This window comes from Camellia sinensis, chromosome 2 (assembly GCF_055761805.1).
Source record: "Camellia sinensis isolate YWXY chromosome 2, ASM5576180v1, whole genome shotgun sequence".
In the NCBI taxonomy this organism is placed as follows: domain Eukaryota; kingdom Viridiplantae; phylum Streptophyta; class Magnoliopsida; order Ericales; family Theaceae; genus Camellia; species Camellia sinensis.
This window is the reverse complement of record NC_138962.1, coordinates 136,946,594-137,018,682: the sequence shown is the minus strand read 5'-3', so window position 1 is coordinate 137,018,682 and position 72,089 is coordinate 136,946,594.

Sequence of the window (72,089 nt, the reverse complement as noted above, 5' to 3'; positions counted from 1 at the left end):
CGAAGGTTGAGAAAAGATAGCGGGCGTCATGGCTAGGACTGACCACCTGATTGGTAACCTACTGAAACAGACATAACAGAGAGTGAGCCGGTCTCAGTGAATAGTAATACATAAATAAAACGATGCTTAACTTGAAACATAACATATAACAATGCATATAAAGATGCAGAGTTCACATAGTTAGTATGATTCTGTGCTAAGTACATAACGACCTTAGGTTCAATCTTGCAACATAAACATGATGGCTATAAGCCCTTGAAACATGGTGGCACGAGGCCCTTGAAACATTTGGCATTAAAGCCCTTGAAACATGGTGGCACAAGGCCCTTGAAACATGTGGCATTAAAGACCTTGAAACATATGGCATGAAAGCCCTTGAAACATATGGCAGAAAGATGTGAGGTTGGAAGACATTCACACACACACGCACACTTATTACAACATTTTCCCTCTCGACGGAGGGTCCAGATAAATAAGCTAAATAGCTACACTAAGCTAGGCTACTTATTACGAACCAACTAATTAACTAAACCTAGCTAATTAATTATTACAACACTAATGAGGTTGAATAACTAGCTAATCTAAGCTAATTAAAGCAATTAAATTAATTAACTATCTAAGCTAATTAATTACAACACATTGAAATAGTTAGAAGCAACTAACTAATAAAGCAATAAAGAGAAGATGGCCTCGTGGGCGAGGGAGACATGCATGCTCGTTGGCGTCCTCTCGAAAATCCACCACCGTGCCACACGATGCCTCCGTTTGCACTTGGCTCGATTTTTTAACATCAAACCAAACTCCACACTGCTTTTGCTCCAAAACAGGATCATTCTGGTGGACTGTCGGCCACAAAAGGGTGCTGCCAGCCACTTCAACTGGTCGGTCAGCCAGTGTAGCTGGCCGGTCGGCTAGTTACTTCTCCAAGCTTCTGGTTTTGCTACAACAGAGAACAACAAAGGCACAACAATGTATTTGCAAGGAAATGTAGACATTGCCACACTCCTCATCATGCCTCAGGCTCAAAGAAGTGTGGCATTCGACTCTCAAGCCACTAACCAGGCATTTTCAATGCATGGTGGCCAAGGACCAAGCTTGTACCATGTTTATGAATGCACAAACAACAAACAAAGAGCCCCCACCCTATCAGGCATGATCAAGGGTGTTGGTGACCAAGAAATGTGACATGTTTCATCACTTCAAGTATGAAACATCCCATATTTCTTATGTTTGGATTAACGTCCGATCCAAACACATGCAGTGCAACACACATAGCATGCTTATCTTGCATGATTTACTTGATTCAATTTTGTTTACAGATTTTACATTACCGATTAATCATTTAACCGATTAAGTTCAATGTGAAAGTCCTCTAATGAGAAAGATGGCCTCAGCCACAAGCACCTTGAGCATGAAAGAAGCCTCATGCCTTCGGTTAGTAGAAACCCTCAAGAGAAGGTTAAAACCATTAGGCATGAGAGCCTCAATTCCATGCTCAAGCCAACAAGGGGCTTAAGACTACTTTCAAAGCGAATGAAAGAGTGAAGTAAGGAGTGCAATGCCATATATTTCATCATTGAAATGACATGGTAAACAACATTAAATCATGCAATCAACACATGCACAACATGTTCAAAGCCAAAAACAACAAAGCTAGTGAAGTCCATTACACTAGAAACATGCAATATCAAACTCAAAAGGGACTAAAAGTCCAAAACAGTCCCAAAACACCCTGAATGGAGTTCTAAAACATGCTTGAAATATGCCAAAAATAGCTATGTTAAGAGGCCAAAACAATAGCACATGCTAGGCTATTTAGCCCAATTGCATTACAAGCATACAAAGGAAAGCTCATATGATTAAACTAGCTCAAAACAGAGCTTAATCATGCCAAGTCAATAGCCAAAATATGCTGAAAGTTAGGCACAAAAGGCAAGAAAAACATGGTCGCATGTTGGCTCACAAACAAGACACAAAGCACAAGTCTCAAAAAGCAATGAAAGAGTGATATATGTGAGAGCGTGACAGAGATAAATACTCTGAAATCACATGCTAAATGATGCCATATCATGCAAACGTCACAAGTAAAGCATGCTAGAGGCCCTAAAACTCAAAGCTAGTTAAGGCACTTGCACTATAGCTATACAAAGCAAAGCATATGTGACCAAGACCACCTAAAATAGAGCTAAAGCATGTTAAAATATGGCCAAAAACATGCTGGAGGCAAGCTAACACAAGCTAAAATGATAGGCCAATTCATTAAGCATGTTAAGCTAGTGAGCAAAATTACACTACAAGTGTAAGAAGCAAATGAGGGGTGCTCTAACATGCCAAAAACAGAGTTATAACATGTTAAAATAAGCTCAAAAACATGCTCAAATGGAGTCCCAAAAAGGGAGAAAATCATGCTCACCTATTAGGCCAACTACACATGCAAACAAGACAGGAGGAGGGGGGACCACCCCCTCCTATTTTGGTCCTCAAAACCAATTTTCTACCACTAAAATTTCTCTGGAATTTAGTGGTTAAAAGGCTAAGGAAAGTTTGTTTGAAAAGCTTTGAGAGATGGCTCAAAAGGCTTTACAAGCCAAGAAGCAAAAAGGGGGGAAACACCCCCTAACCAAACAAGGCTTAAACCACCATTTTTAAACCATAAAAATAGAGTTTTTTGTATTTGAAAACCAGCCCCAAAATAGTCCAATACAATGGAAAAAGGATGGTGAAGCAAGTGTGCAAAACAAGCTTAAACGAAGAGAGTTATACCTCTTGAAGCACAACACTTAAACAGCCACTTTGTTGGCTTAAATGACCTTTCAACAACGCAAAAATAGGTTCCAAGGGACCTCAGCCCAATGATATGCAACTTTGATGAAGGATGTCTAGGCAAACTAGAAGTGTTTCTCTACTTCTATGCACAAAAGGCAAGAGAGAGAGAACTCGAGAGAGAAAGAGGCTGAGATTTTGCTCACAAAATTCTATAGAGAGAGGGATTTTAGAGAGAGAGGCTCCCAAACTTGTTAACATCCAATATGAAAGATATGGCTTCAATATATAGCAAAAATGGAGCCTTGGTCGAAAATACCTGAGGTAGGACAACTGGAACACTTGGAAGACAGCTGGAGCAAAAGATCTGCAAAAAATTTGAGTTTGGGACACAACTGGCCGGTCAGCTACTTCAACTGGCCGACCGGCCACTTAAGTGGCTAGCAGATGTGGCAAGTGGCCGGCAGCAAAAATCTACTCTGCAAGTCAATCTTCAAATAGGCATATCTCCTTCATCTGGACTCCTTTTCAGGTCATTCTTGTGTCCAAATTGAAGCCCCGGAAGTAAGATTTCCAATGGTGGCAGCCTTCAATCAAAATGCCAACTGCGCAAAAAGTTATGCCTGTTTTGGTGAAGCCGCTCAGTTTTGGTCCTAACCGAATCGATGCCCAACTTCTCCTCAACTTGGTTTCTTCTCTCCTCTCCTCTTTTCTTCAACTCCAAACCCGTAAACAAGGTGTTTTGAAATATTTTTCAAAGATTTCATCTCTCTTTCATTCATTTCCACTTTGTCCTTGCTCAGTTTACCGAAAAGCACAACATGTAACAAAATGCGAGTGTCGGAACATCGTGGAAACTTCTTTTCAAAAATATTTTGAAAGAGAGGGTTTTAAGGCCTAAAAACCAATCAAAATAGTTTCGTCCAAAATGGGGTGTAAGGTTGGGATTTGACTCTTCTCTTGCCGAAGAAATCGAGCCTTTGTATTGCCCCACTTTTCATCCCCAAGTAAATAATCAGTAGCGCCCAAGTCTTAAGGGCGGTCAAAAATGGGGTGTCTACAGCTTGTTGTGCGTGTCAACTTTTTGGATAGTATGCAAATGTCCATCATGGATATCAATTATCTCATTTGACAACATTCCATTCACATTATTTTTCTCATGATCCACCCGCTATAAATCTTGAAGATTACCCTCTATTGGGTTAACGGAATCATTTGGGAAGACCACACCACCGTCATGCAAGTCGACTCCCATGCTAGAGTTGACATCCTTTTCCTCCGCACCAGCTAGTTATGGTGTTTTTGATAAACCTTCCAGCACTTGTTGCATCATTTTCTTGATTTCACCAATATGTGTCTATTCATTAAACGGTTGTTTCCTAGACAATATAGCTGCAACCAGTTGGTTTAGCATTTCCTTCAATTCACCAATACAGGATATGTTAATCTTACAATTTTTTCCAGTTGACACCACCTAATCAGACAAACAAATACATTAACTTAGTATGATATTTAATCTTCAGGTAACCCCCTTGAACTGTGTCAAGCATGTGTACTGATTGCCTTTGCTTACCTTGGCATTGTCAACAACTTGCTTCCCTCAGAATTTTAGCAACATCTCCCTTATTTCTACATTGCTATGAAGCACTTCCTTCATCGTTTCCTTCAGTTCACCAATGTCAGACTCAACATTTGTTGTACGAACTTCATCAAACTCTGGTTTATGTTTGTTACAGACATGGTGTGCGTCGATTGCATCATCATTATCATTGCTTTCCTCTTTTGTGGTATGAAACTCCACCAAACATAGTTGTCAAATCGTGATTCAAATCATGAATGAAAATGGTATTGTATTGAATCGTGAATCTATTCGAACTGTGAATTGTAAAATTTCGGTCAGCCTTTTTAAATTACACACACTATATATCTACACACTTACATATTAAATATATCTGATAAAAATTAATTTTTTTGTTTGAAATGAACAAAAATATTGTTGTAAATGATGATCATCTGGTGTTGATAAAAACTTAACACTGGATCCCATGTTTACCACTTGACCTTTTCCTGTTTAGATAAACAAAGACAAACTTTCAATTGCCAACTGACTAACAATAACTGAATGACAATGTTTTGACCTTTTTCCAAGGTTAAAAAAACCAAAATCTTCAAACTTTTAAAAAAATCTCACTTGGTGGCTTAAAAAAATTCATTTCATAAATGCAAGTAGTACATAAAATTGAATATATAAGGCTACAATATTCTAAAGAGGGAAAGTTCATGTTTTTCCCACAAAAGTTTGAGTATTTGAGAGTAAATAGGGAGGGAGAAAGTGAAAATATGGCATACGGTAATCCGAAATTCTGAAATACCTTAAAAAGGTCGTGTGAGCCCTTGCTGAACAATAGTGGGTTGCCGCCCAGAAATAGTGGATTTCCCCTGCTACAACAGACAACAAACAGAGCACAAACAAAGTATTCTCAAGGGATGTCTATCCACCCTACCTCTCTTTATCATCAAATAGCTCAAACGAGAGATAGGCTCAATTCGCAAGGCATCAATCGGCACAAATTCATTGCGTGATGACTTATGAACTAAGGGATACAATTTCAATAAATGCACAATTTAAAGACTCACAAACCCCCCTCCCTATTATGATTGGATCAAGGAAAGTGGTTGACGTCGACTTTTGAAACGTTTGCATCACTAAAGAGTATGAAACGACTCAAGACTCAATAGGTTCAATTAACGTCCGATTGAACCCAAATTGATTTTATTATCTTGCTCTATTTTATTCCCAATTTTATTTCTCCTTTTAATTACCTTTCCATTCATTTAATCATTTTAGTCCAAAAATGAGCATTAAGTCCACTAAAGGAGGGTAGTGTCAAACCAAGGGTTGTTTTGGGCATGAGAGAGATGTCATGCCATTGGTAATGAACCTCCGAAGAGATTAAACCACTAAGCACAAAGTCTCTATCTCTAGCTTAAACAAACAATCGGTTTGAAACGACTCTCTAAGCAAAGGAAAAGCCAAGAAATGAGAGAGGTAGCAGAGATGATTAGAGATGAACACAAATATGAAAAGCTTGAAATAAATGCTATCAACTCAAATAGGTGTTAGCTAAGGCCTAAACCACCAAACCTATGAGGACCATTACACTACAAGCTTGCTATACAAAGAAAAAAATGAAAATAACACATAAAAATAGTCCTAAATTAAGCTAAAACAATGCTGGAATTGAGGTAAAAATAGCTAAATGAGTAAGCTAAAATAATGGAGAATTTAAGCTAGTAAACAAGCCAAAGAATGGGTGGCTAACCCCTCCATTTTTTGGACTTCAAAAACCACTTTTTTAGACTCTGAAATCCTATAAAAATCAGTGGTAAAAAGCCCAAAAAAAGTTAATGAAACGATGGGAAACACAAGGGCAAAGGCTTAAGAAGTAAGGCCCAAAGAAGGGTGGTAAACCCCTCTACCTTTAATGGCCTTAAACCACACGTTTTAGCCCAGAAACACTGGTGAAAAATAGCCGAAAAATAGTGAGAAAAGTTAAGGAAAAAGTAGTGTAGAGATGCCCAAAATCATATCTCTTGAAGCAAGGTAACTATTTTGTTAACAAACCCACTAGTTCTTACTCTCAAGGGCTGAGATTCGAGCTCAAGAACCTTAGCAAGAAGGGCTAAATTTTTGGTTTAGAAAGTGTAGAGAGAGAGTGTGTAGGTTGCAAGAAAGAGAGAGAGAGAGTGCTATGCAAGTTTTGGTCATTTTGGAATTTTTCCTAACCGTAATTTCCTTGCCCAAAATTTTCTAACCTTAAAAACATGAGGGAAAGTCCCCTATATATAGAAAACCATGTGTCTTTCTTCAAAATATCCATATAAGAACAGCTGGTGCAGTGTGGGAACAGCTGGTGACAAATATCTGCAAATATCTGATCTCAGGAACAAGTGGCCGGCAGGACATTAAAAGCGGGCTGTAGGCAAAAAATTGTTTTCATGCCCGACTTCAAACGGCATATCTCCTTCATTCGGACTCGGTTTTAAGTGATTCTTGAGTTCAAAATGAAGCCCTAGAAGTCTATGTTCCAATGGTGGTAACCTCATATCTAAATTCTAAGTGTACAAAGAGAGATGTCTATTTTAGTGAAGGCTTCTCATTTCTAGCTTAACGGATTGATGCCCAACTTTTCCCCCAACCAGTTTTCTTCCCTCCCCTCCTATTTTCTTCAACTCCAAACCTATAAATAAGAACTGTTTAAAGATTTTTCAAAGAGTTCACCTCCCTTTCATTTATTTCCACTTTGTCTTTGCTTGATTTACCGAAAAGTGTAATATTTTACGAAATACGAGCCTCAGAACATCGTAGAAACATTTGGAAAAATATTTGAAAAAAGAGAGGGTTTCAAGGTCTAAAACAGTTTTTGTCGAAAATAGTTTTTGTCGAAAATGGGGTGTAAGGTTAGGATTTAGAAGACCTTCTTGTTGAAAAATTTAAACGTTTGTACAACATAACTTTCATCATCGAGTGATCAACTTGAGGTGCCCAAGTTTTATGGGCAGTAAAAAATGGGGTGTTTACAGTTGCCCTCTTTAACAGAGCTTGAAGTCATGAAATGATGTGAGTGAGTGTCAAAGCCGGAAGACGACCCATTTTGACAAGGCCATAAGACTTAGGCAAACAAACAAGATGCAGCTGTAGTTGGTTAAACCCGAGGGTTGTCTACGTATCCCTTTGCAAGGAATCATACCAGCATAGTTCAGGGGCACGATCCAAAATGATACATAATGTAACGAAACAATATAAATGATATACAATGCAACGAAATAATCAAACCACAAGCAGTGCAAAACACACAAATATCATAAAGGAATGGAGATGCAAAATCAAACTACGTTTTATATAGAAAAGAAGTGGGCACAGCTGTAGAGACCCCATTTTTGACGGCCCTTCAAGACTTGGATATTCTTACAGGTACATCCGATGACAAGTTTGATTGCTCGCTGAGTCATTCTCCCCTGTAGCCTTTGGTGGCCTGCCGTCTATGAGGGCTGCCAACCATCAATGAAGGTTGCCGGCCATCGATGTGCCTTGTCGACCATCAATGATGCCTTGCCGGCCATCACTGATAGTGGCCACTAGTGTTTTCTACAGATATTTTGTGACAGCTGTTTGCATATATGCTTGCATCGGTCCACACGTGGAGGGCAGAATCTCCTTGTATAGAATTCATATTTTCTATATATAGGGAGTCCCTCTCTTATGTTTTAAGGTTGGAAGATTTAAAACTCAAAATTCTCTCTCTCTTTCTCTAGATTTCTCTCTCTCTCTTGCAATTCTCTACACTTTTGCCTACTTACACTACATTTTTTCCTTTACTTCCTTAACCAAACTTGATCACCTTTGAGCTGAGGTTTTTTGAGGCCCTCTTGGAGCTCTAAAAGTTGCTTTTGGCTTGAATTGTTGCCTAGAATCACTCTTCTCTTCAAGTGGTACAATAGTTGCTTTGTTAGCTTACTTTGTATATTTGTTTTCCTCTCTATTTTTTTACTATTTTTGGGCTATAAAAACTCTATCAAAATGGGCTGAAATTTGTGGTTTGAAGCCATTTTAAGTTGGGGATAGGTTCACCCTTCTTTGTACCTTGTTTGTAAAGCTTCTTCACTTGTGTTCCCCATCTTTAAACCATCTTTTTTTGGGCCTTTAACCACTGATTTTTAGAGTATTTTTAGTGGCAAAAAACATGTTTTGAAGTCCAAAATTTGAGGGTTAGCCTCCCCTCCTTATGTCTTGTCTGCTAGCCTAGTTAACTCCATGTGTTAGCATGTTTTTCTAGCTTTTTATAGCTATATTTCAGCCTGTTTTTGCCTCTATTTTGAACTGCTTTAGCTCCGTATTGGGCTATTTGGGTCTGTTTAGCCTTGTTTTGCATGGTTGTAGTGTAATAATCCTTACAAGCTTGGTGTTTTAGGCCATTAGAAACCTCTTGTTTGAGTTGATTGCATGCTTTGGTGTTGTTTTGTACTTCATTTTAGCACTAATCATCTTTCCAACCTCCCTCATTTCTTGGTTTTTCTTTTTGCTTTGAAAGTTACTTCAAGTCATTTGTTTGCCTAAGTGTGAAATTGAGGCTTCATACTTAATGGTTTAATCCTTTGGGGGTTCATTACCAATGGTATGAGACTTCTTTCATACCCAAAGCAGCTTGTGTTTTGAACCTTCTTTCCATTCGAGGACTGTAACTCACCTTTTTGGACTTAATTAGAATAATGAATGGTTAACAACTTGGGACTAAAATTGAGCAAGATAATGACTTGTGTGTTGTGTGTTCAATCAGACGTTAATTGAACAGAAGGAAAATTGCTGCATTTCATACTCAAAGTGATGAAATGTGTCAAGTTTCCTAGGTCTCCATTGCCCTTGATCATGCATGATAGGATTATGGTTCTTGAGTGTCTTACTTTGCATTCATTGAGCTTGCACACCTCGAATCACAAGCCATCATGCAATGACATTGCTTGAGTTGGTGGTTTGTGGTTCAAGTTCACAACTCCTTGGATTTGTCCATGAAAAGGAGGGGTGAATTGTGCAGATAATCCTTGGAAAAAACCTTTTTTTGCTCTGCTTGTACTCTGTTGTAGAGCTTAGCCCTAATTAGTTGATAGTTGATTAGCTTTATTCATTCGGACTCTCTTTCGTGAGAGCAAAAGGTAATAATGTGCATGTCTTCCAACCCCATGTCTTTCTCCCTCTTACTTAACCGCTTTCAATGGTTAGTTTAGGAGCATCATGTTTCAAATTAGCATACCTTATGCTTGTATACATTCATCTTGTCTTTCATGCATCGAGGCTCGGCGCATCATTCAAACCACATTGTATTTTCAATACTTCATTAAATACGTGTTTAACCACATGTTATCAAATCGAATCATATGTCATGCTTAGTAGCCAAGCCTATTAATTGCATTCTTCGCATGTGTTTCATTAGACATCTTGCATAGTTAGAAATCATGCATATTTTTCTAACTCATATCTTCTTAGCTCGTAGTACTAGGTGAGTTTTAATGCTTTAGCATACTTGCATGAGTGTGAGTGTTTCCATGACTAGCATGTTTGCCATGAGGCTAAATGTTTATTTGTTAAAGTGCTTGAATGCCTGTGGATGAAGGCTTGTTATTTGAATTACAACGATTCAACGAATGTAAGTTTTAAGACTACTTTGTTGAGTGACAAATTAGTTTTAAGACCAATATATTTGGTGGCAAATTCACAAACTTTAAGCCCACTTGAGGTGGCAAATTCAAACCATTTTTGCAAACAAACATGAATTGAATTGTTCCAAGTCTTGCAATTTTAGTCTATACTTGCTTGTGCACATCACATAGTAAAGCTTGCCTAATAATCAAAACAAGAGCACATAACGTTTATAAAAAATAATATCATGATTAGTAAAGGCCGATCTTTGATCGGGCAAACGGGGGTGCTCAATTGATGACCTTCCCCTCTCGTGCCTAAGTTCCCGAGCCGAGGCAACTTTAGTGATGATGGACACGTGGCATTTGGCACGAGTCATGGGTTTCCTAAATTTCCCCAAAATAAAATATTTAGGTAGCGACTTTGTATTCGGTAAAACATTCCAATTTTGGCACTTTTGATTCAAAATCAATTTCCAAAATGATTTGTCAGATTTGAACTCTTTGGTGTTTATCAATTTTACATTGCACTTGTGCGTGTAGCTTGACTTTCTTCGCGCCCCCCCTTTCGGAGAGGCTCGAATTGGTCCTGTAGTTCAGACTCTTGTCACGGTTCTGAATCTAATCTCACAAAGTGCAATGTGAAACTGATAAACACCAAAGAATCCAATCCAGTAAATCTTTTTGAGCAATTGATTTTAAATCAAATAATGCCAAAATTGGATTGCTTTGCCAGATTACAGAGTCGCCACCTAAATATTTTATTTTGGGGAAATTTAGGAAACCCTGACTCGGGCCAAAGGCCACGTGTCTGTCATCATCAAAGTTACCTCGGCTTGGGAACTTGGGTACGAGGGGGAAGGTCATGAAATGAGCACCTCCGCTCGCCCGAACAAAGGATCGGCCTCTACTAACCATGATATGTCATTTTATAAACATCATATGTTCTTATCTGCTTATTTAGCTAACTTTACTACGTGGCGCACACACAAGCAAGTATACACTATAATTGCAAGAATTAGAACGAATTCAACTCATGTTTGTTTTCGAAAATGGTTTGAAATTGCCACCCAAAAGTGGGCTAAAGCGCGAATTTGCCATCAAACATGATGGGCTTAAAACATGATTTGCCACTTTGCAAAGTGGGCTCAAAACTTATAATCATCGAATTGTTCCAATCCAAGTAACAAAGCCTTCATCCACAGGGATTCATGCAATTAATCATTTAAGCACATAGCCTCATGGAAAGCATGCGAAACATGACATTACAACAATCACACTTATGCAAGCATGATAAAACGTAAAAGCTTACCAAGTACTCCAAGTTAAGAAAACAAAAGTTAGAAAGATGCATGATCCTAACTATGCAAGATGTCTAATGCAACACATGCTATAATGCAATTAATAGGCTCGGCTACTAATATTCCATATGGTTTGTTTACAACAATTTGATAGCATGCTTTGATACACGTATTCAAATAAGTATTGAATTACGATGCAGTTTGGATGATGTGCCGAGCCTCGATGCATGCAAGTCAAATGAATGGATGCAAATATACAAGCATAAGGTATGCTAACTGAAAATGACCCTAAACTAACCATCGAAAGCGGTTAAGTAAAAAGGAGAAAGACGTTGGGTTGGAAGACATGCACACACACACGCATACTTATTACAACATTATGCCCTCGCGAAGGAGGGTCCGAATGAATTAAGCTAAGCTAATCAAACTAATTTAATTAATCTAATTAGACTAATTATTACAAACCAAATAAAGAAATAGATAAGCTAAGCTACTTAATTATTACAACACTTAACTAATTAGCAACTAGTTAATTGAAGCAAATGTGCACCAACTAAAATACATTGCCATAGCTCTGCTTTAGCGAATTGAGTATGCATGCACTCGGTTTTCGCCCCGAAAAGCCCACCGGTTTGTTCTTGACAGGCTCTATTTGCAAGATTGACCACACTCCAGGATCTTTTGGCTCCAACTTACCAATTCAATTCTAAGGATTGCACCAGTGGCCTGTCGGCCATGAAGGGTTGCTGCTGACCATCTGCCAGCCAAAAATGTGCCATACCGGCCAAGGATGAAGCACTGCCGGCCATCAATGGGTCACTGTTGGCCACTGGTGCTCTGAGTCACCACACTGCAACAGAGCACAAATAGAGGGAAAATGAGGGTTTTCCAAGGACATGTTTGTATTGTGCCCTTCCTTATCATCTCAAAACATCAAAGGATTGGCACTCTTGGATCCAAAACCACCAATCAAGCATTTTCAATGCATGATGGCCAAAGATCCAAGTTGTACACTTTCAATAAATGCACAAAAAAATGGACTCTAGACCACTACTTTATCTTGAATGATCAAAGGCAACGGAGACTAAGGAGATTGGCTCATTTCGTCACTTTGGGTATGAAATGCTCCAATTTACTGTGTTCAATATAACGTCTGATTGAACACATGCAATACAAACACAACATGCTTATCTTGGTCATGTTTTACTTGTTCAATTTTGTTTACTCATTTTAGCATTACCAAGCCATTCTTTAGCCGGTTAAGTCCAAGGTGAGTATCCTCTAATGACAGAGGGGGTCAGCCAAAGGATGGTTCAAAATATGAGAGAGATCATGCCTTTGGTTAGTAGAAACCCTTAAAAGAGGATTAAAACCATTGAGCACAAGCTTTATCTCAAGCTTAAACCCAACCTTAAGAGTAACCATCCCTCAAAGAAAATGAAAAGTGAAGAAATGAGGGAGGTTGCAGATATTTCAATGCTGAAATGACATGAAAAATGATATCACAACATGCAAGCAACTCATGCACAACATGTTCAAAAGCCAAAAACTCTAAGCCAATGAAGAGCACTATACTAGACGCATGCAATAAAAGCTCAATTGACCAAACTAACACAAAACAGAGTTAGAACATGTCAAAACAGCGGCTAAAACTTACTGAGATGAAGGCACAAACGGCTAGGACAACATGCTCACATGTTAGGCTACAAACAAGACTCAAAAGCAGCTCTAACAAAGCAATGGAAGAGTAAAGCAAATGAGCATGTGAAACAGCTATAAACACTGAAATTACATGCAAAATGGCACTTTAACATGCAACCATCTCAAGCAAATCAAGTTCAGAGGCCCAAAATGCCAAGCTAGTGAAGCCATTTGCACTACAACTACACAAGACAAGGCTCATATGACCAAGACAGCCCAAAACAGAGCTAAATCATGCCAAATCAGTAGCAAAAACAAGCTGAGATCAAGTCACAAAAAGGTAGAAAAACTTGCTCACATGTTAGGCTATCTACACTTGCAAACAAGATACAAGGAGGGGAGGTTACCCCCTCCTATTTTGGACCTCAGAACAAAGTTTTTACCATTGAAAATCCCTTGGAATTTAGTGGTGAAAAGGCCAAAAAAAGTTGTTTTAAAAGCTTTGAAAGATAGCACAACACTTAACCAAACAAGCTACTAAAAAAGTGGACCACCCCTAACTCCAAAACAAACCTCAAACCACTATTTTAAATCATAAAAACAGAGATTTTAGAGGTCAAAAATTAGCCTCAAAACAGCAAGCAAAGATGGCCAAACAAGTATTTACATTAAGCTAAAAATACAAGTATTCTACCTCTTTGAAGACAAGTTGCTATATAGGCAACAAAGGCAAGTCAAACCAATCCAAAAACCTCTTGTAGAGCTCAAATAGGACCTCAAGCAACCTCAACACAAAGATGATCAAGTTTGATCAACGGTTTCTATGTAAAAGTGTAGCGAACTTAGGCTTTTAGGCAAAATATTTGGAGAGAGAGGATTCTAGAGAGAGAGAGAGAGAATTTTTTGTCTTCAAAATTTCCAACCTTAAGCATGCAAGAGGAAGGCTTTTATATACAGAAGATACAAAATCCCCTCAAAGAGATCCAACCATCCACGTGCAGGCAGATGCTCTAATCTGTGCAAACACCTGGCACAAAATATCACAAAATATCTACTGATACACTGGTGGTTGGCCAACCAGCAGTGATGGCCAGTTTGGGCTCATTGATGGCTAGCAAGGCACATCAATGGCCGGTAGTGCATCAAAATCAACACGCTGGAAAGACCAAGACAAGGTCCAAAAATGAGACAGAATTGATGCAGGGTTTGGAAAGCTCAAACCTGTGGCGTTCCGTTGCGGATTTTGAGCACTCGACGACCAATCACACTTGTCACTAGATGTACCTGCAGAGACATCCAAGTCTTGAGGATGGTCAAAAATGGGGTGTCTACAGTTGCCCCTCTTTGACAAAACTCAGAGTCATAAAATGATGTGAGTGAATTTCAAAGTCCAGAGACGACCCATTTTTGACAAGGCCGCAAGACTTGGACAAACATTCAATATAACAACACATAGTTAGGCTCCCAGGCTGGGGAAAAATGCAAATGATATGTACGATGCAAGAACATAACTTATGATCATGCAAAGAGGGCTGTGATAAAGCATTTAAATGCAAGTGCTATGCAAGAAAAATGCGACATTTTAAGCAAACCAACAAGGTATAGCAATCTCATACATGAAAAGAAGTAAACAAATAAACACAACTGTAGACGTCCTTGAACGTCCCGGGAGGAAATCCCGTTTTGTTCATTGCGCTAACTACAGTTCAGGCTCAATGTCACGATTCTGAATCTAATCCCACAAAGTGCAATGCGAGACCGATAAATCACCAAAGAGTCCAAATCCGGCAAATCATTTTGAAAAATAGATTTTTAGAAAGAAATGCCAAACATGGACTGCTTTGCCAGATAAGAGTAGCCACCTAAATATTTTGTTTTTGGGGAATTTATGAAACCCTGACTTGTGCCTAAGGCCACGTGTCTGTCATCACCAAAGTTGCCTCGGCTCGGGAACTTGGGTATGATTGGGGAAGGTCACTTCGTGAGCACCCCTACTCGCCCGATCAAAGATTAGCCTCTACTAACCATGATATCGAGTTTTGAAAACATTATGTGCTCTTATTCCGGTTATTAGCCTAGAATTACTATGTGATGCACACAACATACAAGTACAGACTGGATCGTTTGAGTTGGAACAAAACATTTCATGTTTGTTTATTTGAAAGATGGTTTGATGGTGCTACTCGCAAGTAGGCTAAGATGTGGATTTGCCACCGTCAAGTAGGCTTAAGAAAACATGATTTTGCCACTCTCAAGTGGGCTTAAAACTCTCAATTGGTGAATTGTTCCAATTCAAATAACCCAACCTTCACCCACAGGCATTCAGGCAGTTATATCACATAAGCAAATAGCCTCATGGTAAGCATGCTATCATGGTAGTCACTTACACGCATGCAAGGTTGCTAAAGCATAAATACTTACCGAGTACTCCAAGCCAAAGAAAGAACCTAATTAGAAATCATGCATGAATCCTAACTATGCTGAAATGCCTAATGCAACACATGCAACTAAGATAGGCTCGGCTATTCTAAAATGGCATATAAAATGCAACAACTGATACACGTATTCAACTCGGAATTGAAATACAATGTAGTGAGTATGATGCGCCGAGCCCGGTGCATGCAAGACAGATAAATGGATGCAAACATGCGAGCATAAGTATGCTAATTGAAACGTGCCCTAAACTAACCATCATAAGCTGGTAAATAAAAGGGAGAAAGACGTGGGGTTGGAAGACATGCATCACACACACACGCACACTTATTACAACATTGCCCTCCTCGAAGGGTCCGAATGAATAGTACAGAATAAACTAGCTAATCTAAGCTAATTAAACTAATTATTACACAACGTTAATTAATTAACGAATTAACTAAGTAAGTAAGGAAACTAGCATGCAAATTAAACAAAATGGACTTCCACAGCTCTGTTCCGAATGATAGGGATGCATGCATGCTCAAGTCGCCTTGTCTGGAAATCCATCGCGATGCCCCGATTTGCCTCTGTTTGCAACTGGTCCCAGAACACTGTACAAAGCTCCAGAAGGCTGCTGACCAGCTTTTGCTGCTGGTTTCCGAATTGCTGCATCAGAGAGCGAGAAAGGGGCATGGCAAAGTATTTTCAACATATATGTGCATGACCACTCTCCCCATCATTGCACAAGCTCCAGGGAGTGTAGTCCTCGATCCTCGTGCCACTAATCACGCTTCTCGATGCATGATGGCCGAGGAGTCAGATTGCATGACTCGATGTAAAATGAATGCACATATAAACACAACAAGGCCTAAACTCCAACATGGGTAATCCGGAGTGTCGGCGACCAAGAATCGAGGCACGTTTCGTCACTTGGAGTACGAAATGTCCCTCGTTTCCCGTGTTTGGACTAAACCCTATTCCTAACACAATCGAATATACATGGCATACACAGTACGACTAGCATGCAACCCTAAACGGAATGCAACCTAATCATGCTAGCATGCGAGGGATGATATGAAAACATACAACTAGCATACACAATGCTGTGAACTAAGAATGGCATACTCAATACACATGAACTATATGGCTGTAACAGCGCCCGCGGAGGACCTCGCTACAGTTCGGACTCTCGATTTGTGTCACGGTTCTTAATCTGAACCAAAGAGTCCAAATCTGGCAAATCGTTTTGAGAAAAACAGATTTTTCGAAAAGTAGTGCCAAACATGGACTGCTTTGCCAGATACAGAGTCGCCACCTAAATATTTTTAAAATGGGGAAATTTAAGAAACCCTGACTCGGTGCCGAAGGCCACATGTCCGTCATCACCGGAGTTGTCTTGGCTCGGGAGCTTGGGTACGATCGGGGAAGGTCAGCTATGAGCACCCCCTTTCGCCCGGTCCGAAGACCGGCCTCTACTAACCATGATATCCGATTTTGAAAACGTTATGCGTTCTTATTCCAATTATTAGCCTAGAATTACTATGTTATGCGCGCAGCAAACAAGTATAGACTAGATTGCCTAATTTGGAAAGAAACATTGCATATCCATTTGTTTTAAAAATGCTTTAAATTTTGCTACTCGTAAGTAGGCTAAAACACGGATTTCAATGAGTTTTTCCAACTCAAACAATCCAACCGTCACCCATAGGCATTTCAAACAGTTTATCATATAAGCATTTAGCCGCATGGCAAGCATACTGTCATGGCAACACTTACACGCATGCAGGATGCTAAAGCATAAATACTTACATCGTACTCCGTGCCAAAACAGTAAACTAGTTAGCAAACATGCATGTCCTAGTTCATGTTAAAAAAAATGGCTAATGCATCATATGCAAAAATGCAATCTAGGCAGGCTCGGCTAACCCTAAACATGGCATGTGAAATGCGGTCAACTACCACATATTCAATTTTTGAATTAAGGTACAAATGCAGTTAGCGTGATGTACCGAGCCTAATGCGTGCAATACAAATGCATGGATGCACACATGCATAGCATAAGGTATGCTAAATTAAACGTGCCCTAATCTACCATCATAAGCAGGTAAATAAAAGGGAAGAAAGACGTGAGGTTGGAAGACATACACACACTCACGCACGCTTATTACATATTTACCCTCACTCGGAGGGACCAAATAAATATTACAAATTAATTAACTACGCAAGCTAATTAAATATTACAAATTAATTAATTTAATTAACAAATTAAATTAAGCTAAGAAAACAGATAAATCGCCTCGGGAAACGCGCCGCCATGCATAGGTTGCCTCTGTTTTCCTTCCTTCACTCCTCTGGAGGCTGTCAAAACCTCAGGACTGCATCCCTGGACACTGGGGAGTGCCACCGGCTGAGTGGAATTACCACCGGTAGTGGTGTGTGGCCATCGGCACAAAATGAAACTGTCGGCAGAGGAATTGTTGCCGGTCGGCACCTTACACTACCGGTCGGCAGAGTGTTCCTGCAGAATCTGCAAATGACAGCAACAGAGGGCAAGGCAAAGCATGGCAGCACAATTCAAGGCATATATGCATCAACCATGTCCCTTATCATGATAATGACTCAAAGGGGCATGTGCCTCGATTCTCGGACCACCAATCACGTATTTCCATGCATGATGGCCCAAAGAACCAAGTATGCAACTTTGATTTCAAATGAAATGCAAACCAAATCAAACCAAAGTCCTAATCCCTATCACCAAATCAAGGGACAAGGCATGCATGCAAGATGCAATGCAACCTAAGCATACAAGCTAAGGATGCAACATGGCATGGGGACAAGCTTATGCAAGCATACAAGCATACATATGGCAATGCAAATAGATGGAGAGATGGACTTAAACATGAATTAGGCAACTCTAAATAGGCCTAAAACAGTAGCCAAAATGCTATAGTGAAGGACCAAATGCACATGCACACATACACATGTTAAGACCCAACACGTAGGCAAAAAGCAAGCAACATTCAAGCACACTTGAAAGAGGCATTCATGGACTAAAAGCATGCAACATAAGCTCTGAAAATCATGCTAATACATGGTGCCAAACCAAGCAATAAATCAAGCCAAGCATGCAACAAATAGTCCAAGTGTTCAAAGCAAACCAATGGGGCATTGAACTACACTTAGTAAGACCAAACATGGCATGGACTAAATGACTAAAAACAGAGTTTTAGCACATAACATAAGGCCCAAAAGACCACTTAGATGGCATCTAAATGGCTCAAAAACAAAGGCATGCATAAACACCGAAACATGGAGCATTGCTACGCAAGCTTAAGAGGCATTAAAGATGCATGCAAGACAATCAAACAAGCATGAAAATGGGACTGAAATAACATATAAAGTGATCCCAAATCACCAAATCAATGCAAAGATGTCATGCTATACATTCATATGCTCAAGGCCAACAAGCCCAAATGCAAAGGAGCTATATGATGCATGCCAAATTCGACCCAAACAACCTAGGACAGACCTAGAACATGGCAAAACATGCACAAAATCTTCACAAGACCAAGCCTAAAACATGCTCCAACAAAGGCTAACAACCTAAGACATGTTAAGGCATAACAAGGCATTACAAGGAAACTATGCTAAGCATGCATGGAGTACCAAAACCAACTTAAAATCATGTTATATTATGGATATATAAGCATGAAAAACAGCCTAAACATGCTCGACACACACTCAAGCATAGGCTCTCCCAAGAGGCCAAAACATGCCCTTTTCAAGGACAACAAGAAGAGGGGGTGGCCCTCTCCTTCTTGGGACTTCAAGGCATCATCTTCACCCCTGAAATCCCTCAAGATTTCAGTGGTGAAGAGACCCCAACACCAAAATCCCGGAGCTAGCACAAAATGGCTCAAAATGAGGCCTTTTAAGGCCTAAGGGTGGTCAACTATCCTCAAACAACAAAACACTCTTAATAAACAATAAAGAGGGCCTAAAAACAGAAATTTTTTATGTTATACAATAAGCACAAAAACAGCTCTAAGACAGGTAGAAAATCAATGCAAAAATGGGGAATAAAGGTGTAAGTTTCTTACCCTTGATGATCCCTTCACAAATGGTGCTCCAATGGTCTTCCTTGGCTCCAAACCAGTCAAGAACCTCAAGAACAAGCCCTTAGAACCCTAGTTTCAAGAGGAAGGTGAAACACTAGGTGCTTGTGTGCAATAGTATGGACTAAAACACACAAAAGAGTAAATATAGAGATAGGATGTGTATGCAACTCAAACCCTAAAACCAGAGCTTCTCTCTGTGTTTTTCCCTCTCTAAAATGTCTAAAGTCTCTAACCTTAGCCACAAGAGAGAGCCTCTCTCTATCTACACAACCAAACTTGCAAAACTTACAAGTTAAGCCAAACTAGAGGGCCATCCCTCCATACACGTGTATGGAGGGAAAGTCACTGCAATACAACTGCCTAAAAATATCTCAAAAAGCAACTGCACAGTAACCGGCCGGCCAAAAATGCCATCTTGGCCAAAAGGAGTGCCGGCCGGCACTAAAAAGTGCTGACCGGCAACAAACAGTGCCGGCCGGCAATATATATTGCCGGTGGCAGCAAAAAACCAGCCGGTGGCCTTTAGCCACTGCCGGTGATGGGTGGGGATGGTCTACAAGCCCTACCCTGCCCTTCCAAGGCAAAACACAAGTGTTTGGTGCAAAACCAGATACTAAACGGTCAAGTTCGGAGATCCTGAGACAAGGCGCGTGGCCGAGACCTCCGGGAACTCCTAACGAACACAAACATGGATAATCACCGAGTGTTCAAACGGTGACGTCCAAGTCTTGGGGACGGTCAAAAATGGGGTGTCTACAATGGCATACGCAATGCACATATGAAGATGGACATGCACGAAGACATGGACAAGGCATACACAATGCGAAGATCAAGCATGCGACAACATGGATATGGCATACATAATGGAAGATGGACTTAAACTAAAATGAATGGGCCTCAGCCACACTCAAATCGGTGGCCATACATGATGAAAATGAAGCAACAACACACATGCAAACATGCACAAATGCAAGAGACCAAACCTAAGGCACAAAGTGTAACTCCACGAAAGCATGGTAAGCATGAAATATGGCATACAATCACATATTTTCCAGCCCTGAAATGATATGCAAGATGGTCCCAAATCATGCAAACACCTCACACAATGCATGCTAGATGTCCCAAATACCGAAACTAGTGAAGTGGATTACACTATAGGCATGCAAAACAATACTCAAATGGCCAAACCAGCCCCAAACAGTCCCAATGCAGGCCAAAACAGTAGCAATATGGACTAAAATGATGGCTCGCAAAGCATGGAAATGAAGCTCATGCAATGGTTCAAAAATGAGGTATTCATGCATCACTCTCAAACACATTTAAAGAGTGGAGAGCATGGGAATATGGCATACATATAAGCTCTGAAATATGATTCACAATGATGCCAAAACATGGAAACACCTCAAAATACGCATGCAATAGGCTTCAAAACTCAAAGCTAGGCAAGGGTATTGAACTACAACCATGCATAGCAAACATCATTCGACCATGAGGCCCAAAAATAGAGCAAAGGCAGTCCAAAACATGCATAAAATCAGTTTAAAGCAAGGCCAAAATAGCATGCAATGGAAGCTAGTAAAGAGGATTTGCACTACAAGCATGTGAGGCCATCAAGAGGCCACTAAACCAGCAAAAGTCAGAGGTGTGACATGCCAAATAAAGTCCAAAAACCCACTAAAACATGGTTAATGCATTCAAGAATGAGATGCTCCTTTGATATGCTATGAAGAGGGTTATTCTACACATGCAAGATGGACATCCAATATGGCAAAACAAGCTTTGGAAAGAGCGTATGCAGGTCCTAAAGTCATCAAAAATGGCCTGAAACATGGCTCGGAAGCATGCAAATAAGGGCTCCTTTGTAAGGCCAAAAATGCTAGAAAACAGAACAAGGAGAGAGAGGGTCACCCCTCTCTGATTTTGGCACTCAAAATAGCATGGTAGCCATTGAAAATCCACTGGATTTTAGTGGCTAAAAGGCCAAACAAAGGCCAACACAAATTCTCTAGGGCATGGCTCAAAACAAGGTAAAATAAAGCATGCAAGGGGGTAGATGACCCCCAACAACAAAGTGACCTTAAACAAACATGAAAAGGACCTCAAAATAGGACTTTTTTCAGTTTACAACAAAGCTCAAATATGCTTGCAAGTGGAGCAAAATAAAGCTTAAAAGAGGGAATAGTGTGTTACCCTTGTAGCTTCAGCAAAACTAGCAGCTTCTTGGACCAAAAATCAGCTCTTTAAGACCTCTAAAGACCCTCCAAGAACCTTAGATCAATGGTGGAGGTGTGTGGCTATGAGGTGTGGTGTAATAGGCCAAGAACAAGACCCTTTTGAACCCAAAATATAGAGATATAAAGAGAGATATATCTTGGAGCCATAGACAATTTATTTTCAACCCCTCTAAAGGAGAGGGAGGCCCTCTCTTGTAGAGAAACAAGAGGGTTCAAGCTTCTTGGAGAAACTAGAGCAAAGTTTCAAGCTTTTTGGAGAAGCTAGAGCAAAAGGTTCAAGCTTCTTAGAGAAGCTAGAGCAAAGGTTCAAGCTTCTTGGAGAAGCTAGAGCAAAGGTTCAAGAGGTTCAAGCTTCCCCAAGAAGATAAAACAAAGGTTCAAGTTTCCTCGAGAAGCTAAAATAATGGTTCAAAAGGTTCAAGCTTCCTTAAGAAGCTAAAACGAAGGTTCAAAAGGTTCAAGCTTCCTTAAGAAGCTAAAACGAAGGTTCAAAAGGTTCAAGCTTCCTCAAGAAAGCTAAAACAAGGGTTCAAAAGGTTCAAGCTTCCTTAAGAAGCTAAAACGAAGGTTCGAAAGGTTCAAGCTTCCTTAAGAAGCTAAAACGAAGGTTCAATATGTTCAAGCTTCCTCAAGAAAGAAGTGCCTCTGAAAGGTTCAAAAGGTTCAAGTTCTCCAAAAACCGTGCCAAACGAAGAAAGTTAAGCGGTCCTGAACCGAGGTGCACGGCTGACAGCTCCGAAAATCAGAATATGGTCACCAAACGGGAACAGTGGTCTACGGCCACGAAAAGTCGCCTACAGCCACTAAGAGATGGTCTACGAGACCTCTCCCTCTCTTCGGGAAGATAAAACAGAACTTGGTTTCGCAAATCGAGGCAAAGCACAAAAGTGCCCCGAGGTCCGGAGGCAAGGCTCTCAACCGAGACTCTGTGACCTCAGAACGAGCACAACAGGCGCCATCACTGAACGCTCAATCGATGACGTCTAAGTCTTAAGGTCGGTCAAAAATGGGGTGTCTACAATGCCACGCATGAGAATCACAAGTCGAACATCATTTCATGCAGAAAGGATGTCAGAAAATTATGCAATCTTAAATGCACCTCACGCAAGAAAGGCCAAAAGCGACTGTCGGGCGTACCCGAGGTCTCAAACAAAACACATCCTAGTGCGTCACATGTGAGAGGAGAAAAGGAGATGGTGTAAACACCGAAGGGTGGTATAAACATTGGAGCACGTCCCAATGTTTCTAACCAAAACATGGTATAAACATCGGGCACACGACCTAATGTGTCTAAACAAAAACAAGGTATAAACATCGGGCACACGACCTAATGTCTCTAACCTAGAAGAAGGTAGTACAAGCGTCGGACACACATCCCAAACGCTTCTAATCGAGGGAACGGTATAAACATCGGGCACATATCCCAATGTTTCTAACCGAAGCAAGGTGGTATAAGCGCCGGACACACGTCCCAAACGCTTGTAACCGAGGAAGCGGTATAAACACTGGGCGTACCCGAATGTTTCTGAACGAAGTGAAGTGGTATAAACAGCTGGGGTACCCGAATGTTTCTAACAGAAGTGAAGTGGTATAAACATCGGGCGTACCCAAATGTTTCTAACTGAAGCGAAGTGGTATAAACACCGGGCGTACCCGAATGTTTCTAACCAACGAGGTGGTATAAGCGTCGAGCACACAACCCAAAATGTTTTTATCCGGTGGAGTAAGGTGGTATAAACATCGGGTGTACCTGAATATTTCTAACTAGCGAGGTGGTATAAGCGTCGGGCACATAACCCAAAGAACTTCTTACCGGGGGAGCAAGGTGGTATAAACATCGGGCGTACCCGAATGTTTCTAACCAAAACAAGGTATTCAAAGGATAGGAATGATCTTACCTGGAATTCCTTGGAATGAACCGTACATACAATATCGTGCCTGCATAAGAAAGAAGCTTGACAGGTACAATACAATAGGAATGCATATTCTATGCGAGACGAACGACCATAACACAATGTTTGAAGCATGTTTCACGCACAACATGCAAGAGACGAAATAGAAGTATCTTCTATGCAAAATAATCAATGACGCATATTCAATGCAACATGCATATTCTATGCAAACATGGTAATGCATGTTCTATGCAACAATTCAAAATGCATGTTCCATGCAATGACAAACAAATGCACATTCTATGCAATGACAAAAGCATGTTTGATAAAGATGACTTAAAGACAACTTTCGATTTACCTCTCGGAGAGTTGCGATATGTTAAAAAGGATACACCTTGTTTATGTTGATGAGCGATAACCATCATGCACTGGAAACGCAATTCTGGGCTTCCGCAAAGGCATTCTGAATCAAACATGGAGCATACCTTGCATTTATTGGAGTCCAAGGACACAAATCAAGGCTAAAGAGGCAGAGGAAGCTTGTGGAACCCTGCCGGCCACCAGGGGAGGCCACCGGCCATTGGTGGGCACTGCCAGCCAGCAATATACTACTGCCGGCCATCGATGGCAGGGTTGGGCATTTCGGTCCTTTCACCCTTGGGTCTTTAAGTACATAACTTTGGACTTCATTTCTGCACAAACCCTTGCACGAAATTCTTCTCCCTTGCTCTCTAGGTGCTTCTTCTCTCCAGATCCACGCGTTCTACGTGTTTTCCAACACCCTAAACAAACTTTATTCGCTTAAACCCTCTAGTTCTCTTTATTTTGAACCGATCAAAATTTGATTTCGACGCTTCTTTCCTCAATTCTAACATTCTAGGCTCATTCTCCTCGAGTCTCTCTCAAGGTTTGTACGCTTTTCGTGGCATTGACTTTCTGTGACTTTTTTCTCTCTCCTAGGGTTGACTTTTTTGAAGTTTCACCCTTTTCCCTCATTTTTCCTTATTTTTGCTTCTCTTGTACCTAATTCAGATGGCGGATGATGTCCCTCATGACGAGGCTATTCCCAAGCTTCCTTCAGTAGAGTTTGAGGCAGACTTTGAGGCCGAGCCGGAGCTATTACCACCCATAATACGCCCATTTGATCCAGTGAGGTATCATCCGAAGACTTACATAGTGCCTACCGCGGGAGGCATCAAAGCCTTCACCGACTTCGCTGAGGACACGCCAGATGACCTTCTACTGAGAGAGCCAGCATCTCATTTGTCAGTTATCGCCGTAGAGGTACGAACACTATTTTTCTACAGCACTACCCTTAATTGTCTGTATTTCATGCACAATTTTGATTTGATTGAATAAATCTAACTGTATCTCATACATTAGTGCTTTATATTCAACTGTACTTTCATTACTTGATCTGATTGCATCTCATGCATTATCACAGGATGGATCCTTCTATTTTAGAGGCTACGGTACAACGATCACCCGAGACTGGTACAGTGAGCTCCCAACTAGGGTTCGCGACATTATTGATGAGATAGGCTTCGGTCTGTTTTGCTCTAGCCTGACGCGGGTCATAGTGAGCTGTCCCCTCTTAGGGGCTTTAGTGAAGAGGTGGTGGCACACTACCAACTTCTTTCATTTCTCCACCATAGGGGAGATGACGATGACCCCTTATGACTTTGCCATAATCACTAGCTTACGCGTAGGGGGCGATCCGATTCCTCTCGACCTTGACATGGGGGAGTGGGAGGTAGCATGGGCCGCACTGCTTGGAGCACACCCACTGACACTCTGGGCAGGCATGGTCTGCTATAGCTAGTTAGAGGAGCAGTTCAGATGGACTGAGATCGAGACGATCGAGGCGACAGAGTAGTACGCCAGAGGCTTCCTTATGTTCCTTTTCGGTACGACGTTGTTTTCGAATAGGTGGAATACCGTGGGCCTGTACTTGCTAAGTGCATTAGTAGTGCTCCATTGGGTTCAGTTCTACGACTGGGGCAGAGTTGGTCTCAGCACTTTGTATGGATACATGAGCTCGACTTCTCGCATGAGTGGGAGCTTGATCAGTGGCTACTGGCGGGCTTGGGAGGTACACAGCTTAGTTTCCCCTTTTCGCATTTTATTTTCCACTAAGCATCTCTTGCTTTACATTTGTTCAACGCGTGTACCTTCTGCTTTGCATTTTCTATATCTGCTTATACCCTGCATGCTTTCTGCTTTGCATTTTCTGTATCTGCTAATGCACTATATGCTTTCTGCTTTGCATTTTCTGTATCTGCTCATACGCTGTATTGGTCACATTTTCCCTGCAGCTGTGGGTGTACGCATACTTCCTGGCTCTTGCTCTAGAGCCTATAGAGGAGACTCTGGCGACAGTACCATTTTCTCGGGTATATGACGGCCAGCTCCGCCGTAGGACCCAGGAAAAGTTAATGTTTTTTCGCGAGTACTTCGACGTGGTTGCGGCGCATGAGGTAACCTAAAACAAATTCATTCCACTTTTTAATCAACTTAATACACGCATTAGTCAAATGACAGTGACTAATCATCTGTTCATTCTATTATTTTCAGATGACGTGGTAGCCGTGGGATGTGATACTGTCAGGGCTCAGATTCCCGTATGACATTGCTAGGGTCATCGCTCGTCATCATATCCTTCTCGAGGGCTCGATTTGTCGTGCTTGGTTCTTGGGCGAACATTGCGCACACTAGACTTTAGGACTGCCTGCCCTATTCATACCGATGGCACCTCTAGTGTCCATGAGAGAGGCACACAGACTGTCTGCTGAGGAGGTGATCCAGTTTATGGTAGGGCTGGAGGTGGACTACTTCTGTGTGGAGGGCGATTATGCAACCTTCATCCAAACACACCTGATGCCACCTCTGACCGGCGTTCGTGGAGGTGAGGGAGCTCCAGCTTCAGCTGCGAGACAGAGAGGCAAAGGGGCCAGAGTGACCAGGACTCGCGGCAGGAGAGATTCTCAGACGAGGCAGAGGACGGGATGGCCATAGCTGCCTACTTCACTATCTTGCTGGGGACGTTCTGGGGAGACTTATCAGATTCCCATTGAGCCTGCACCAATTGGTCACGAGCTTGTCGGAGTTCGAGGCTCGACCCCGGCAAGTACCATACTTTACATTTTGCACATTCAATTCATTTCTGTTATGCTTTATAGACCACTGATCATCCCAACACATTTACAGGCATCCATAGAGTACACCGGGAGGCTCTCGAGCTTGTGGCTTCTTTGATGGAGATGGTACAGACGAGCATGTACCTGCTCAGCCTCTACAGGATTCCAGTAATTTCCTTTAGTCTGCATTTCATGTCACAAAGTTTTTCTGCTGATACATTAGCACTTCAACTATTCCACACTACACTGATATGATATTGCACTAAAACACTGCATAGATACACTACTCCCATACACTGTATCTGATATACTGCATCTGATATACACCACAACTAATGTATTTTGACAAACTGCCCTTTTCCGATCCCTTTCCAGACCCCAGCTCCACCGGATGTCCCAGCGGAAGCTACAGTAGGACTTTCAGTACCTCCTCTAGTAGCAAGGAGGAGAGAGAGAGATAGACTCTGACACGCAACCGAAGTAGAGCTAGGGGCATCCATGGCGAGAGTGGCCCCTCAGAGCCCGTTTTGGGCGAGGATGATAACGAGACGAGCGAGGATGAGGGTGAGGTAGCGAGTCCACAGTCAAAGTCATCTGAGGATAGAGATGAGGCACCGGCTCCGGTTCTGAGGGTGACGACGATGCTGAGGAGGGCTCCGAGTTTGGGAGCGGAGGTAGCTCTGGTTCAGGCTCTGGCTCAGACTTAGATAGTGGCGCCGATGGAGACCTTGCTTCGGGGTCCGCTCCGCCGAGGAAGAGGACGAAGAGGGCCTCTCGAGCTTGAGATAGCCAACTCCAATTTAGATGCTTTTTTGCTTTGTTTTCTTTTTTGCTAGTAGTGTTAGTACATTGTACAGCCTTAGGCAGTTTTATTTTTCTTTAAAAACTTTTACTCTTTTGCAAAAAGTGACCACGATTGGAATGCAAACTCAGCTTTTCGATTAAAAAGTGTTGCATTTTGCATTCTGAGCATCGCGTGACTTCGCAAAGCAGGAAAATGAGATTGATCTTTGTTGACACATGCACATTCAAATTGCATTGTCTTAATCAGGTAGTGAACCAACCAACAACTGAAAGAACAAAACAACTCGATAAAGAACACAAGGTCTTAAAAGGCTAATCAAATGTAAATACAACTCGATAAGCAAGACAAGGGCTTGGTAAACAACATAAATACAACTCAATAAACAAAACTAAACGATCACAACTTAAACAAACAAGTTCAAGCCCCAAAAGACCGAAAATAAGACCTCAAAAGATGCCAATGATAGAATGCAATTGCTGCAAACAACTGAATCTTCATGAAGGAGGTCAGTGAGCATGAAAGAGAGGCTGCTGGCCATGGAGGATGGCCTGCCGGCCTTCATTTCCCCTAGACCGGCCATCAATGCGCCCCTGCCGGCAACTGATGAGCCTCTGCTGGCCATCAATAAGCCCTGCCGGCCATCCACGAACAAAACCTCTGAAATGTTGACACCTGGCCTCGACTCACTGCCTTATCTTGTACTATAGCTTCAACTTCGTGGATTCTTCATTTCAGCTCTATTTTTGCCCCAAATGGAGCCATTCTTTGCTGAAAAACTTTCAAATTGGATTGCAACTTTAGATGGCTCGGAAAAGTTGAATTTCAGAGGTTTCGGGCTAAATGTACTATTCCTACTGAGACGTACCCCGTTGTGTTTTTCGTTCCTCCACACCGCGGCTAGATATTGGAACTCAATTGCGCACGTTTTTAGCTTCGGGGGACAAGAGATATGCCCCACATTTGAAGAGTTCCAAGTTTTGATAGAATCTCGGCCTAACGAGGAAATCTTGCCCCGGTCGCATTTCAGCCACATCTAGGCTTTAGGAAGGATGTGTGGGCTCACTTTCCATGATGCTCGATCTTTGGTTTACAACGGACAGCTGGACATTCTAAGCTTGATCCATCGATTTTCTGATGCCGGCGACCGCGGCGATCGTCTCTGTCAAAGTTTTCGGCAACATGCCCTCTGCTTATGCGTGTTAGCTTATTTCCTTATTGCCCTGGTTTCGGAGGGTCTACCATTCGCTTGATTGAAGTAGCCCAAGGCTTGAAAGAGGGTAAGAGCTGCATTGGCTTAGCACTAGCTGAGACTTTGATGGGCTTGGATGCTTTCCATCGCCAGAAGACAAACAAGTTTGCAAGAAGTCCACTACTCTTACAGATAATGTTTCCCACCCTTCTCACATGTGTTTCTCACATGTGTTTCTCGCATCACTTGGCGCTCATGCTCTGTTTTTCTCTAAAAAAACCTTGATCACTTTTTCTCTCCACATACACCTCTCTATTCTTTAGTCTCTCTTATTTTTCATCCCTCCCCAGATATGGCTCATGGACAGGTTGAAAGTAGTGGACTCTTGCCCCAAATACTCAGGATGCGGCTATTTCTTTTGCCAACGACTAATTGATTTCCCGAAAGAGGGATAGTGGTGCCATTGGATATGGAAGAAATCCGCTGTTGACATTACTTGGCGCTGCCCCTAGTTTGATCTGCCCAAGATGAGCTATAGCGTGGCCCGAAAACTCGGCAATCAGTTGATTGGCTTAATACACCATGTCTTTTATTTTCCATTCTGGTTCAGGCGTCAGTTCGGACACGACCAGTGTCACACCCCAAACCCGCCCCTAAAAGTTTGAGCATGAACAACTTAATAACAGTCTCAAAACTCATTAATCATATAATATGGGGCCTGAGCGGAAGCAATTAACAACTAAAACAACATCCATTGGGCTAACACTTACATGCCAGGATCACCAAACATTCAACACATTATGAAACACGTAATGGAACATATATATAAGTAACGACTATACATGGATATATATATATACAGTCCCAACCCATGACTGGGGATATAACAAAAGCATCGAGAGTGTAGGATATATGTGATTAACAACATCTGACAAAAGGCTAGCAGCCGATGCCATGAGCTATGAAAAGGACTCCACAAAAGTGAATAGGCTTCATCTAACCACGTGGACACAGAGGGGTTGACAAAAGAAACTCCTAGGGCTGGACTAGGATGCACCTCCGGGTTGAGAACCTACAGAGACTAACATAATACAGAGTGCGCAAGGCTCAGTGAATAATATAAGGTAAGGAATTCAAGTAAATAAACATGATTTACACTGCGTATAAATACATCAGTCATAAATTTGTTCTTATTTAGTAAACAGTCTCATAATGGCCTTAGGCCACATAAGTCATAAGTTTGTTCTTATTCAGTAAACATTCTTATAACGGCCTTAGGCCCAATACAAGTACAAAATGGCCTCAGGCCCAGCATATCATACAGAACGGCTTTAAGCCCCATATATTACACAGAACGGCCTCAGGCCCATATCTCAGCAGCTGTTCAGACATTGAAGGGTAGGTAGAACATCGACATGTACACTACCTACCTTGGCCTCTGGCCATGAATCACATCCAAGTCAAATCACAGTACGGTCGATGAGACATCGGCATGTCCTCACCTTCCTCTTCTTAGATTTGTCCACACTCAGTGGCTTATAACTGAACGGCCTCAGGCCCATCACTAATACAACAAAACGACCTCAGGTCCATAAGAATATCAATGTCCAGTAATGCACATAAGTTTTCCAGTTGTTTACGTTACAGAATCATAACTTACTTTTGCATAATAGAATGCCAATAATAAGCATTAACAGTAAACGAAAGGTAACGCTACGCTACTATAACTCACAGTGCTATGGCGGAGCGATCGTCCCTTCCTGTATGTGACTTCGAAATTAGTCCATTTTCCATTTTAACCAATATCCGATTCGTTTGATGCACACTCAATCACAAACATTTTAAGAGCTTCAAACACCCGTTTTAGCGATTCCAAAGGATGAAACAGAGAAAAAGAAGCATACGGAAGTTTTCTCCCCGGGCCGCACGTGCGGCAGTCTTCCTCCGCATGTGCGGGAAGGTGGGCCACACGTGCGGTGATCCTCCCCCGCACGTGCTTTTATTTCAGTACCTAAACTTCGAATTCCCCTATTTCCCGCACATGCCGCTGTGAGCCCCGCATGTGTGGTGGTGCTTCCCGCATGTGCGGCCATGAGCCCCGCACGTGCGGTCACAACCCCTGTTTTGGGCTATCCGAACTTAGGCAAAAATTAAGTGAAACCAACACTTTACCAAGAGCAAAACAAGGAGAATTAATTCAATAGGTTAACATAACATCTTCATAACATGAGTCACAAATTATAGGATTACCATAAACATGATTACAAGCTTAATTAGATCATAATCCTTTCCAAATTTACCTACACAATCCAAATCCCTTTATATTCATGGTTACATTTGATACATGAGCAATACACTTGTATGAGCATGTGAGTTCAACATGAAAATCAAAGAATAAAACGTAATTCCATCCCATAACTCAAATTAGTTCCCAAAACAAACAAATGATAAGAACAACCTTCCAATTAAGCACTTATCATACACATGTCTTCAATTATAAACCCTAGCTCGCATTAGGGTAAAAGAAATCTTCATGCAAGTCCAAGAGAGGGGCTGTAAAAGATGGATTATACCTACCTCAAATTCAAACTTCTAAACTTCCTATCAATTTCTCAAGCTTCTTCCTTGTTGAACTTCTCCTCCCTTGTCTCTTCTTCTCTACACCCTCTCCTTTTCTCAGGAGATATTTTCTTGTGATGAACCAAATAGTTAAGTGAGGAGCTTAAGAGAGTCTTATAAGGGTTGACCAAGATTTAATCATTCCGAATCAGGTTTTTACGAAAATTCATATTATGATCTAAAAATTTGCTGATCACTATTATAAAGTCAATTTCAGATTATCAAGCTTCTAGGGCTCTCAATTATTGATCCAAACGTCACAATTATAACAAATATTTTTCATGATGGACAGATATAAAACCATAATCATACAATTCACACAATTTGACTTAACTTCACATGAAATTTCACATTTCCCAGATAGATGCACAGGTTAAGAGACCGAAAACATACCATAAAGCATATAGGAGGGTCGCATTATTACAACCAGACTTGCCCAGAATAGGGGGTAGAGTACTCGACTTCATTTCCCATCCAAGGCTCACAACTAGCTCGATATCCCAGTGCATGGAGAACAAGAGAACTTCTGGCCCCCGCTCCCAATTTCAGTTTTGTTCTTTCTGGCGAGTGCATAGCTTGGCTTGAAGATGAGGCACAAACCGGGCCTACTTTAGCATCTGAAGCTTCCACAAGCTCTGGGAGGGGGCGCAGGAACACCTGACTTATCAATGCCCCAAGTTTATTGCTTTGATATGTACTTTCAAGTTTTCCTTTTGAATGTAATAAAAAGCAACTTCAATTTGTATCAAGAGGTTGAGAACTTTGTATTGAAATCAATGGAATTGAAGGTTGTGGGCACTGAAAATTTTCCTTTTGGTCCAAAAATGGTCTAAGTTCTAAAAAGATTAATTTGAATAAAATCAACTTTTATTAAAACTTTTCAAAACCATTTTCAATATGGATCACAACTGGACACACTTGGAATATATCTTTGAGATGTACAACCACAAATCCAATAAACAGAAAGTTGCCCCTTGTCTGAATAACACTGCACTGTACTGGGGATTACAACCGAACTCTTCGATGCAAGAAAGACAAAGATGACCAGAACAATCTCATGGATATAGTTCATTTAGAAGTGTTTATGGCTGGACTTCAAAATGAAGTTGTCTACGTATCCCAAAAATGGGAATCAAGCCTTACGTAGTTCGGTGCAGGTTCGCTCGAGTATTAACACTCTGCTTTTGCGCCCTAACTGTTGCCAAGGCCGCTGTAGACCGCCCAAACTCCGCTCCGCGCGTGAGGACGCGAATTGGGTTCTTAGCTACTACAGTTCGGACTCCTATCACGGTTCTGAATCTAATCTCACAAAGTGCAATGTAAGACTGATAAATCACCAAAAAGTCCAAATCCGGCAATTGGTTTTGAAAAATCAATTTTGAATCGAAAAGCGCCAAACATGGACTGCTTCGCCAGATTTCAGAGTCGCCACCTAAATATTTTGTTTTTGGGAAATCTAGGAAACCCTGACACGTGCCTAAGGCCACGTGTCCGTCATCCCCAAAGTTGCCTCGGCTTGGGAACTCGGGTACGAGAGGGGAAGGTCCGGAAATGAGCACCCCCGCTCGCCCGATCAAAGGATCGGCCTCTACTAACGTGATATGCTGTTTTTGAAAACGCATGTGTTCTTATTCCGGTTATTAATCTAACTTACTATGTGATTCGCACAGCATACAAGTATAGACTAAATCACTCGATTTGGAACAAAGCATCTCATGTTCGTTTTTTGAAAAATGGTTTGGAAGTGCTACTTGCAAGTAGGCTAAAACGCAGATTTGTCACCCTCAAGTGGGCTTAGAAAAACATGATTTTGCCACTCTCAAGTGTGCTTGAAACTCACATTTTGATGAATTGTTCCAGTTCAAGTAATGAAGCCTTCATCCACAGGCATTCATGCAATTTAACACTTAAGCAAATAGCCTCATGGCAAGCATGCTATCATGGCAGTCACTTACACACATGCAAGGATGCTAAAGCATAAAAACTCACAGTGTACTCCGAGCCAAAACAGAAGCTAGTTAGTAATCAATGCATGACCCTAGCTATGCAAAGATGCCTAATGCAACACATGCACAATGCAACTAAATAGGCTCGGCTGTTCTAAGATAGCATATGAATGCAACACTCGATAACATGCTTTGAAACACGCATTCAAGTAAGTATTGAAAGACAATGCAGTTTGTATAATGCCCCGAGCCCGGTGCACGCAAGACGAATGAATGATGCATGCATGCAAAGCATAAGTATGCTAATTGAAACATGCCCTAAACTAACCATCAAAAGCTAGTAAATAAAAGGGAGAAAGCCGTGGGGTTAGAAGACATTCACACACACACGCACACTTATTACAACACTTGCACACTCAACGGAGGGTCTGAATAATAAGCTAACTAGCTATGCTAATTAAACTAATTATTACAAACCAAAACGAATTAACTATTCCTAGTTAACTAATTATTACAAAACAAATCGATTAATTAGGCACATTAACTAATTAAGTACAAAATCGACGAATTAGCTAACTAAGTAAAGCAGTTAAAGCAGTTAAAAGAGGTCCTTGGGGCGAGGGTGCATGCATGCTCGATCGCCTCGCTCGGAAATCCATTGCTATGCCCAGAATTGCCTCTGTTCGCACTTGCCTTGAGCTCTGAAAATTGTGCCAATCTCCAGAATGCTTTTTCTCCAGCACAGGGACCCTCTGGTGGACTGCTGACCAGAAAAGGTGGTTGTAGACCAGAAAAAGTGGTCAGTCGACCACCTTTACTGGTCGGTCGACCAGAAAATTTGCCAAACTCCAATTTTGCCGCAATAGAGAACAACAAGGGGCACATCAGTGTATTTGCAAGATATGTGTGCACCACCACCCTCCCTATCATTTCTCAAGCTCAAGAGAGTGCGGTACTCGACTCTCGGGCCACCAATCGAGCATCGCAATGCATGATGGCCGAGAAGCCAAGTTTGCACAAGTCAATGTCAATGAATGCACACAAATAACACATAAGGGCCTCCACCTCTATCATGCTTGATCAAGAGGGTCGGCGACCGAGAAATGCTACACGTTTCATCACTTTGAGTATGAAATGTGTGAAATTCCTCGTGTTTGGATTAATGTCCAATCCAAACACGATGCAACGCAAACAAGATGATCAAGCTTCAATGCTAAAGTGACATGCGCAAGACTCCATCATGTAAGCAATGCATGTACGGCATGTTTAGGAGCTAAGGCATCAAGGCAAGTGAAGTGTATCACACATGAAGCATGTACTACAATGCTCAAACGGTCAAACCTACCTCATGCCACAACAATGGTAGAATCATGCTAGAAATGAGGCACCAAAAGCTACAACAACATGTGCATGCATTGGCTAACAAGCCATACATTAAACACAACTCTCAAACACAATGAAGAAGTGACAAATAAGAGAGTACGGAAGAGATGTAGGCATTGAAATCACATACGGAATGACGATATATCACACAAACAACACAAGCATAACATGCTAGAAGACTCAACCATTAAAGCTAGGGAGGTACACAACACTAGGACTATGCAATACTATGCACAAGCACCCAAACCAATCCCAAAACAGAGTTCATGCATGCCAAAATAGTGGCCAAAACTCAACAAAACTTAGGCACAAAAAGCAAGGAGTGCATACTCAACTCAAGGCTCGCAAGCAAGGCATAAAGGAACAACTCTTAAACATAATTAAAGAGTGATAAACATGAGGGTATGACAAGGTTATATGCTCTGAAATCATATGCCAAATGATGACAAAACATGCGACCATCACAAATATAGCATAGTAGGGTGCTCAAAACTCAAGACTAGCTAAGGTGCTTGCACCATGACCATATCAAGCAAGCCCCAAAGGGCCCAGATGACTCAAAACAGTCCCAAGGTAGGTCAAAACAATGCCAAAACATGCACGGAGTAGAGCTAACATATGCTAGAATGGGAGGTATAAAACATGATGCATGCAAGGCCAATGAGTGGGATTACACTACACATACCAAAAGCAAGCATGATGTGACTTCACCAACAAAAATTAGAGTTGTAACATGGTAAAATAACACCAAAAACATGCTGAGATGGTAGCGCAAAAGCTTAGGCAAGCGTGCATACATATTGGCTCATAAGTGAAGCATAAGGCTCAACCCTCAAACACAACAAAGGGATGATAAATACGAGAATATGGCAGAGATATATGGTCTGAAATAACATGCCAAATGATGCCATGCCATGCACAAAGCTCAAATATGACATGCTAGAGGTCCCAAAGCTTAAGGCTAACAAGGCCAATTACACTAGAGCTATGCAAAGCAAGGCATGCATGACCAAAACCACTCAAATAAGACCTAAAGCATGTTAAATCAAAGCCAAAAATGTACTAGAGTAAAGCATACACATGCTAGATCAATAGGTCAGAACACCAAACAAGCTAGGCTAGTGAACAAGTTTGCACTACACGTGCATAAACCATGCAATAGGTGACTTTGTTGACCAAAATTAGAGCTAAGGCATGCCCAATTATGAGTAAAGGCCTACTGGAGTGGAGCCAAAAACATGCTAAAATGGTGGTCCAAAGCATAGAGCATGTTAGGCCAACTAAGAGGATTGCACTACAAGTACATGAAGCATGTAAGAAACAAGCAAAACAGCCAAAAATAGAGTCATGGCAGGTCTAAAAAGTCACAAAAAAGTGCTCAAACAAAGCCTCAAGAAGATATAAATACATGCTCTTTTGATGGGCCATCAACACAAGCAAACAAGAGAAGAGGAGGGGGGACAACCCACACCCATTTGGGACATCAAAGCCACTTTTCCACCACTAAAATTCTTCTGAGTTTCAGTGGTGAGAAGGCCAAAAAGAGATGGTCTCAAAGGCCTTAAGAGATGGTACAAAACAAAGCAAAACAAGCCACCAAAGGGGGTAAACCACCCTTAACTCAAACAAGGCCTTAAACAAACATTTAAAACACTTTAAAAAAAAGGTTTTTGTAGTTGAAAGTTAAGCCAAAAGAAGCATTCAAAGGTGGCTAAGTATGTAATCAAAACAAAGCTTTAGAAGGAGGAATAGGACTCACCCTTGAAAAACAACAAGAACAGCCACTTCTGAGGCAAAACCAAGCCAAAAACACTCAAATGCAACCTTCAAGAACCTCAGCTCAAGAGTGAAGGTGTTTCACTAGGTGTTTAGTGCAAAAGTGAGAACAAAACTCACTTTAAGGCACAAGATAGCACAAATATAGAGAGATAGGGAGAAATCAAGAAAGAGAGTGATATGTATAACCCTAATCAAAATTTTTCGAACCTTGAACAAGAGGGTGGAAGCTCCCTTATATAGAATTCATGCCTCAAGCTTGCTAGACAAGTTAGACGCTTGGTGCAATCCCTCCATACACATGTATAGAGGATGTCTTCTGTGCCCAACAGCTGGCACAACTGGCAAGGAAAATATCTGCAGAAAATGCAGAAAGGCCGCCGACCAGTTAAAGTGGCTGACCGACCACCTCCCCTAGTCGACCGACCACCAAAAGTGGTCTACAGGGAATAAAACTGGTCGACAAGGGTGGAAGAGGGTCTACAGAGAGAGTAGAAGGTGGTGGCAGGCCGCCGACCACCTTAGGTGGTCCACAGACCACTCACCCTAGCTGACCGACCACCAAAAGTGGCTAGCAAGGAAGAAAAGTGGTCTACAGGGGGGGAAACTGGTCTAGACCCCTCTTCCACCCTCCAGGCAAAGGGTAACACGGTTTGGTTTTAAAAAAAATCAAAAAGGAAGAAAGAGAAGAGTCCGCAGGACAAGGCACTCAGCTGGAAGCCCCGAAAACTAGTCTACGGGCCACTACAAGTGGCCTACGAGAGGGAAAGGTAGCCTACGACAACAAAAAGTGGCCTACAGGCCTCTGTTTCCCTCTAGGCAAAGGCAGCAAGGCATGGTCCAAAAACCAGGCCAAGAGAAGAAAGTTAAGAGATCCCGAGACATGGCGCTCAGCCGAAGGCCCAAAAACTCAAAACGAGTACAAACTTGCACAATCACCGAGTGCACAGACGATGGTGTCAGAGTCTTAACGCCGGTCAAAAATGGGGTGTCTACACCCGCCCTTTCTGGTTTTTCAACCTTGCGAGCTCAGTTTTTCTTATTTTCAATTTTTTTGTACTCTAACTTTTGCCTAGGTCGCCCTTCCAGATTTTCGGCCTAGCGAGCCTCTCACGAGTAGTATTTCATCAACTTGTCCATGTTGATTGGTTGGGAGAATTCAAGGCCATTCAGGTCCATAAGAATGACAGCTCCATCCGACCAGATTGACTTGATGATGTACGGGCCAGTCCAATTAGGCTTGAACTTGCCCCTAGGGTCGTGGATGGGAGTTCGGTTGTCTTTGAGAACCAAATCCCCTTCTTTCAGATTCCGAGACTTAACTTTCTTTTTAAAGCCCTAACAATTCTGCGTTGATATCCTTGGACATGGTACAATGCTTTTAGCCTCCTCTCATCGAATAGCATGAGTTCCTCGAAACTTGCTCTATTGCCAATCCGCTTCTACTATCTGGCACTCAGCTATAACCCGCAGTAATGGTACCTCAATCTCAATCGGTAGAATAGCTTCCATCCCATAAACCAAAGAATAGGAAGTTGCCCCAGTGGATGTCCGAATTGAAGTTCTATAGCCCCAAAAAGAAAATGGTAGCTTATCTGGCCAATCCCTATAGGTTTCCACCATCTTCTGCAGAATGTGCTTGATGTTCTTGTTGGCGACCTCAACAGCTCCGTTGGTTTGCGGCCGATATGCGGATGACTTATGAAAAGCCACATTATACTCTTGTTGCTGAGGCTCTTTGGGGTTGGTTTTGGAGTTTTTGGATTGATTTTGGTTCAAAAAGGGTGCTGGAGTTGCAGCTTTGAAGGTGTTCTTCAAGGGTAAGCTTCTAACCCTTAAAACCTTGGTTTTGGTTTAAGCTTTTGGACTTATTTGCATGCTTATTTAGGACTAACTTTATACTACAAAAAGTTGTATTTTTCAATCCTTAACATGTTTGTTTGAGGCCTTGTTGGTGTTGGGGGTAGTCTTCCCCCTCTTGTGCCTTGTTAGGCCTGGTTTTGAACCTTCCACTGAAATGCAGAGGATTTTCAGTGTTGGAAAGGTGGTTTTAAGGCCCCAAATAGGAGAGGGTCATCCCCTCTCCGTATGTTTTGTTTGCTTGCTTTGAATGCCTCATGTTTGAGCATGTTTGTTAAGCTCATGTTGGCCATATCTTAGCATGTATTTGGGATTATTTTGGCATGGCATACAACTTTTTTGGCTTGGTTTTGTCATCCCGTGCATGCCTTATACACTTGTAGTGTAAATGTTGCAAACTAGTCTTGTATGCTTCATAAAGCAGCATGCCTTTCTAGCATGATTTGATTCCGTTTCAGCATGTTTTTGGTGATGTTTCGCCATGTCATACCTCTGTTAAGGTTTGGTTTGGTTGGCCCATGCATAACTTGTGCAAAAACGGGGGATAAAAGAGGGTTAAAGGCTCACCCTTGTAGACCAACGAAACCAGCAGCTTCTTGGACAAAAAACCAGTCCCTTAGCCTCTGAAAATGGCCTCCAAGCTCCTTAGGTTGATGATGGAGGTGTTAGGCTAGGGGTTGGTGTGCAAAGGAGCCAAGAACCAAGCAATTTTGAGCTAAAATGGAGGAGATATGGAGAGATATATGTATGGAGCCTTAGACCAATTCTTGGAACCTCTTGAATGGAAGGATAGGCTCTATATTTATAGAGCAAGACAAGGTGCCAAGCTTCTTAGAGAAGCTAACAAAAAAGGGGTCAAGGGGGTCAAGCTTCTCTTAGAAGCTTGGAGCAAAAGGGCCAAGAAGGCCAAGCTTCTTGGAGAAGCTAGACAAAAGGGCCAAGCTTCTTGGACAAGCTAGAACAATGGTGCAAAAGGTGCAAGCTTCTCTTGGAAGCTTAGAAGGGTTCAAGCTTCTTGGAGAAGCTTGGAGCAAAGGGTTCAAGCTTCTTGGAGAAGCTAGAACCAAGGTTCAAAAGGTTCAAGCTTTCTCAAGAAGCTAAAACCAAGGGTTCAAAAGGTTCAAGCTTCCTCAAGAAGTTTATACCAAGGGTTCAAAAGGTTCAAGCTTCCTCAAGAAGCTAAAACCAAGGGTTCAAAAGGGTCAAGCTTCCTCAAGAAGCTAAAAAAGGGGCAAGCTTCTTGGAGAAGGTAAAAAGGGTCAAGCTTCTTAGAGAAGCTAAAAAAGGGGCAAGCTTCTTGGAGAAGCTAAAAAGGGTCAAGCTTCTTGGAGAAGCTAAAAAAGGTCAAGCTTCTTGGGGAAGCTAAAAAAGGGGCAAGCTTCTTGTAGAAGCTAAAAAAGGGTCTAGCTTCTTGGAGAAGCTAAAAAGGGTCAAGCTTCTTCAAGAAGCTAAAAAAAAGGTTCAAAAGGGTCAAGCTCCCTCAAGAAAAGGTCTCGGCTAGGAAAAGTGGCCGATTGATCAAAAACAGTGGCCGGCCGACCAAACACAATGCCGACCGACCATCAATAGTGCCGACCGGCCATCACCAATGGCCAGTGGCAAGGAAACAAGGCCGGTGGCCTCAAGTATGGCCAGTGAGGTGTGGGGATGGCCTACAGGCTATTTCCCACACTCAGAAGCAAAACAACAAGTGTTTGGTGCACAACCAGACACAAAACAGTAGAGTCGAGAGATCTTGAGGCAGGGCGCGTAGCCGAGACCTCCGGGAACTCAAGATGAACACGAACAAGGATAATCATCTAGTGTTCAAACGATGACGTCCAAGTCTTGAGGACGGTCAAAAATGGGGTGTCTACAGTTGCCCCTCTTTGACGGAACTCGAATGTCATAAAAATGACGGGGGTGAATGTCAAAGCCCAGAGATGACCCATTTTTGACAAGGCCGAAGACTTAGACAAAGCATACAAACAGCATACAAAGATATGCGCCCGAGGGCAAGGGCAAAATGTAAGACAATACACAAAGCCGAGCATAACTTGTGATCATGCAAGAAACATAGGGACGTATCCCAGTGTTTCGAAAATGTATAAGCATTGCAATGTATTCCAAATGCTCTTAACCAAAGAGGGAGAAACATAGGGACATATCCCAGTGTTTCGAAACGAATGAGAAACATAGGGACGTATCCCGGTGTTTCGGAAAAAGAAGGAGAAACATAGGGACGTATCCCGGTGTTTCGGAAAAAGAGAAGAAAAATAGGGACGTATCCCGGTGTTTTGAAACGAATGAGAAACAGAGGAACGTATCCTGGTGTTTCGGAAAAAGAAGGAGAAACATAGGGACGTATCCCGGTGTTTCGAAATGGTGTGAGCATTGGAACGTATTCCGAACGCTTTTAACCGAAGAGGGAGAAACATAGGGACGTATCCCAAAGGTTAGGGACGTATCCCAAGGGTTAGGGACGTATCCCAAAGGTTAGGGACGTATCCCAAGGATTAGGGACGTATCCCAAAGATTAGGGATGTATCCCAAGGATTAGGGACGTATCCCAAAGATTAGGGACGTATCCCAAAGGTTAGGGACGTATCCCAAGGATTAGGGATGTATCCCAGTGTTACGAACAAGGAGGAGAAACATAGGGACGTATCCTGGTGTTTCGACAAAGGAGAAGAAACATAGGAACGTATCCCGGTGTTTCGGAGAGGAGGAGAAACATAGGGACATATCCCATTGTTTCAGAATGGAAAGAGAAACATAGGGACGTATCCCGTTGTTTCGGAATGGAAAGAGAAACATAAGGACGTATCCCAGTGTTTCGGAGAGAAGGAAGAAACAGAGGGGCGTATCCCGTTGTTTCGGAATGGAAGAAGAAACATAGGGACGTATCCCGGTGTTTCGGAAGGAATGAGAAACATAGGGACGTATCCCGGTGTTTTGGAAAGAGAGAGAAACATAGGGACGTATCCCGATGTTTCGGAAAGAGAGAGAAACATAGGGACGTATCCCGATGTTTCGAAAAGAAGGAAGATAGGGACGTATCCCGGTGTTTTGGAAAAGAAGAAGAAACATAGGGACGTATCCCGGTGTTTCGGAAGGAATGAGAAACATAGGGACGTATCCCGGTGTTTCGGAAGGAATGAGAAAAATAGGGACGTATCCTGGTGTTTCGGAAAGAATGAGAAACATAGGGACGTATCCCGGTGTTTCGAAACGAATGAGAAACATAGGGACGTATCCTGGTGTTTCAAAACAAGGATAAGAAACATAGGGACGTATCCCGATGTTTCAGAATGGAAAGGGGAAACATAAGGACGTATCCCCGTGTTTCCGAATAAGAGAGTGTGCACAACAATGCAAGTGGAAAGTGCGTGACAACGCAAGTGAAGAGGTGTGCGACAATGCAAGATAGGTGTGCATAACGATGCGATGAAAGTGCAACTTCAAAAGCGCGTTTGAAACAAAATGCCGAATAAGGAAATACAAGCCTTAATGAGACCAAATCCAAACGCGACCTCCGATTTACCTCTCGAAGGGGTTTGTAACACACTCCGCTTGAAAAGGGTACACCCTGTTTATATTGGTGAGAGATAGCATCTGCTGCTGCTTTAATTGCCATTCTGACTTGAAGTAGGCTTAAGCTTGGAGTAGAGGCACACTCATTCTTCGGAGCACTGACAAGGCCTGAAGAGGTATATCCGAAGTACAATCACGGAATTTGCTGAGGGTGAAACACACTCAGATGCTTCGGTTTTCCCTCTTTTCTTTTGCTTTGCAGTCTGGAACCCATATAGCTTCAGATAGATCCTGATTTTACTGTTCTCACATGACCTGGGTTGAACCCTGCAGTTTTCGAAAGAACAAATTCCCTTTTTTGCACAAATGTGGAGAATGGCACAGCACTCTGAGCACACAACAAATCAGTTTTTGAAATTAAGAAAATGAGTTCTCGACCAGGTATTGAGCCTACGACTGAACACAGCAAAAAAGACTCAATCAACGAAAAACAAAAGGTAAACAACCTAAACACATCGAGACACGCTCGGAACGACTCAAATCCAGAATCGAGACAAACAAAACAAGAGACACGACACACAGATGTGTTACAAAGACGAGAGACCTCTCAGCGCACGAGGAGCCAGTTTCTGTGGGTATTGTTTCCCACCCTTTTCTCATTTGTGATTCTCACGTCACTCTGGCACTCAATCTCTGTTTTTCTGAAAAAGCCCTTTTCTTACTTTTTCTCTCAGCGCACATCTCTCTATTCTTCAATCTCTCATTTTTTATCCCTCCCTAGGTGGTTGGTGGATAAACAAGGAGTTACGGGCTCTTGCCCCTAGCATTCTGCTAGATTCTCTTCTTCTGCTCACAACAGTGATCTTCTCCCATGGAGAGGTTATGATGCGGCTGGATGTGTAGCAGATTTGCAATTGACATCGGCTGACGATGCTTTGCTGGGGAGTTTGGATGTGATCAGATCTGTCCAGATGAGGGAGTGGAATATCATGATCCTTTCCAGTTTGTGCGTCGCACTTGGCTCGATACCTCATTGCTCAAAGGATGTGAGAGCTTTCTGCCCTTTTGTGGCCAGCTTCGGGGGTGCCTTTCTTGGCAGGTAGAGTGCTCTTTCTGGCAGGTATGTTGATAATAGGGGAAAGACAGGACACCTGACTCAACTGTGCCCCTAGTTCATCATTTTGACCATTTTTTGTTTTGGTTTTCTACTAAAATAATTTTGACCGATATGAGAGTTAGATTAACACACTTGTTCGATTTTTGATTTGAAATCATGCAAGTTAGGCTATGAGCAAAGAAAATTTTCCTTTTTTAGGTCCAAGAAATGGTCCAGTTTTTGGAAAAGATGGAACAATTTTCAAGAAAATTAGTCAACTTCAGTAAAAATTCTCAAAAATTATTTTTGCAAACGGCCAATGCTTAACAAGCACGGAACCTACTCTTGAGACGCACAACCTCGGATTTGGAGGAAAATTGCCCCCTTGCTTGAAGAGAGCTGCATGGCAACGGAAAGTTACCCCTTGTTTGAACGGCACCGCAGCGCATTGAATGGCAATGGAAAGTTGCCCCTTGTTTGAATGACACCGCGGTGCATTGAATGGGAACGGAAAGTTGCTCCTTGTCGGAATGGCGCCGTAGTGTATTGTAATCAGTCCTTAGAGCGATGATTGCAACCGAACTCCCAGATACAGAAAAGACAAAGATGACTAGAACCATCACATGGACACAGTTGAATTTGAAGTATTTTACGGCTGGACTTTAGAATGAAGTTGCCTACGTATCCTAAAGATGGGAATCAAGCCTGACGTAGTTCGGGGGAAGGTACACTCGGGTATTATCCTCTCCTTTTTAGGCTCTAACTTTTGCCAAGGCGCCCATTGCGGGTTTTCGACCTTGCGAGCTTTGTTCTTCTTTTCTTTTCAATTTTTTTCATTTCTTTTTCTCTTGTTTTTTTTGCATTTTTTTTCTTTCTTTTTTTCTTTTCTTTTGCATTTTTTTTTTTTTTTGTATTTTTCTCTTGCTCTAACTTTTGCCTGGGTCGCCCTTCCGGGTTTTCGGCCCAGCGAGCCTCTCAAAGGGTAAAAGTGTAACAAGTCCATGCCAAATGGTTTTAGGGTTTTGAAGCCATCCGTATCCAGGAGAGTGGCTGTTGTATTGATTTACTGAAGGATCCATCTTCGGCTCTTCGAGCATATCTAACATTTTTGCCCCTAGTTTGAGGGGGGGCTTCTGATCTAGCTTTACAAGCTTCCTTTGATCTGATCTTCTTGATCTGACTTTGGTGCCTCTTGTTCGAGGGCTGCTTCAAAATGGCCACACAGGCCGCACGTTGTGGTTGACCGTTGAACGTTCTGAACTCAGGTTCAAGGTTTGAAAGTGAGGGGTCGAATCTCGAGGCTGAGAGCGATCCTAAGCTGCACAATCTCAAGAGCGATCCCACACAAGTCGTCGCAGGACCGCGCAAAATATTTTTTGAATTTTTTTAAAAAAGCGACAAATCGCTCGCGCCGAAGATAGTGTAGAACCAATCTGGATCAAGCCCGCATGATCTCGATCATTAAGGGCTTAGCATGCCAATCTTTCTCTCAATTGATCAAGTTTTGCAAAAACCGAGGAATTCCTTCCTATTCGTTTTTATCACAATGTTTCGAAAAAAGTTTTGAAAAACTTAGGTCATTACAATGACTTCAAAGGCACAGAAAAGCCAGGCGAAGAGCACTGTCATTTCATTCAAACTTCTGGCACAACTAGCACACGACAGAAGCAAACGTAAGAGTGTGAAAATCACTGCTGTTCCATTCAAATCTGTTGGCATAACTGGCTCCAAGGCAGAAACAGACTCAAAAGAAAGCAAAAAGACAAACACAAAACAAGATAGTGATGTCTGAGGTAACACCCCCGGAATCACCCGACTCCAACAAAACAGGACTGACTCGATACAACAAGACAGACCCGACTGACTCAATATAACGAGACAGACTCAACAGGACTGACTCAATATGAAAAGACTGACTCAAAACAAAGAGACAGACCCAAAACAACAGAACTGACTCAATACCCAAGCCAGAACGTACAAAACCCAGCATTCACAAATGCTCAAAACAGTGCGTGCCATACGCCACATCCGGAGTAAACTGAGCGCCACCCGCAGGTAGTTCATCCCTCGATCACATCACATTATCCCCCACAAGTTCACTGATCAAGTGTCGATAGACTTTGCAGGATCTGGTGCGGGGATGACCCTGTTGTCAATTAAATTTGGTATCTCGTGGCGGAGACGGACGTAACTGTCGGTGTCATGATCGGTCTGTTGATGAAAAGCACAATACTTAGTCAAGTCATGCTTTGGAGGGAGAGGATCGGGTAGAGGCCGTTGTTCCAATGGTTTCAGATGCCCTTTCCTGAGTAGGACCCCTAGAGCTTTAGACAAAGGCATAAAGAGCGGGGTGAAAACCCTCTTGCCTCGGGGTAGGTAGTTCGAAGTTCGGGGGTTTGAAGTGGATGCACCAACAAAGGGGGTGGCTGCTCTTGGTGTGGTGGTGGCGACCATGCCCACGTCTGAGGTCCTAGCAACTGCGTCACCACCGGTGGTCGCATTCAAACTGCGGGAAAACGCCCTCCTAGGCTGCTCCTTCTCCTGATCAATAAGGCCCTGCTTCATAGCATCCTCGATCTGTACCCCCATCTCATGCAGATCTGAAAAGGTAGGGAAGGGGAGCACGATCATTTTCTGCATCAGTTTGGGTTGGAGGTTGCGCACAACCATCCTTATCTGGTCTTTGTCGGAAGGCCTTGTAGCCATCATCGAGGCCTTTGCTCTCCACCTCGCCATAAACTCTGAAAAATCCTCCTTTGGCTCTTGGCGGGTGACTTCAAGATCACGAGTTGTGACCTCAATCTGTGTGTTGTAGGAGTATTGATCACTGAAGGCCTCAACCATCTCTTCCCAATTCTATTTCACAGAGTTCTCCAATTTTGCATACCAGATTGCGGCTATCCCAGACAGGGTCCGGCCAAACAATGATAGCTTCTGTAATCTGGTGAGGCCCATCAGCCTTAGTATGTCCGAAAACAGCCGCAAATGTACCATGGGATCCCCAGATCCATCAAAGCGGTTGATGTGCGGCATCTTAAATCTGTCCGGCAGCGTCACAGCCGAGTCTGTATACCCATCTTCAATGTCAGGAATGGAGTGGGCCCCCTGAGACTTCTTGAACAATTTCTCAAGCTTGCTCACTTTCAATGCTGTGGGGTCTATCTCGATATCAAGGGGGGGGTCTGGTAGGTTGGTGGGTGTTTTAGATAGCTGGGGTAGAATCGGGGGCGGAGCTGGCCCTGTCGGAATGTCCGTATCTTCCTGAACATTAGCTGTCTCCCCGAGTGTTGGAACTCTTGGTGGGGGAGGAGCCTAGTGTGAAGTAGATACTCCAGTTTGCTGCTCTAACCTGACAATTGTCTCTGCCTGTTGGGCTATGACCACAGCCTGTTGCTTGGCGAATTCTACTTGACGGACAGTGTCTTGCTGCATGGCTTTCATACTATCCTGGAGTTGGCGCACCATCTCTTCCAGACTCGACATATTGTTCCGATCTAACTGAGCAACCGGTATACCTTCCTGAGGTAAAAACAGATATCTCAACCCAACTGCGCACAGGTGAGATGGATAATGACTGCTAATCCGAAGACTGATGATCTGTGCGTGACTGGCCTTTTTACCTTGTCTCTGGCAAAGGAGCACTGATTGCCCTTGGACTGAATCTCTGACCTGACAAAGTCTATCAGCACAAGTCCGATGAACCTCGGGGGATATCGGAGCCTTCTGAAGCTATGGTTCTAGGACTACCTTGCAAAAGAGAAAATAGACAGCACCTCAGCCTGATTTCACCAAAACAGATATGAGCACTAGGATAACTGTGCCCTCTACTGAATTCTGCCCCAAAATTTTTCCTGTAAACTGATACCCTTAGGTAAAACTGATTCCCCAAATACTGATCGTGATGCCCACAGGCCTGATACTCAAACTTGCAAACTAATACATGCAATCCTGTAGAGACGCACTCTAAAGCACATAGCAGATAAGTGAGAGCCAAAACACCCCTATGTTGGGGTAGGGTTTCCCTGTCCTATTTTGTCAGTAGCTAGGGTTTCACTACGCACGCAGCGGTTTCAAACAACCTATAATCGGGTAAGCAACCTGTCCTAGCTTGGAATGGTCACTAAGGATTCCGAATATGCACTAGGTCGAATGGTCGAAAAGGGTGCCCCGATAAAACCGGGGTTTGTGTTCCCACACTGCCAGAGCCCATAACTAGTCAGCCTTATGGTCATGCCTTGACAAGACAAGCCTCCGGCAAACCGTTCAGGAATGGCAGATGGCAAACACGGTGTCCTAAGCGCACCAATGCACATGCAATGCAAAGAAACACATAAGCGCAGTCAAAACAAGATATCATGAGTTCGAGTCAAGTTCTCTATTTTCCCCAGTGGAGTCGCCAGAAACTGTAGACGCGCCCGTGGGCCTCACTACAGTTTGGAGTCGATTTTGTTTCACGGTTCTTAATCTGAACCAAAGAGTCCAAATCCGGCAAATCGTTTTGAGAAACAGATTTTTTGAAAAGAAGTGCCAAACATGGACTGCTTTGCCAGATATAGAGTCACTACCTAAATATTTTTTAAGGGGGGATTTAGGAAACCCTGACTCGGTGGCAAAGGCCACGTGTCCATCATTACCAAAGTTGCATCGGCTCGGGAACTTGGGTACGATTGGGGAAGGTCAGCTATGAGCACCCCCGCTCGCCCAATCTGAAGATCGGCCTCTACTAACCGTGATATCCGTTTTTGAAAGCGTTATGTGTTCTGATTCCAGTTATTAGCCTAGAATTACTATGTTATGCACACAGCAGACAAGTATAGACCAAATAACCTAAATTGGAACAAAACATAGCAGGTTTGTTTTGAAAATGGTTCGCTACTCGCAAGTAGGCTAAAATGCAGGTTTTGCCACCCTCGAGAGGGCTTTTAGAAAAGATGGTTTTGCCACTATCTAGTAGGCTTAAAACTCACAATTTTAATGTATTTTTCCAATTTAGGTAATTCAACCTCCATCCACAGGCATTCAAGCAGTTATATCACATAAGCAGCTAGCCTCATGGTAATCATGCTGTTATGGCAACACTCACACACATGCGGTATGCTAAAGCATAAATGCTTACCGAGTACTCCGAGCCAAAACAAAAACTAGTTAGTAATCATATGCATGATCCGAGTTCATGTTAAGGTGGCTAATGCAACACATGTAAAATGCAACTAAGATAGGCTCGGCTAATCTACAATGACATGTGAAATGCTACAACTAACACATATTCAATTTGGAATTGAAGTACAATGTAGTTAGTATGATGCGCCGAGCCCGATACATGCAAGACAAATATATGGATGCACGCATGCATAGCATAAGGTATGCTAAATTAAATATGCCCTAATACTAACCATCGAAAGCAGGTAAGTAAAAGGGAGAAAGAAGTGGGGATTGGAAGACATGCACACACGCACCCACACTTATTACAAATTCACCCTCGCTCGGAGGGACCAAAAGAATAATAAAATTAATTAACTACGAGCTAACTAATTATTACTGTCCGTTAACTAGTTAAGCAAATTAACTAATCTTGGAAAACAGTAAACAGCCTTGGGAAGAGGGCCCTATGCAATGTATGCACGGTTCCGCTCAGAAAGTCACTGCCATGCATAAGTTTGCCTCTGCTTTGACTGTTCCGCTTCTCTGAAAATTGCACAACTCCCAAGGTTGCTTCTCTGAGTGTTGTGGGACACTACCGGCTGAGTGAGATCATCACCGGCCATTTAGAATGGTCATCGGCTAAACATTATGCTCTCGGCCAAACCTGTTTTGCCGGTCGGCACCAAACACTGCCGGCCGGCCAATTCTTCCTACTGAAACCTGTTTGACAGTAGCAGAGGGCAGACAAGGCATGGCAATGTATTTCAAGCAATGTTTGCACCAACCACACTCCTTATCATGTTTATGGCTCAAAGGAGCATGGTACTTGATTCTCGGACCACCAACCGCGCATTTTAATGCGTGATGGCCCAAAGAACCAAAGTGTGCAATTTCAATGTGGAATGAAATGCACATAAACAAACAATGAACTCAACCTCTATCATACTCAATTCAAGAGGCAAAGTATACATGCCAATGTAATGCAACCTAGGCATGTGAGCTAAGTGTGCAACATGATCATACAAACAACAAAACCATGTGCAATGGGCCATAAACTAAACAAGTAAGCATGCAAGGCATATAACATCAATGTTAATGACACGCATGCCACAACATGAAAGGTATAACACATGTAAATATGCAAAGCAACTTAACACAAGAAGCATGCCAAATGTGATGACACTTAAACATGCAACATGTTAATAGACTAAGTGCCTAAACATACAAACATGTATAGCATGCAACAACATGCCAAAGGGATGGTCTTAAACTATTTTGGATAGCTCTCTACTAGGTCCAAAACAGTAGCCACAATGATGCAAGTGAGACAACAAAATACATGGAATGCATGCACAATGCATTAACCAAGCTTAAGGCACAAAAATGCAACTCTACCCAAGCATGGCAACGAGGAAATATGGTATACAATGGTGTATGTTCCAGATCTGAAATAACATACCAAATGACTCCAAAATGACCCCAAAACATGAAAACACTACCACTTAAGGATGCAAGGAGCTTCAAAACTCAAAGCTAGGCATGGGCATTGCACTATAAGCATGCATAACAAGCGTTATTCGACCATGAGGCATGAAAACAATGCTAAGGCAGTCCAAAACATGCATGAAATCAGTTCAAGGCATGGCCAAAAAGTGCTAACATGAAGGGCCAAAACAAACATGCAACATAGACTAGTAAACATGGTTTACACTACATGTATATGAAGCACAAGAGAGGTCACCAAACCAGCCCAAAACAGTAACATGGTATGTCAAATAAGCCCCAAAAACCCATGGAAACAAGGTCCACACATGCTAGAATGGGGTGTTCCTTTGAAAGGCCAACAAGAGGGTTACTCTACACACGCAATAAGGACATTCAACAAGACCAAACCAACTCTGGAAATGGCTTACGGGGGTCCTAAAACCCACTAAAAAATGCTTGAAACAAGGCTTGGAAGCATGCAAATAGGAGCCCCTTTGGAAGGCCAAAAAGGGCAACAAACAAGGCAACAAGGGAGAGGGTCACCCCTCTCCTTCTTAGGACCTCAAACCACCATCCTCACCACTGAAATCCCTCAAGATTTCAGTGGTGAGGAGGCCCAAACAAGGTGGTCCCGAAACTCACCAAAATCACACAGAAATGGGGCCAAACAAGGCCTAAGAGGGGGTAAACGACCCCAAACACAAAAGTGGTCTTAATGAAGTATCTTAAAAACAAAAAAAAGAACTTTTTTATGTTATACACAAAGCCCAAAACAGCAAGAAAGACAGGCTAAAAACTTGTGCAAAAACGGGGGATAAAAGAAGGTTAAAGGCTCACCCTTGTAGACCAACGAAACCAGCAGCTTCTTGGACAAAAAACCAGTTCCTTAGCCTCTAAAAATGGCCTCCAAGGTCCTTAGGTTGATGATGGAGGTGTTAGGCTAGGGGTTGGTGTGCAAAGGAGCCAAGAACCAAGCAATTTTGAGCTAAAATGGAGGAGATATGGAGAGATATATGTATGGAGCCTTAGACCAATTCTTGGAACCTCTTGAATGGAAGGATAGGCTCTATATTTATAGAGCAAGACAAGGTGCCAAGCTTCTTAGAGAAGCTAACAAAAAAGGGGTCAAGGGGGTCAAGCTTCTCTTAGAAGCTTGGAGCAAAAGGGCCAAGAAGGCCAAGCTTCTTGGAGAAGCTAGGCAAAAGGGCCAAGCTTCTTGGAGAAGCTTGAACAATGGTGCAAAAGGTGCAAGCTTCTCTTGGAAGCTTAGAAGGGTTCAAGCTTCTTGGAGAAGCTTGGAGCAAAGGGTTCAAGCTTCTTGGAGTAGCTAGAACCAAGGTTCAAAAGGTTCAAGCTTCCTCAAGAAGCTAAAACCAAGGGTTCAAAAGGTTCAAGCTTTCTCAAGAAGTTAAAACCAAGGGTTCAAAAGGTTCAAGCTTCCTCAAGAAGCTAAAACCAAGGGTTCAAAAGGGTCAAGCTTCCTCAAGAAGCTAAAAAAGGGGCAAGCTTCTTGGAGAAGCTAAAAAGGGTCAAGCTTCTTGGAGAAGCTAAAAAAGGGGCAAGCTTCTTGGAGAAGCTAAAAAGGGGCAAGCTTCTTGGAGAAGCTAAAAAAGGTCAAGCTTCTTGGGGAAGCTAAAAAAGGGGCAAGCTTCTTGGAGAAGCTAAAAATGGTCAAGCTTCTTAGAGAAGCTATAAAGGGCCATGCTTCTTCAAAAAGCTAAAAAAAAAGGTTCAAAAGGGTCAAGCTCCCTCAAGAAAAGGTCTCGGCCAGGAGAAGTGGCCGATTGATCAAAAACAATGGCCGGCCGACCAAACACAATGCCGACCGACCATCAATAGTGCCGACCGGCCATCACCAATGGCCGGTGGCAAGGAAACAAGGCCGGTGGCCTCAAGCCATGGCCGGTGAGGTGTGGGGATGGCCTACAGGCTACTTCCCACCCTCAAAAGCAAAACAACAAGTGTTTGGTGCAAAACCAGACACAAAACAGTCGAGTCGAGAGATCTTGAGGCAGGGCGCGTAGTCGAGACCTCTGGGAACTCAAGATGAACACGAACAAGGATAATCACCGAGTGTTCAAACGATGACGTCCAAGTCTTGAGGACGGTCAAAAATGGGGTGTCTACAGCTTCATTTGTATCATGTACATGATTTGGAATCATTTATCATGATATTTCAAAGCTCATAGCATTGCCATGTTCTCACTTCATTCACCCTTTGAGTGCCTTTAAGGGTTGTGCATTTTTTGCCTTGTTTGTGGCTTAGCTTGTATGCATGCATGCCTAGGCCTTTGAGCCTCCATCTTCGCATGTTATGGTCTTTGTTTAGACCTATTTGAGCTCTGTCCGTGATTGGTTCATGCCTTTGTGCCATGTATTGCATGCCCTCTTTGTAGTCCTCTTTGCTAGCTTTAATGCTTAAGGACCTTTGCATGCCATACTTGTGTTGTTTGAATGATTTGGCATCATTTCATACCTAATTTCAATGCTTATAGTGTTGTTACACTTCCACATTTGTCACTCCTTAAGTGCTCTTAAGAGTTATGTTCTTATGCCTAGTGGATAGGCCAATGCATGTGAATGCATTTACCTAGCATTTCATGTCATCATTTCATCATTATGGCCTCTGTTTTGGGCATGACTGAGGTCTATCAATATTCGGTTTAAGTCCATTCAACATGTTGTTAGCATGTTTGTTTGCATGTGGTTAGCATGCTCATGTCACGTTGCATTGTGTATGCTATGTTGTTGTTTGCATTGAGTATGCCATGTTGTTCATAGCATTGAGTATGCCATGTTGTTCTTTGCATCGTGTATGCCATGTTTTTGTTAGCATTCTTTTGCATGCCATTAGCTTTGATAAATTAATCATGTTTGCATGCTTGTTGTTGCTTTTCATGTGTTTGGAATAGGTGCTAGTCCAAACACGAGAAACGAGGGACGTTTCATACTTAAAATGATGAAACGTGCCTAAATTCTCGGTCGCCGACGCTCTTGATCAAGCATGATAGAGTTTTAGGCCTTATGTGTTTATTTGTGCATTCATTTCACATTGAATTGTGCAAATTGGTTTCTCGGCCATCATGCATTGAAATGCGTGATTGGTGGACCGAGGGTCGTGGACCACACTCCCTTGAGCTTATGAAATGATAGGGAGGGTGGTTGTGGACACATATCTTGCAAATACATTGTCATGCCCTTTCTTGCTCTCTGTTATAGCAAACTGGAGAATTGCAGTAAAATCTGCTCGGCCTACCAGAAAAACTAGCTGGTCGACCGCTTTTTCTAATTTACAGCAAAGAAAAGTGGTCGGCAACTTGTGTACACCATCAACAACTGGTCGGGCATGTTCCTATAGGTTCCCATGATGGAGTAGAAGCTTTGTGGAGCTTTTGTAATGTCCTGAGGTTAGTTGCAAACAGAGGCAAATCGGGGCATTGCGATGGATTTCCGAACGAGGTAACCGAGCATGCATGCACTCCCTATCCCGAGGACCTCTTTTTACTGCTTTCCTTAGCTAGTTTATGCTTTGGTTCTGTACTTAAGTAGTTAATGCGTTTAGCTGCTTATTCATGTTGTAATAACTAGTTAGTTAACTTGTTAGTTAATTAGCTTCGTTTTGTACTTAATTAGTTAGCTTGTTAATTAATTAATTTTGTTTTGTAATAATTAGCTTAATTAGCTTAGATTAGCTAGTTAGCTATTTATTCGGACCCTCCTGCGAGAGGGCCAACTATTTGTAGCAGCGGCTGTGGGCCTCATGCTACAGTTCGGACTCGATTTGTGTCACGGTTCTAAATCTGAACCAAAGAGTCCAAATCTGGCAAATCGTTTTGAGAAACAGATTTTTGAAAAAGTAGTGCCAAACACGGACTGCTTTGCCAGATGCAGAGTCGCCACCTAAATATTTTTAAAATGGGGAAATTTAGGAAACCCTGACTCGATGCCGAAGGCCACATGTCCGTCATCACCGGAGTTATCTCGGCTCGGGAGCTTGGGTACGATCGGGGAAGGTCAGCTATGAGCACCCCCTTTCGCCCGGTCCGAAGACCGGCCTCTACTAACCGTGATATCCGTTTTTGAAAACCTTATGTGTTCTTAAACAAATTGTTAGCCTAGAATTACTATGTTATGCGCGCAGCAAACAAGTATAGACCAAATCGCCCAAATTGGAACAAAAAACATTTCACATTTGTTTTGAAAATGGTTTGCTACTCGCAAGTAGGCTAAAATACAGATTTTGCCACCCTCAAGTGGGCTTTAAAATTCACAGTTTTAATGTGTTATTCCAATTTAAGAAATTCGACCTCCACCCACAGGCATTCAAGCAGTTTATCTCATGTAAACACTTAGCCGCATGGCAAGCATACTATTATGGCGACATTCACACGCATGTTGGATGCTAAAGCATAACCACTTACATTGTACTCCGTGCCAAAACAATAAACTAGTTAGCAAATGTGCGTGTCCTAGTTCATGTTATTTTGCCTAATGCAACACATACAAGATGCAATTTTAGTTAGGCTCGGTTAACCTAAATATGGCATACGATATGCAACCAACTGATTCATGTATTCAATTTTGAAATTTGAAAATACGAATGCGGTTAGTATGATGTACCGAGCCCGGTGCATGTCAACAAATGCATGAATGCACGCATGCATATCATATAGGTATGCTAATTTTAAAAATGCCCTAATCTACCATCATAAGCAGGTAAATAAAAGGGAAGAAAGAAATGGGGATTGTAAGACATACACACACTCACCCACACTTATTACATGTTTACCCTCACTCAGAGGGTCCGAATGAATATTACAGTCCCAAATAATAAACAAATAAAATTATTACAAAAATTTCTAATTTAATTTAAAGGAAAGGTGGCGAAGGAAAGAAAAGGGGTGGCCGCAGCCTCTGCCTCGGGATACGCGAATGATGCGTGCTCGAATCCGTCTCGTCCGGAAAACCCGTACTGTACTCCTGCCGCCTCTGTTTGTACTGCCTTCTCTTTCTGAAAATTGCCAAAGTACTGGAGCAAGTTCCTTGCATCCTGCAGAGCACCACCGGCCGGACAGAATTACCACCGGCACTTCTCAATTTCCATCGGCACTTTATTGGATTCGTCGGCACTCCAGAGATTGCCGGTCGGCACAAAATTCTGCCGGTCGGCAGAAACTTCCTGCAGAAGACAATTTGACAGCAAACAGAGAACAGACAGTGCATGGTATGGAATTTTCAGGCACATGTAAGCATGGTCATACTTCCTATCATGTTTTGAACTCAAGGAAGCATGATTTTCGATCCTTGAACCATCAATGGTACATGGCGGCTCAACGAATCGAATTTGCCATTTGATATGAAGATGCATGCAACAAGCAAAGTGAAAACCGAGGCCTTATCAAGTTGGAGTCAAAGGTCCCATTGACCGGGAATCGAGACACATTACATCACTTGAAGTATGAATGGTCCTTGATTCCCACACTTGGTTTGACACCCCAAACCAAGTGAATGCAATGCATGTTATGCTCATAAGGCTCAAATGCACTATGCCACCAAGATGTAAAGCACAACAAGCATTATGCAACCAACATGACAAATGTATAATGCCAAACATACAAGGTACAAACATGATGCAAACATGGACCAATTTGATCATGGGATTGATATGCTACAAGGCTTAATGGAATAACCATGCAACAAACACGAAGCAAGTGTGCAAGGGGGCCTAAAAGTGATAAAGGTGCAGACCTTTATTTTCCTCTAAGCAGCACCAAAAATGCTCAAAATGATGGACAATCAACTCATGTTAACAAGCAAACTTATGGTCCCAAAGTTAAGGCACAAAAGGAGACAACTTACCCCCACCAACATGACCTCTCATGGCATGATCAAAACAAGTAAAAACAGAGTTTTTGCATGCAAAATAGGACCCCAAAAACTCCTAATATGGCAGCTAAAGTATCCCCCATGAAACAAATGCGCTAAGGCTCATTCCTAGGCATAAGAGGACACACCCTCAAGGTATGAAAGGGGCCATGCATGCACACATACAAGCATGATTCTTGGACTAAAATGTGGTCCTTAGATGATGTTAAATCATGCGGATAATCACAAACATACATGCTAGAGGTCAACATGCTCAAAGCTTTTAAGCTAAAATACAAAGCAACCCTAACAAACATGTCAAGCATGACTAAATGGATAACCAATAAACCTTAAGCATGGAAAAACATCACTAAGAACTTCATGGAACTAAACCAACTCCCACAAGAATCATGGCCTAATCATGAGATGGACTTCTAAGCAAAATAGAGCAATACAAAGCAAGTATTACAAGCATACAAGGAGGCACAAGTTTGACCAAAAACAGGGGTTACATATGATGTAAAATGCCTAAAGAAATTCTGAAATGAGGCCAAGAAACAACAAGCACACATGCTATCCTTTTGAGCCCAAAAAGCAAGGAAACAAAACCATAAAGGGAGAGGGGTGTCCCTCCCCTATGCAAGACTTCAAACCTGCTTTTTAAACACCAAAAATGAACTGGTTTTTAGTGATGAAAAGATCAAAATTCTGAAGTGAACAAAACCTTATCAAAGAGGCACCAAAATAGACCAAACAAGGCCTATGAGGGTGAGTTTGCACTCAAACCACAAAATGACCTTAATGAAAGTGCTAGAGCAGGAAAATTTAAGCCTTTTTCATGTTATACACAAGAGCTAAAACAGTAAACAAAATAGGTAGAAAACCAATGCAAGTTTGGGGAATAAAAAGAAAGATGCTCACCCTTGAAGAACCTTTGAAGAACAAATGGTCTAGCCTCCTTCTTTGGATCAAAATCAGTCCAAAACTCAAGAAACAACCCCTCCAAGTCCCTCAATCTCGGAGTAAGGTGTAATGGTGTGTGTAATGGTGCAAAAGTAAGGTAAAACACACCTTTTGAGCTAAAAAAACACACACAAAGGAGGAGAGAGGGGGAGGTATAGAGATAATATGTATCTATATCTTAGAGGTCTGGTTTTTGGTTGCAAGAAGCTAACCTAAATCAAAGAGGAAGACCCTTCTCTTATAAGGCTCCCTCTTGCAAAGCTTATTCAACAAGCTTGGCTAGAGGGAAATCCCTCCATACACGTGTATGGAGGGGGGAAGAGTTGGTGCCAGCTATCAAAGCTGGCACAAAATATCTCCATAAAGTGGATGAACAGTGGTCGGCTGCCCAAAAATGCTATTTCGGCAAAAAACAGTGCCGACCGGCAACATATTATGCCGACCGGCAATGAAGTGTGCCGACCGGCAAACAAAAGTGCCGATGGAAGAAAAAGACCATCCGGTGGCCTCCAGCCACTGCCGGTGGTGTGTGGGGATGCCTCATAAGGCATTCTCTGCCTTTTCAAGGCAAAACACAAGTGTTCGGTGCAAAACCAAACACTAAACGGTCAAGTTCGGAGATCCTGAGGCAGGGCGTGCGAGCTGAGACCTCGGGGAACTCCAAACGAACATGAACATGGATAATCACCGTGTGTTCAAACAGTGACGTCCAAGTCTTGAGGATGGTCAAAAATGGGGTGTCTACAGTTGCCCCTCTTTGACAGAACTCGAAAGTCATAACAATGACGGGAGTGAATGTCAAAGCCCAGAGACGACCCATTTTTGACAAGGCCGAAGACTCAGACAAACATACAAGACAAATAAGATATGCGCCCGAAGGCAGGGGCAAAATACAAGACAATGCACGGAGCCGAGCATAACTTATGATCATGCAAAGAAAGCTGTAACGAAGCATACATGCGACAGTTTTAAGCTAACATACACCAAACTACACTACAATGCAGAAAGAATGTAAGAGAATTATGTAATCCTCAATACGTCTCACTCGGAGGATACAATACCTGTGCGGCTCGTCTGGTTGCACCAGCCTCAAATGAACCGTACATACAATATCGTGCCTGAAGAGAAAACAAACTTAACAGGTACAACATCGTTATCAACATGCAAAGTAGTGTACTCGAAATGCGTGACAGCGCAAAGCAAGTGGGGAGCATGACAATGCATATGGAGATACAACTAGGTACATGGGGCAAGCGGTCTACGCAGGCGACGAAATTGATCATAAGCCCGCGGTCTACGCAGGTAACGAAACAAGCAAGCGGTCTACGCAATTAAAACATGCGGTCTACGCAGGTGATGAAACTAAGCATGCGGTCTACGCAATCAAAACATGCGGTCTACGCAGATATTGAAATTAAACATGCGGTCTACGCAAGTAATGAAATTAAACATGCGGGCTACGCGATCAAAACATACGGTCTACGCAGGTATTGAAATTAAACATGCGGTCTACGCAATCAAAACATGCGGTCTACGCAAGTAATGGAATTAAACATGCGGTCTATGCAAGTAAAACATGCGGTCTACGCAAGTAACGAAATTAAGCATGCGGTCTACGCAATCAAAACATGCGGTCTACGCAATCAAAACATGCGGTCTACGCAGGTAATGGAATTAAGCATGCGGTCTACGCAATCAAAACATGCGGTCTACGCAGGTAATGGAATTAAGCATGCGGTCTACGCAAGTAAAACATGCGGTCTATGCAGGTAATGGAATTAAACATGCGGTCTACGCAATCAAAACATGCGGTCTACGCAGGTAATGAAATTAAACATGCGGTCTACGCAAGCAAAACATGCGGTCTACGCAGGTAATGAAATTAAACATGCGGTCTACGCAAGCAAAACATGCGGTCTACGCAGGTAATGGAATTAAGCATGCGGTCTACGCAATCAAAACATGCGGTCTACGCAAGTAATGGAATTAAGCATGCGGTCTACGCAGTCAAAACATGCGGTCTACGCAGGTAATGGAATTAAGCATGCGGTCTACGCAATCAAAACATGCGGTCTACGCAAGTAATGGAATTAAGCATGCGGTCTACGCAATCAAAACATGCGGTCTACGCAGGTAATGGAATTAAGCATGCGGTCTACGCAAGCAAAGAAAGGATGTACCATTACATAGCATAATTGAAACAATTTGCGGACTTCACAAAGCATGAAAAGGATACGGGCCGGGACATTCTTCGCACGCATCGAGCGTTGCTCGCAGAAGTTGTGGCCTGAGGTCAATTCAAAGTTTCACGTTTCAAAGGTGTGATTTCCCGTATTGTGAGGGCGTCCAACGACGCGACTGACCCGAACAAGGATGCGGAAGGTGCGTTAACCGCAAGGGGAGTTTCACCGGTATCAATTCTGATACTTGGCTACCCTGCCATTCTACGTTTTATTTTCCTTTTTTTTACTAGTAGTTTGAGCACATTGCACTGCCTCAGGCAGGTTTATTTTCTTTCTCAAAATTCACACACTTTGCAAAACATGTGATGGGAATGAAACGAATCATTTTATTCAAAAGATGTTGCATTTGTGGATCTTCTGTGCATCGCATCGCAGGGTATCACACCACAATGTGAACGAAATTGAACTCATTTTGGAAAGTTGCCATCGTAATAATCAGGTAGTGAACCGACTTACAACTCGATAAGCAAAACAAGGACATGATGCAACCAAACAAGTGTAAATACAACTCGATAAACAAATCAAGAGCTCAAAGAGAGCGAAATACAACTCGATAAGCAAATGCTCAAAAACTCGACAAGCAGACGGGCGTGGCTTCGCAAGAGTCTATCGCCGGGGGGGTTTGGGGGTGGTGAAGTTCCCCAATTCTTAGCATAAACAGCTCAGGAAACCAGAAGAAAGTCCACCGGCATGGTGTAAGGACCACCGGCTGCAAGGAGTGGCTACCGGCCGTATGTCTGTTTTGTCGACAAACTAAAATGGCCGGTCGGCATATTTTTTTGGCTGGTCGGCACTAAACGAGGGGGACCACCAGAATGTTGACACCTGTCCCCCACTCAACCTTATCTCCTACAAAAGATCCCAGCTTCGTAGTTTTTCTCATTTTCACACTGATTTGCTCCAATGGAAGAGTTTCTTGTTCAAAATCTCACAGCTTGGATTGCTAGCTTGGATGGCTCGGAAAAAGTGAATTTCCGGGGCTTTGGCATAAATGCACTGTTCACTCTGGGTCGTACCCCGTTGCATCTCCCGTTTCTTCATGCCGCGGCAAGGTTTTGGAATTCGGTGACACATGTCTTTAGCTTCGCCGGGCAAGAGATATGTCCTACTTTCGAAGATTTCCGAGCTTTAATGGAGTCCGAGCGCGACGAGGAGCTCCTGCCCCAACTTAATTTTGGTCATGCCCAATCCTTAGGGCACATGTGCGGACTTAGCATGCGCGATGCTCGGTCTCTGATGGGCGACGGGATTTTAGACATTCCGAGTTTGGCCAATCAATTTTCTGATGCTGGTGATCGCAGCAACCATCACTGGCAAGGCTTCCGACGGCACGCCCTCTGTTTGTGTATGCTATCCCATTTTCTATTTGTCTCGGGCTCTGGAGGGGCTAGTGTCCGGCTGATTGAGGTTGCCCAAGGCTTGAGAGAGGGCAAGAGCTGTATTGCCATGGTTCTGGCCGAGACGCTAATGGGCTTAGACGCCTTTTACCGTCATGAGACGTGCAGATTGGCGGGGAGTCCACTACTACTACAGGTAATGTTTCCCACCCAATCTCGCATTTATGTATTGCTCGCATCACTCGGCCCTCGAGCTCGGTCTTTTCTCACAAAACCCCATCCTCACTCTTCTCTCCTCGTACATCTCTCTATTCTTTAATCTCTGATTTTCCAATCCCTCCCCAGGTGTGGCTGATGGATAAACTGCAGGTTGTGGACTCCTGCCCCACATATTCAGCTCGCGGCTACTTCTTCCGGCATTGTCTAGTCAATGCCTTGGATGAGGAATGGTGGTTCGCCTGGATGTGCCACTTGTCTGCAGACCATATTGCTTGGCGGTGCCCTTGGTTGAACCTTCCGGCGATGAGTTACAACATGCCCCGGCAGACTGGGATTCAACTGGTTGGTCTCACTCATTGTGTATTCTATTTCCCATTTCGGATTCGACGTCAATTTGGCCATGATCAGACTTGCCCGCCAGAGGGGATAGAGTATCCTGCTGCATTTCCAGCCCGAGGCGCGCAGCTTGCTTGGCAGGCCACTGCGTGGAGGATGAGAGAACTCCTGGCCCCCGCTCCTACTTTTAGTTGCACTTTGTCTGACGAGTGCATAGATTGGCTCAATGAAGAAGCACAGATCGGGCCCAGCTTGGCATCAGAGGCTTCGACCAACTCTGGGAGGGGGCGCAGGAACACCTGACTTGACCATGCCCTGGATTTATTGCTTTATTAGTACTTTCAAGTTTTCTTTCATGAATGTAATAAAAAGCAACTTCAATTGTATGTAAGAGCAGGAGAACTCTGTTTTGAAATCGAAGAAATTGAAAGTTGTGGCACTGAAAATTTTCCACTTTGGTCCAAAAACGGTCAATGTTGTAAAAAGATTTATTTGAACAAAGTCCGCTTATATTAAAACTTTTCAAAGGTATTTTTGACGTGGATCAGAACTGGACACGCCTGAGATCTGTCACTCGAGATGTACAACCCCAGATTCCTGCAACTGGAAAGTTGCCCCTAGTCTGAAGAGCGCCGCAGCACCGCATAGCAACGGAAAGTTGCCCCTAGTCTGAGTGGCACTGCACCAGAGATTCCAACGAATGCTGATGAACAAAGATGGCTGAGATGATCAAATGGAAAAAGTTGATCGGGGAAGTGTTATGGCTGAACTTCAGGATGAAGCTGCCTACGTATCCCAAACATGGGAATCAAGTCTCACGTAGTTCCGGCTTAGGTTCGCTCGAGTATTTTCACTCTCCTTTTGCGCTCTAACTTTTGCCAAGGCCGCCCTTTGCGGGTTTTCAGCCTTGCGAGCTCAGTTTTTATATTTTCTAATTTTTTGTGCTCTAACTTTTGCCTAGGTCGCCCTTTCGGGTTTTCGGCCTAGCGAGCCTCTCAAGGATAGTATTTCTTCAACTTGTCCATATTGATCGGTTGAGAGAATTCTAAGCCATCTAAGTCTATCAGAACCACAGCTCCGCCTGACCAGATAGCTTTGATGATGTAGGGACCAGTCCAATTGGGTCTGAACTTGCCCCTCGGGTCGTGGATGGGAGCTCGGTTGTCTTTGAGTACCAAATCCCCTTCCTTTAGATTTCTGGACTTAACCCTCTTGTTAAAAGCCCGAGCAATCCTGCGCTGGTAACTCTGAACGTGGTACAGTGCCTTCAGTCTTCTTTCGTCAAAGAGCATAAGTTCCTCGAACCTGCTCTGCTACCAATCTGCCTCAACTATCTGACACTCGGCCAATACCCGTAAAGATGGAACTTCAACCTCAATAGGTAGAACAGCCTCCATTCCATAAACTAACGAATACGGAGTTGCTCCGGTGGAAGTTCTAATTGAAGTCCTGTAGCCCCACAGAGCAAACGGCAACTTATCTGGCCAATCTCGATAGGTCTCTACCATTTTCCGCAGTATATGCTTGATGTTCTGGTTGGCGGCCTCAACTGCTCCATTGGTTTGCGGCCGGTACGTAGATGACTTATGAAAAGCCACGTTATACTTTTCCAACAAGTCGACCACTTCTTTCTTAAAGTGGGATCCATTATCCGAGATGATCTCATTTGGCACCCCGTAGCGACAAATGATGTTTTTTCTGATGAACTTTGCGACGTGCGACGCTTTCAACACCGCGTATGATTGGGCCTCGACCCACTTTGTGAAATAATCTATCGCTACCAGGATATACTCATGTCCGTTCGACCCCTTCGGGGTAACAGCTCCGATCACATCGATCCCCCACACGGAAAACGGCCACGGGGAAGTCATGTTGTACAACTTGGATGGTGAGATGTTCATACGGTTTGCATGGATCTGGCATTTGTGGCATCGCCGAACAAAGCCGATACAATCCTCTTCCATGGTCGACCAGTAGTAACACTGCCTAAGGAACTTTCTGGCCAACATTACTCCATTCATGTGTGCACCGCACTCCCCTCCATGGATGGCCTCCATTAGGCGCTTTGACTCTTCGGCTTCTACACAGAGCTTATGCATTCCCAGATGACCCCTTTTGTACAACTTACCTCCGCAGATGATGAACTGAATGGCCATTCTTCTAATGGCCCTCTTATCTTTGGCGCTTGCCCCTAGGGGATACATCTCCTTTTCCAAGAAGTTCCAAATATCGTAATACCAGGGGTTGCCGTCTTGGGCTTCATCTATGGCGGAAATTGACTCGTATGCTGGCGCAAACTTCTGATCAATGATGACTGGACGCATCCGGACTCCCGACGGGATGTCTATCATGGAAGATAGAGTTGCTAGTGAATCTGCGAACCTGTTGTTCTCTCTTACGAGGTGGGTGAAATTTAGTTTCTCGAACCGAGGAATTAACAAATCCAGGGTTTGGTGGTAAATTATCATCCTTTCCTCCTTGACCTTCCAGTCTCCTTTTGCTTGAGACACAACAAGATTCGAGTCCCCAATGACGTCCAGCCGTCTTACCCCTAGCTCTAGGGCTGCTTCCAGACCAGCAATACATGCCTCATACTCTGCCTCATTGTTCGAGACTCTGAACTGGAGCTTGAATGCTAAAGGGATACGGGAATCGTCAAGCTATCAGCAACACCCCTATCCCATACCCATACTGGTTTGACGCTCCGTCAAAGTACATCGTCGAAGTTTCATCTTCGATGTGCAGAATGGCTTCATCTGGGAATAGGTACTCAACCGCTTCATCCCCCTCAACCGGGTGGTCAGCAAGGAACTCCGCTACCGCCCTCCCTTTCACCGACTTGCGTGTTACATACTTCAAGTCAAATTCGGAAAGCAATAGCAACCAACGAGCTAGCCTACCCGTAAGTGCTGGTTTCTCGAAAAGATATTTGATGGGATCCAAACGTGAAACCAACATTACAGAGTGAGCTAACAGGTAGTGCCACAGCTTCCTGGTAGCCCATACCAAGGCCAAACAAGCCTTCTCCAGCGGTGTATAAGCGGGTCTCGTAATCCAGCATCTTCTTGCTCAGATAGTAGATGGCCCTTTCCACTTTGTCTTTTGACTCCTGTGCGAGCATGCAACCCATGGTGGTCTCAGTTACCGAAAGATACAATACCAACGGTCTCCCCGGTTCTGGCGGTGATAATACAGGCGGGTTCTGTAGATACTCTTTGATCTGCTCAAAAGCTGCTTGACATCGGCCGTCCCATTGGAATTTCTTTCCTTTCTTTAGGAGACCAAAAAGTGGTTCACAAGTCAAGGTTAATTTAGAGATAAACCGTCTTATGAATTGCACTTTACCTAGAAAGCCTCGCACCTCCTTTTCAGTCCTTGGTGGTGGCATTTCCAAGATGGCCTTGATTTTGGAAGGGTCGACCTCGATGCCCCTTTGCATTATCAGAAACCCTAGCATCTTCCCTGCTGTAACACCAAAAGTACACTTCTGGGGATTCAGCTGCAGCCAAAATTCTCTGATCTTTTGAAAAAACTTTTGTAAGGCGGTGTAGTGGCCCTCTCTTTCTTTGGATTTGACAATCATGTCGTCCACATACACCTCGACCTCTTTATGGATCATATCATGCAATATTGTAGTTGCTGCCCGTTGATAGGTAGCTCTCGCGTTTTTCAGCCCAAATGGCATCACTCGATAACAATATGTACCCCACGGGGTAGTGAATGCAGTCTTCTCCCGGTCTTCGGGCGCCATTACTATCTGATTATAGCCTGAGAAACCATCCATAGACGAAAGCAAGGCGTGTCCTGCCGTGAAATCTATCAGTTCATCAATGTGCGGCAAGGGAAAGTCGTCCTTCGGACTGGCCCTATTCAAATCTCTGAAGTCTACACAGACCCGAATTCTGCCGTCTTTCTTCGGCACCGGAACAATGTTGGCCAGCCAAGTCGGATACTCAGACACGAACAGGAAGCCTGCATCAATCTGCTTGGTGACCTCTTCCTTGATCTTAATGGCCCAATCAGGGCGGATCCTCCTGAGCTTCTGTTTGACAGGTCGGGCCTCGGGATCAAGAGGGATCCGGTGCTATACAATCTCAGGATCGATTCCAGGCATGTCTTCGTAGGACCACGCAAAAACATCTTTGAAATCTTTTAACAAAGCGACTAAGCGCTCGCGTTCCTCAGAAGACAACGTGGACCCGATCTGGACCAGCCGCGGGTCCTTCTCAGTACCAACATTCACAGTAGTGATTTCATCCATTAAAGGTTTAACAAATCTTTCCTGCTCTTGATCAATTAACCGTTGCAAAACCGGAGGAATTTCTTCCTCATCGTTTTCATCAAAATTTTGAAAATCCTGATTTAAGCAATAAATCAAAGGCATAGAAAAATACTCCGAAACCACATCCATGTCGTTCTCATTAAATACTTCCGAGCCGTCAGATTCCTCTGTTACAACAGACTCAAAAGAAAATGAAAAAGACGACCTAGACAGGACTGTGGCATCCAGGTTGTCACCCTCGGGAATACCGGACTCAGACTCAGTTGAGCTGGAATCTGATTCCGACGTACAAGATTCGGTAGAATCAAATTCCGGCTCACTACCTGACCCGGTGCTGCTTGATAAAAAGCCTTCTTCATATTGCCAGATGAGAGAAGGTGCGATGGATGCATCCAAAATAGCCGATGGTAGGCCCGCAACCGCTTCATTCCCAATCACACATACCGAGGGGCTATCCCCCAAGCACTTCTGTTCGATCGGAGGATCTGAAAGCAGATACACCAGCGCTGCCCCCATTTCATTTTCAGCGTCCTCGGACTGCACTTCCTTACTTTGCTCAGCCTCAGCTGATAGATCTGCCTGCCCTTCGGCGATGTCATCCTCAGGTAACTGTAAATCAAAGAAAATCTCAAATCCCGGTACGCGCTTCTTCTCCGCGTTGAGCCACGGCTCTGGGAAGCCACAGAACGGAAAGTCCTCCCCCTCCCGAACGAAACGTCCGTTTAGGGTCCCCGAATGGGCTGGTGCATTAAGTCAAAGGGCTTCCCCATCTGTTTCGCCCTGGCCCTTCCGGCCATTTCCTTTCCTTTCCTTATCCAATCCTCTTTGGTGGGTAGGTAGCCCAAACCAAAGGTATGGGGGTTATGTGGCACTTGGGTCGATGCTGCGGCACCTTTCCTACCGCTCTTGCCTAATCCCATCCCGGGGATGTGCTGGAGTTTGTTCATGAGATAGACTGCTTGGGCACTGACATACACCCCTTCGTTAGCTGCCATGATGTTCTGTACGACCCGAGCCTCGGCCAAGGTAAAACCTGATATGAACACATCTTCTATACCGTGCTCAATTTCTAGAACAGGCGTAGATACCTCTGGTGGCGGATGAATTGATGAGTTTCCAAAAACAATGGCTACTCCCTTCCCATAGGGGTATTTCACCACTTGATGTAAGGTAGAGGAGACCGCCTTTACCTGATGCAGCCACGGCCGCCCCAAAAGCAAGTTGAACGTTGCAGGAACCTCCAAGACATGGAAATCTATCTCGTGCTATCCTGGCCCAACCTTTGTTTGAATCTTAACTGTCCCCATTACTTCCCGGCTTGTGTTGTCATACGCCCGAATCACCTGGGCCGTTGGCACAAAATCCGCGACTTTCAAACCAATCGCATAAGCTGTCCTCGCCGGGCAGACGTTGATGGCGGACCCCGTGTCGACAAGTACCACAGGTATCCATTTATCTCTGCACTCCACAGAGGTGTAGAGTGGCTTGTTATGGTTCGCACCCTCGGGTGGCAGCTCTTTGTCAGAAAAACTCAATGCTGGGGAACTTCCTCCCGAGAAGACTAAGCCCACCAGTTGTTCGGGCGTGGTATCTATGGAAAGTTTGGCCTTATCCATGGCTGAAAGGACAGCCTGCCTATGCACTCGAGAAGCCATAAGCAATCCCCAGATGGAGATGTCTGCTTGTATCTTTTTCAATTGTCTCAATACGGCCTCGTCTTCGAGTTGCTTCTCCTTTTGTTTCTCTGCTTCATTATCTTTTCCAGACGCCTCTGGTTGATCTAGGTGTGGAGGTTTGAAATACCATCCACTCCTAGTCATGTGATCGACTTCGCCGATATACCAGGTATCATCTGGTTGGTTACCTTTCCAATCCTCGTCCGTATGGGCAAGACATAGATCGTCGTCTTCCCACCACATACCATCTGCGACTGACAAGCATCTGTCTGGTTCTGGCACAACTGTCCCGATACTCGTAGTACCTTTTATCCCTAAGCTCGCAGCATTCTTCATTTCCGTACTTGTGGCGGTTTCGACCCCCACGTGGCCTTTTGCTTTCCTGATCCTCTCAGAATCCTCGAATCTTTCTTGTTCTGACTGTGTCAATGCAGTAGATTGCTCACTGATCCCTGTACCCAAAATGCTCCATTCCCGAGCGAAACTCTCGACACCGGCGCTCTCCGGCGATGTATTCTGCTCTTCGACACTCCCGGCCGTTGTGGACATTCCCGCCCCTGCCGGGCCTTGTTCTGACAGGAACTCCCCTATTACATCTGGCTGATCGTCTAACCATCCCGTGGCCTCCATTGATTCTTCATTATCATACCAGTTGGTGGCTGAATATTCTAGATCTTGGTTATCGCAAAATTGGAACTTGGCAAAATCCCCTTCCATGGCTGCCAAATCATTCGTTCCCTGTCTTGGACTGTTCGCTCTAATTACACACAGCTCTCCCTCGATTGGAAATCCGACATTTGGCCTATTCTGGCCCACTGGTGAAATGTAGTCACTCGGACTGTAAGCATTCCCAACATCATCCTCAGGCTCCACAGACCCTGGTTTGACAACCTCTTCCCTGTTCTCGATGGTCACCACCACTGGCTTGGGTTGGGTTATAGAGACGTCCATCATGCACAAATCGGTGTAATCAGGGAGGAAAACTTTCGGCTTAGGCAGGTAGGAGGGTGTGATATAGATGCTAGGATCGTAGAACGCGACCCCAGTGTGGATGAAATTGATTCTTTTGGGTGGTGGAACTTGGTCATGTGTGGGGAGAGGATTTGTAGTAACATTGGGTTTCTCAGGGGGTAAAATCACCCCATTATCAATGAGATCTTGAATCTCATGACGTAATCGAAAGCATAGGTCGATGTCATGACCATGCTGCTGGTGGAACGCACAATACTTGGCTGGATTGTGGGTGGCAGGCAGTCTTTCAGGTAAGGACCGCGGCTCTAGAGGCTTCAGATGCCCTTTTCTGATCAAAACCCCCAAAGCTTTGGACAGGGGCATATAAAGTGGAGCGAAGGTTCTGGTGTTTCTGGGAGGGTATTTGGCTGTTTGTGAGTTGCTTCCGGACGCACCGGAGAATGGTGTGGCTGCTGTATTTCTTGGGGAAGGGTTAGTGGTGACCATACTCACTTCGGAGGTCCTGGCAGTCGTAGCGCCGCTCGGGCCTGCATTAGCACTACGATTGAAATTTCTGCGGGGTTGCTCCCGGTCATTATCAATCCAACCTTGTCTCAAGGCGTCCTCGATCTGCACCCCCATTTCATGCAGATCAGCAAAGGTGGGAAAGGGGACTACAATCATCTTTTGCAATAGCTTCGGCTGAAGATTGCGCACAATCATCCGAATCTGGTCTTTGTCTGTGGGTCTCAAGGTCATCATTGAAGCCTTAGCCCGCCATCTAGTTACAAATTCTGAGAAGCTTTCCTTGGGTTCTTGCCTCTTTGTCTCGAGATCCCGGGTCGTGATCTCGATTTGGGTGTTATACGAGTACTGCAGGATGAAGGCCTCGGCCATCTCGTCCCAATTTCTCTTGACGTCATCCTCTAACTTCGCATACCATGCGGCCACCACACCTGACAGGGTTCGACCGAACAAAGACAGCTTTTGTAATCTGGTGAGGCCCATTGGCCGCAAGACGTCTGAAAATAGTCGCAGGTGTACCATGGGATCCTCAGATCCGTCAAAACGATCAATTTGTGGCATCTTAAATCGATCTGGCAGCGTCACAGCTGTGTCGATGTATCCATCTCCAATGTCGGGAATGGACTTCGTACCTTGGGATTTCTTGAACAGCTTTTCAAGCTTGTGCATTTTCAATGTCACAGGGTCCACCTCGGACTCGAAGGGGGAATCCGATAGATTGATGGGGGTGGGTGCCTTGGATTGTTGAGGCGGAATCGGGGGTGGAGCCGGCCCTGTTGGGATGTTTGTATCTTCTTGGACATTCCGGGCGTTTGGTGTCTCTTCGGGTATTGGAACCCTTAATGGAGGAGGGATTTGCTGTGAAGGTGATGCCCCAGTTTGCTGTTGCAATCTCCCAATTAAATTCGCTTGCTCACTCATGACTGTAGCTTGTTGCCTGGCGAATTCTGCCTGTCGGACAGCATCTTGCTGCATCATTTTCATGCTCTCCTGAAGTTGGCGCACCATCTCCTCTAAGCTAGCCATACTGTTCTGCTCTGGTCGAATTGCTGGTATGCGTTCCCTCTCTGTGGGCGAAACGGGGTCCTGATCCCTACTGTACACAGGTGGGGTAGACGAAGCTCTCTGTACTAATTGTTGAACCGGTGTCCTCTGCCTAGTTGCTTTCCGTTTAGTAACCGGGGGTAGAGAATGGTACACTGGTTGTCCTTCTATCAGATCCTCAGATCGATGGAGCCGACGACCTCTGATCCAGAGTGCTTGGGAAATGTCTACTGGGTTGGACGCAATGATGCTAAACTACCTAGCAAAAAGATAAATAAAGCAATAAATAAACCAACAACCGGACAGCACAACATCATAAAATAAACATATAATACACAGTTGGATATTCAATACAAAGTCGGTGAGTCGAACACACTGTTCCTCGATACTGATCATTGTTTCCCGAAACCTCTGTTCCCAAAACTGAACCCTGATATCCGCGGATAACAGATTCTCTTAAAACTGATACTGATGCCCTCAGGCCTGATGCCCAGACTTACAAACCGGTGTGTTCATTTCCCCTGCAGAAATACATTCTAAAAGCACATAGCAAGCAAAGAGAGCCAAAACACCCCTACATTGGGGTAGGGTTTCCCTGTCCTATTTTGTCAGGAGCTAGGGCTTCACTACGCACACAGCGGTTCTCAAATAACCTAATATCGGGTAAGCAGCCTGTCCTAATTTGGAATGGTCACTATGGATCCGAATATGCACTAGGTCGAATGGTCAAAAAGGGTGCCCCGGTAAACCGGGGTTTGTGTTCCCATGCTGTCAGAGCCCATAGCCGGTCATCCTTACGGACATGCCTTGACAAGACAAGCATCCGGCAAACCGTTCAGGAATGGCAGATGGCAAACACTGTGTTCCTAGGCGCACCAATGCACATGCAATGCAAAGAAACACATAAATGAGATCAAAACAGGATATCACGAGTTCGAGTCAAGCTCTCTAAATCTCCCCAGCAGAGTCGCCAGAAACTGTAGCAGCGCCCGTGGGCCTCATGCTACAGTTCGGACTCGATTTGTGTCACGGTTCTAAATCTGAACCAAAGAGTCCAAATCTGGCAAATCGTTTTGAGAAACAGATTTTTGAAAAAGTAGTGCCAAACATGGACTGCTTTGCCAGATGCAGAGTCGCCACCTAAATATTTTTAAAATGGGGAAATTTAGGAAACCCTGACTCGGTGCCGAAGGCCACATGTCCGTCATCACCGGAGTTATCTCGGCTCAGGAGCTTGGGTACGATTGGGGAAGGTCAGCTATGAGCACCCCCTTTCGCCCGGTCCGAAGACCGGCCTCTACTAACCGTGATATCCGTTTTTGAAAACCTTATGTGTTCTTAAACCAATTGTTAGCCTAGAATTACTATGTTATGCGCGCAGCAAACAAGTATAGACCAAATCACCCAAATTGGAACAAAAAACATTTCACATTTGTTTTGAAAATGGTTTGCTACTCGCAAGTAGGCTAAAATACAGATTTTGCCACCCTCAAGTGGGCTTTAAAATTCACAGTTTTAATGTGTTATTCCAATTTAAGCAATTCGACCTCCACCCACAGGCATTCAAGCAGTTTATCTCATGTAAACACTTAGCCGCATGGCATGCATACTATTATGGCGACATTCACACGCATGTTGGATGCTAAAGCATAACCACTTACATTGTACTCCGTGCCAAAACAATAAACTAGTTAGCAAATGTGTGTGTCCTAGTTCATGTTATTTTGCCTAATGCAACACATACAAGATGCAATTTTAGTTAGGCTCGGTTAACCTAAATATGGCATACGATATGCAACCAACTGATTTATGTATTCAATTTTGAAATTTGAAAATACGAATGCGGTTAGTATGATGTACCGAGCCCGGTGCATGTCAACAAATGCATGAATGCACGCATGCATATCATATAGGTATGCTAATTTTAAAAATGCCCTAATCTACCATCATAAGCAGGTAAATAAAAGGGAAGAAAGAAATGGGGATTGGAAGACATACACACACTCACCCACACTTATTACATGTTTACCCTCACTCAGAGGGTCCGAATGAATATTACAGTCCCAAATAATAAACAAATAAAATTATTACAAAAATTTCTAATTTAATTTAAAGGAAAGGTGGCGAAGGAAAGAAAAGTGGTGGCCGCAGCCTTTGCCTCGGGATGCGCGAATGATGCGTGCTCGAATCCGTCTCGTCCGGAAAACCCGTACTGTACTCCTGCCGCCTCTGTTTGTACTGCCTTGTCTTTCTGAAAATTGCCAAAGTACTGGAGCAAGTTCCTTGCATCCTGCAGAGCACCACCGGCCGGACAGAATTACCACCGGCACTTCTCAATTTCCATCGGCACTTTATTGGATTCGTCGGCACTCCAGAGATTGCCGGTTGGCACAAAATTCTGCCGGTCGGCAGAAACTTCCTGCAGAAGACAATTTGACAGCAAACAGAGAACAGACAGTGCATGGTATGGAATTTTCAGGCACATGTAAGCATGGTCATACTTCCTATCATGTTTTGAACTCAAGGAAGCATGATTTTCGATCCTTGAACCATCAATGGTACATGGCGGCTCAAAGAATCGAATTTGCCATTTGATATGAAGATGCATGCAACAAGCAAAGTGAAAACCGAGGCCTTATCAAGTTGGAGTCAATGGTCCCGATGACCGGGAATCGAGACACATTACATCACTTGAAGTATGAATGGTCCTTGATTCCCACACTTGGTTTGACACCCCAAACCAAGTGAATGCAATGCATGTTATGCTCATAAGGCTCAAATGCACTATGCCACCAAGATGTAAAGCACAACAAGCATTATGCAACCAACATGACAAATGTATAATGCCAAACATACAAGGTACAAACATGATGCAAACATGGACCAATTTGATCATGGGATTGATATGCTACAAGGCTTAATGGAATAACCATGCAACAAACACGAAGCAAGTGTGCAAGGGGGCCTAAAAGTGATAAAGGTGCAGACCTTTATTTTCCTTTAAGCAGCACCAAAAATGTTTAAAATGATGGACAATCAACTCATGTTAACAAGCAAACTTATGGTCCCAAAGTTAAGGCACAAAAGGAGACAACTTACCCCCACCAACATGACCTCTCATGGCATGATCAAAACAAGT